The sequence below is a fragment of the Jaculus jaculus genome, chromosome 3 (genome assembly GCF_020740685.1).
Source record: "Jaculus jaculus isolate mJacJac1 chromosome 3, mJacJac1.mat.Y.cur, whole genome shotgun sequence".
Lineage (NCBI taxonomy): Eukaryota > Metazoa > Chordata > Mammalia > Rodentia > Dipodidae > Jaculus > Jaculus jaculus.
In genome coordinates, this window is record NC_059104.1 from 92,826,076 (window position 1) to 92,887,023 (window position 60,948).

The 60,948-nt window shown below is 41.7% G+C and overlaps 1 protein-coding gene across 1 annotated transcript; it reads right to left on the reverse strand.

Annotated features, from left to right (window-relative positions):
* Positions 1-43,727: 43,727 nt before the first annotated feature.
* On the reverse strand, positions 43,728-56,912 carry Sc5d (sterol-C5-desaturase). Its single transcript, XM_045146497.1, has 5 exons — positions 56,849-56,912; positions 49,824-50,040; positions 48,984-49,116; positions 45,568-45,668; positions 43,728-45,274 (listed from the first exon to the last, which is right to left on the reverse strand). Exons 2-5 carry the CDS (start codon positions 50,031-50,033, stop codon positions 44,819-44,821), a joined length of 900 nt encoding a protein of 299 aa, XP_045002432.1. The 5' UTR covers positions 50,034-50,040; positions 56,849-56,912; the 3' UTR covers positions 43,728-44,818.
* Positions 56,913-60,948: the final 4,036 nt, after the last annotated feature.

Here is a 60,948-nt window from a genome sequence, read left to right on the forward strand (position 1 = left end):
GAGGAGAAGCAAGAGACATGCAATGGAAGTAGAGGCTTCAGAAAGAACTGATGTATCAATAGTGTTAGAGAAAAGGTTCAGCTTGTGTAGCAAGACTTACAGTGCACGTTGGCTTTCACAAGCCGGAGGTGTTGCTTTCGTAAGTACCTCAAGTTAAGTGAAGAGAAAGGCAGATGGCAACTGCGTGGGAGTCTAGAAGTGGGTTTAGAAGTGAAGAAATCAAGACCGCATGTGTAGGTGCTAATTCTGAGGTCTTTAGCTGAGGAGCAAAGGAGAGGTCATGGGCACTTGCCCTTCTGCAGATGAGTCTTGACATATTTATAGGCTGAGGGCAGTGAGCTGAGAGGGTGCTAGAGAGCATTCTATGGAAGAAAGGAATTGCAGGTGGAGCAAGGTCTCAGAGGTGGGAGGAGATAAGGAATGAAAGCTGAGCTAGGACAGGGAGGAGGGCGGGACTTCATGTGTGCCAGCCACAGCAAGGCAGGAAGGCATCTGGAATAGGGAAGAAAGTGCCTTCTTTCCTAAGATTCCAAAGAAAAGGGAAGAACATTAATAAGTGAGATGGGGGAGGGGCTGGGAAGAGGGGTCAGCAGTTAAAGGCACTTGGTTGCCAAGTCTACCTGCCCAGGTTCAATTCTCAAGCCCTCCTCATAAGCTGGACATAGAGCAGTGCAAGTGTCTGGTGTTTATTGTCAGCAGCAAGAGGACCTAATGTGTGTGTGTGTGTGTGTGTGTGTGTGTGTGTGTACATGTGCACACACACAAATAAATATTTTAATAAAATAATTAAATGAGGTAGAGAGCCCAAGACTATTGATGCTGGTTTTGATGGTGATGGAAGGAATCAGAAGTGTGTGCCAGCAGCATAGATTTTTTTTTTATTAGTTTTGTACTCAGTGAGTACAGCCAAGTTGGTACCATTGTTAGCCTTCTCCCTGTCCTCCCTCCTCCACAGAGACCCTTCTTGTTAGGGTATATGGGTCATGCATTGTGGGGTTAGCCATCAATTATGGGTAGGAGGAACTGTCTCTGTATATCATGACCCAACATGTGGCTCTAACATTCTTTCTGCCCCCTCTTCCGCAAATTTCCCTGAACCATGTTGGGTTCATTTTTAGGTCTCCTTCAGTGTTAAGGTCTTGGGAGAGTCTGTGTCTCTGGATCTCTGGTTTGGTAGGAGTTGATTGTTCTCTGTATCTATCTCCTTCACCCTGTGCTGGTACCAGGTTCACCAAGAAAACGGCACTCTTGCTTGTTTCCCCAATTATTCTTAGTTTCAGCTGGGGCCCTTTTGAGGTATGATGGGGTGGTTCTCTCCTTAGGATCTGCGTGTATCTGAAAAAGAGAAGCAGATTCTCTGGTGGAGAGTAAAGTTAGCACAAGATAAATGGAAAAACCATTATTTTTTAGAGAGAACTTAATAGGTGTAGGCCCTCTTCTAGCCCACAATTGGTGGAAGCTTGGTAATGGAGAGCAAGCTCCTTTTTGGATATGGATGTGACTAGTTTCCCAGCTCCAGCTATGGGTTTCATTCCACTGAGCAGATCAGTTAGCCAAACCAAGAGCAGTTGGTTTCCTACCCTGGCTGTGCATCACTATTGCACTTGTGTGAGCATCATGTCAAGCTGTTTGTTGCTAAGTAGGTTAGACCATAAGTTCAGCAGCATTGATTTCCTGAGAGGTGAAAAGGTCATGTCCTGAGAGAGGAGGAGAGCTAAAGATGTCGCATGAAAATCTGACAGAATTGAAGGTGACACCGGTCAAGAAGGAGCGGTCTCAGGGCTGGGGAAAGGGCTCAGCAGATAAAGACTTGCAGCACAACTGTAGCCTGAATTGGGATCTCCAACACCCACATACAATGCTGTGTGTGGTGACACTCACCTATCAGCCCAGCCCTGGGCAGGAGGAGGCACGGCATCTCTGTGGCTTGCTTGCCAGCTAGTCTAGCTAATCAGTGAACTCCAATATCAGCAAGAAACCATGTCTCAGAAAAATAAGGTGGGGGCAATTGAGGAAGACATCCTGTGTTGTCTTCTGGTCTCCACACATACACACACACACACATACCTACACAAATACAAACACACACATGCAAACAAAGAAGCAATGATCTACACCCCGTTAAAGGAAGAGACAGAGAGGAAGGTCCCTTCAGACTGAGTGGGAATGAATGGCAGGAGGAGTCAAATGCTGGAAATGCAAACAGGTGAGATGGGGTGGAGGCAAAGAGAAGGGTTCCTAGCAGAGTGGGGAAGGCAGGTTCGCAAATATTATTGTCATACAGCTTTAAAACAAGAAGTCATTCCTGAACATTTTAGGAAATGTTTCACAGGCTTTTTTCATTTAGTTTTCATAGCAGCTCTGCTATGAAGCATGTGAGGCATAACTTCTTTCCCAACTGTGCAGATAGACACAGAAAGTCTCATAAAAACAGTGATTCAAACCAGGCGTGGTGGTGTACGCCATTAAGCCCAGCACTTGGGAAGCAAAGGTAGGAGGATTGCCATGAGTTGGAGACCATCCTGAGATTCCAGGTCAGTCTAGGCTGCAGTGGCAAAACCCTAGCTCGAAAACCAAAAAACAAAAACCAAAAAAAAAAAAAAAAAACTGACTCAAGGTCCAATAACTAGTCCAGGTAGGACTGCAAACTAGATATTCGGTCTCCACTTCACACAGATATCTTTTGATATTTAAAGACATTAACGACCCAAATCAGAAACTTAAATCCTTTGGGTGGATTTTCTAGGGGTATGGAAGATTCCTCCCTTGTCTACTTCTGAGCGTGAGCACAGTGCGGGCCCTCACATACTAGGTGGTCTTTACTTCATCATGAGCCTTGACTTTCTTCTTACAACTGCCCCACAGCCCGCTCTTGTCACACATCCCATGCTATATCACACCTCCATGCTGATGTGCCTGCTGCCCTCCTGTCTGGAAGAGCCTCCCTTGCCTGTCCCCTGGCAACCTCCCACATCTTTCAGATCTCCCTTACGACCCTCCTGTGCAGGTGGAGCCAATGCCGTTTCATGCTTTCACTGCTCCGTGGGCTCTCTGTCTACCACAGTGGAGCTGACACTTCGCCACCTGTCTCCTTCACTAGAGCCATAGCTCCTGTGGACCAGAATGTTGCCTAAGGATTCTCTTTCTCCAGACACAGCCCACCACAGTGCTTGCTGCAGATAGGAGTAAGTCACCTGCAAATACGGGAAGTGGCCTGAGTGACCTGCTCCTTTGGTGTGCCTTCTCAGTGGAAAGCAGCCAAAAGCACCAAGTTAGCTCCTCACATGAATAGTCTTCGAAGCTTCACTGAGCTGGCAAGATGTGACAAAACACTGAGAGACATGATTACCAAGGCCTTTTTTCCTTTCGTAACCTGTGTCTTCCTTTTCATCTTTTAATGAGTAACTTTTTAATACATTCGGAAATTGACATTTTCCCACCTCTACTAATGCTATTATCTAGCTCCAGGTTGGGTGAATGCAAGAGTCCCTAAAGGGACTCCATTTTTTCCCCTTTAGAGTACAATATGTCCCTGTACCTGGATCCTAACCCACAGTAAACGCATCACAATGCAAGCCTCTACTCAGTCTACTAAAGCGAATCCCCCTTCTCCATGTGAAGCAAATATTTTACAACACTCTGGGTCCCTGTAACTCCACACTCCGTCCTCACTCACACTACTCTGTCCCTGTAACTCCACACTCCATCCTCACTCACACTGCTCCGTGTCCCTGTAACTCCACACTCCGTCCTCACTCACACTGCTCTGTGATCCTGTAACTCCACACTCCATCCTCACTCACACTGCTCTGTGATCCTGTAACTCCACACTCCATCCTCACTCACACTGCTCTGTCCCTGAAACTCCACACTCCATCCTCACTCATACTGCTCTGTGTCCCTATAACTCCATACTCCATCCTCACTCACACTGCTCTGTCCCTGTAACTCCACACTCAGTCCTCACTCACACTGCTCTGTGATCCTGTAACTCCACACTCCATCCTCACTCATACTGCTCTGTGATCCTGTAACTCCACACTCCATCCTCACTCACACTGCTCCGTGTCCCTGTAACTCCACACTCCGTCCTCACTCACACTGCTCTGTCCCTGTAACTCCACACTCCGTCCTCACTCACACTGCTCTGTGATCCTGTAACTCCACACTCCATCCTCACTCATACTGCTCCGTGTCCCTGTAACTCCACACTCCATCCTCACTCACACTGCTCTGTGTCCCTGTAACTCCACACTCCATCCTCACTCACACTGTTCCATGTCCCTATAACTCCACACTCTGTCCTCACTCACACTGCTCAGTGTCCCTGTAACTCACACTCCATCCTCACTCACACTGCTCCGTGACACTGTAATTCCACACTCCATCCTCACTCACACTGCTCCGTGACCCTGTAATTCCACACTGCATCCTCACTCACACTGCTCTGTGTCCCTGTAACTCCACACTCCATCCTCACTCACACTGCTCTGTTACTTTGGCCTCCATCCTCACTCACAACCACACTGATTTCATATGCATTCAGTTTGTTTAATTAGAGTATATGCCTTTAAGAATTTCAGAGCTTTCCTGCTCCCAGCCTGTGGTGTAATGCAAAGTGATGGCTCTCAGAGCTCAACAGTTCTGATATGTGCAGCCCAGCCCTCCAGGACTCCTGCATTTCCTTTCCTCACCCCAACTGCCTGGTCTCAGGAAAACATTATCAGTCCTAGAGAAATTCCTCCTTCCCAGGACTCTGCTGATTTCATCTTTGCTTTTTAATCAGCCATGAGGAGGTAGAAGTAGAAGAGGGGAATGTAGTCAGGCCATCATACATCATTTTATGGAAGAAAAGGCCCGACATTTTCATTGGCAAATCAATCTGAGAGCTCTGGCACTAGAGAGGACCTACGAGGTCAGCACATCCATCTTCACACCTCAGAGCAGTTCTGTACTGAAAATCATCCCTCAAATGCACTAGTGTCTAGCATTTTCTCTGACTATTCTCTAAGGGAGCTACCTTCTTGACCTTGTCTGATGGGCCATTTTAGTGGAAAATGTGAAATTATCAGTAAAGCACTACCACTGCTATGGGCTATGGAATTCGACACAGGGATCGTATGGAGTCCATGGAGGAGGCTGGGTTAGGACGGGACACCAACCAGAGTCTGAATTTTGTATTGACCAACAGCTAGCTGGGTGACCTTGTGTAAATTAGCCCTTAAAATATTTCTAAAAATGGGGCTGTAGAGATGGCTCATTTGTAAAAGGCTCTTGCTTGCAAAGCCTGACAGCCTGGATTTGATTCTCCAATCTCTACATAAAGCCAGATGCCACAAAGTGCTGCATGAATCTGGAGTTCATTTTGACATCACTATTTATTCTATTCCTATCTCCAAGTAAACAAAACTTTCTAAAAATTTATAAAAGTAAGGGAATATACAGAAAAAGAAATCTCATGGACTTTATAAACACACAAATCTTTATATAACAAATGTATATGCCAGACAAATATAAGTATACAAATAATTAAAAATTTTGTCTTCTCTTGTTCCGTTCTCTACCCCACCCAGATTCATTGAATTTTTTGTTTGCTTATTTTTTGGAAAGACAGTGAATTGGCATGCCAGAGCATCAGCCACTGAAATCAGCATGTGCAACCTTGCACTTGCCTCATCTTTGTGCATCTGGTTTAAGTGGGATGTGGAGATTCAAACATGCATCCTTAGGCTTCACAGGCAAGTGCCTTAACCCCTAAGCCATCTCTCCAGCCCATATTCTGTATTTAATAAGGCATCTAAGTCTTCATTATACAATTTTCAAATTCTGAATCTGTCATCTTATTGATATTCCAAACTTTGATAGAGATTATCTCTAAATCACTCCAACTTGAAGATAAATAAGGTCAATGTAGAGAAGAGACATGCTGTGAAGACTGGATTTGAATCTCAGATCCAAAATTTACCATAGGTGTAAATTTGAACCCTTGAGTTCCTGGAATGCATTATTATTATTATTATTATTTTAACACTGATGAAGTACATCCAAGTCAATGTAAGTCACTGGTGTTGGGTGTGTTAAAGAGGTTAAGAATGGCTCAGAGTGGAACAGATGGAAGATGTACTTTGTAAGGTGAGCCAGACTACTTTCCTTGAGGAACAAGACCATTCCTAACTGCCAAAGGCTAAGAACCAAAATTTCTTTCACATGCCTGAAATGGAGCAGGCCACTCCTCACCATGGGTGACAGGAATAAAGGAAAGGTGACAAGGAGAGGGCACAAAATTTTTTGGACAGTATTGCTTAGTTTCTATCATTTTTGGGTCTACATTTCTCCAAAAGGCTAGAGAAGAGAAAAAAAGAGTTGTGTTTTGTTTTTCTTAAGTAGTTTCAGTATCTTTTTTAATATAAAAAAATTAATGGAAATTTTAATATATGAACACATATAACTTGGTCATGTTCCCATCATGTTATCCTCTTCTGACTCCTCTCTCCCACCCCTATTTTACTGAGAACCCTCCCCTTTCAAGGTAGTCCTTCCTCTAATTTGTCTCATTCCTTTTGTCCTCCTTCCTTTCTGTCCTCTATGTCAAAATTGTTTATGGGCTCAGAACAGTGGAGACCTTATGGGAATATAGGTTATCGCTATGGAGTCATGAATGCATCAGTCAGTTCGTGTTGGAAGGACAGTGCCCCACAATATGCCTTACCACCCTCTGGCTCTTACATTCTTTCTGCCCCCTACTGTGTAATATTCCCTGAGCCTTGGATCATGTTAGAAATTTCCTTTAGTGTTAAGCTCTTGGCAGCCTCTTATTTTCTGCTTAAATGCGTTTTGAGTCTCCTCAGTGTCTACTGTCATCTCCCTAAAGAAAGTTCATTGGGTAGCAGTGAGCTTTCCCTGCAATGCTCCTAGGGCCCTAGTGGTAAAGTTGGCTCACCTGATGCTAGGCACTAGACTTTCTCTTCTTGTCATTTTGATGAGTCATGAGTCTCCCCATTATTCTCTAACCAAAAGTGAGAGTAACACTAACTAAAAAGGAAAAACAGAACTCTTTATGATAAACATAATATGTCCATTTAGCCAAAGAACAGTGGAGCTTTCCTTCTGGGCTCTGTGACTTTCCAAGCCATAGACTTTTGACTTAGTTCTCAATACCAGGCATGAATTCCCTCTAACTGAGCAGAACTCATATCCAATCAGAGAGCAGTTAATTACCACCATAACTTATGTACCACTGCACTGGTGGCTACATCTTGTCTGGATGGTTGATTTTGTAGTTTGTAGAACCCACTGTTTGTTCACATCATTGATAACTTTTACCAGCTAGCATAGACCTTTCTAAAGCTATGAAAGCAAGCCAGCAAGAAACTGGCTTCCATGCCTGTTCCAGCTTGATTTTTCTTTTTTTAAAATAATATTTATTAATTTGTTTACAAGCAGACAGAGATAGAAGAGAAACAGTATGGACACACCAGGACTTCCAGCCACTGCAAACGAATGCCAGATGCATGCAACACTTTGTGCATCTGACTTTACATGGATACTGGGAAATCAAACCCAGCGTGTTAGGCTTTTCAGGCAAGCATCTTTATAGCTTAGATATCTCTCCAGCCCCCAGCTTGGTTTCTCAATGTCCTATGACTGTAGCCTGTGGCATATTCAGTAACAAAGTGTTACTGTCTAGTTCTGGAGGGTAGCCAAGTGTTGGGACATAGAATGCTCATTAAAAATGCTTTTTTGAGTGGTACTTAGATCAGAATGTTAAAGTATGTGGATAAAGATGTGTGTATGTAGGAAACCTAAACACCATGCCTAAAGTTAGAGATTTTTCAACTGCTTACAAACTCTTAAGGAACAAATATCTAATTTTCAGGCTAAAATGTGTTGGGATAGCTTGCTTAAGCTTTATCAAATTTAAGTCATTGGTAAAACATAAAATTGTTTTATGTTAATAAAAATTTCTGAGGTACATAAAATAAATATCTATCAAGTTTAGGCCAAAAATCATTGGTTGTCAAATAATGTTGTTTCTTTCAAAAAGATTTATCAAGGGTTATATTAGTATTTAGCTAGCTGTTTTGGCTCAAAAAAGATCAGATTCTGCTCTATTGTATGCAAAGTAACTGTCTTATTTCTGGCATTTTAAATCCAGTGCTTATAACAAAATTAACTCTTAAGACATATTCCCTACTTTAGGTATAGCCTCATGCTTAAACAATGGTCCTCATCTGAAAAAAATAATTTCAAGCTCTCTGGTTCTGTTTCCAATGTTCTCTGGGTAATTGGTATCCAAACAGGTATCTGAACTAATCAAAGATGTTTTCAAACACAAGTGCTAAGACTTTATACTGTCTTACTTGTCCTTTTCTGACAATTTCTAAGTTTAATTAATTAGTTTGTTTTTAAATTAATTGGTATCATTTTCAAGACTAATAACAGGTTCTGCCTATATTTTTAAATGTTAGATATTTAAACTATGAGATGTGCCTATTTTCTATGCCTCAGATATATGGCTTATAGTGCCACAGTACAACAAAAATTTAAAAGATTGGACAAAATTATTTTAGAAGCCCTTGTCCCATTCTTTAACTAAATCTATTTCAATAATCAAATGTGCTCTATATGTACATACATCCAGGTTTTTGTAACTTCTTTTATAAGTGTGGTAATCACCTATATAGAAGCCAGAACCAACTGGAATCATTGGAGCAAAAGGGACCAATATTTTGGCCTGTGCTCCTGGGTCATGAAGCCACTGGCAATGATGGGACACTTCTACACTGGCCCCCTGGTAAGTCACCTATCTTCCTGAGCAGGGAGGATATGGAGACCCAAACAAAATTGGTGTTCAGTATGAAACAGGAGAGTCACAATTGAGGAGTAATCAGTCCTCCTGACTTCCCAAAGAAGGGAAAACTACTTGGCCATCATGGCCCTGACCCCTCCTAACAGACAGAAAATACCAGTAAGCTATAAGGCTACTTCTGGGTCCCTGAAGTGTCTTTGGAGAACCATTAGTGACCTCCAAAATTAATCCTTAATTAAATTTTGGCTGTCTTCGTGGTCTTAGTCACTCAGAAAGACATGTATAGCCATAGATAAAAAATACATTAGATATATGAATGTTGTATTAAGTAATACAACAAGAGCTTTCCAAGAGGGGAAACAAGCAAACATTAAGACATCTTTTCCCCATAGTTCTAATTTTATATACATACAGACAGACAGACAGACAGACAAATAGATAGAGATATATATGTCAAAAATGTTATTTTCAAATATAGAATATATAAATAAGTTCTGAGACCAAAAATATATTTGTACAGCCTTTAATGGCACCCAATAGCTCTCTATGATCAAGATTAAATGTTGTGTATATGTTTCTGATAACTCTTCTAATAGCTCATCTGTTTTACAAGCCATGTTGAATACTACTGTGCCATTTAATGAACAGTTCTGGAACAAAATCTCAGCCAGCTCATCCTCAGATGGTCCTGAGACAATCCAAGCCTGTCTACCTGAATTCCCTCAACCTCAAAAAGGACCAGTTTGCTGTGTGCTTACTTCTCATTAACTACTTACTTTTATTCTTTCTCCCCAATGTTCTCTTCCAAGATCATCTTCCCACACTCAAGGGTCCATTAAAATAGTTCCCCTCTCTGGGAGAGACTCTCTAACTGCAACAAGCCCCCACTTCATGTCCCATTCAGCAGGAAATAGTAAATGATCTGATGTCTTTGTCCTAGTCTCCTAAAAGCAGTTAGAGTGTCTGCTCATGAGAGAGAGAAATAAAGGGGGATAGAATTAGGGTGACTGGACCCCTGAAGGTAAAACGAACAAGAAAAATTTTTCTTACCCTTTGCCCATTTCAAAAAAAATTGTGTTTTCCATGTGTGCTCTGAGTCCCTGGCTCTGCAAAGGACAGGCCTCGCCCTCTTTGATTCAGGTCAAGTTATGTCTCTGCCCGTCCAGCTCTAAGCCAACCAGAGCTGAATGTCTGCTCAATATTTCCATAACCAGGACCAGTTGTGTCAAGAGCAGCTCTCCTTTCATACAAAAGGAATAACCACCCCAGACATAAATATTTCCTCTCCCACTTATTTATTGTTCCCAAGTCTTGATTACTTCACAGGTGTATCTCTACCAAAAAAAATCTACAAACACCACCTGCACCAACTGCCTACACCAACTGAAAGAGATCTTCATCTCTCTGCTGGTGAGCTTTGGCATGATGCTGTCTCTGGGTGCCTCTGGTGACCAACAGCCTCAAGTCTTCACAGACAATGAACTTTCTCACAGGTGTGGTACTTCAAAGCCATTTAACCTTAGACTTCATTACTGCTAAACTTGGGGAGGGGGCATATATGGTCTTGGGACAAGAATATTGTTTTCTCTGTTAATGAATCAAATATTGCTAAACTGCATAGCTGCTACAAGCCTGAGGACCCCAACACCTGGTACTCTAACCCTTTTGTTACCTGGCTTCTTCTTAGCCCCTTCCTTACTATAGAAATCCTATTGCTTGTAGCCCTCTGTCTCATCAAATTTCTCAGATAACAAATAACTAATATTGCTATTAATCAGGTCCTTGTACACCACCAAACTCTATCTGGACATATGGCAATTTTTTAAAAAACTCATTTGGGATGACATTGCTCCATTACAAAACCAAAGGGGGAGTTGTCAGGCACTGCCAGGCATAAGCTGGAGCCTTCAGGAGAGGGGCTTGAGCTTCCAGGCACAGCTAAGGAAACCCAGGCTACAGGAGGCCACTCCCTCTCTAAGGCCAGCGCACCTGAACTTAGACTCTGCCCATAGCTCTGTAACCTTTGGCCAATTGCCTAGGAAACTCCGTTTCAGTCTTCATGCAGCCATCCTCCTGAGACCCTAACCCTCCCCTGCCATTGCCTACATGCTAGAATGAATGTCCCCATATTCTAATTAGGCATCAGAAATGAACTTGGTATGTCCAATCCCCTTAGAACCCTTCCCCCACCTTCAGATGCTTATAAACCCATTTCACTGACAATAAACTGAGAGAGCCGTTCAACTTTCTCCTGGGAGTGTTTCTTGTCATATGCTTACCCACCCCGGGTTTCCTAGATGCCTTCAGGGGGAACTGCATCCAGTCCCTGGAGCAAGAATCCAGGAACCCATAGCCAAGAACTTTGGCAATGGCTTGAAAAGTTTTGGGAGCCTCTGTGATCAACAACTCACTGTGGAGGGAGAGGGGGAAGTGACCCATTTCTTGCGCCGGAATTTACCTATATCAACCTGTGGCTTTAGGGCAAAGCTTTCTTTCTTTACCCCCGCAGAGTACTTCTGCCCAAACTATCTCTCCCTCCCTGTTTTTAAGAAGGTTATATCTTTTATTTAGCCAATGAAAAGTAGGTTTCTGTAATACTTATTCATAATGTCTTCAGTTTTGTGTGTTCTTTCCCACCCTTAGACCTTTGCACCCCCAGTATTTTATCCCTTCACTTGCCTGTGCACTATCCAGTTCCCCCCAACACCCCCCCCCCAGCTTCTTTTCTTTGCAAGCCTCATTGTAGCTTCCTGACCACTACTGATGCTTACTATAATTCATAAATATAGCTAACTATCCAAAATTAGGATCCACATGTGAAGGGAACATGAAGCATTTGTCTTTCTGAGCCTGGGTTACCTTACTTAGTAAAATTTTTTCCAGATGCAGTCATTTTCTTGCAAATTTTATAATTTCATTTATATTCATGGCTAAAAGACCTCCATTGTGTATATGCACCACATCTTCATTTTCCATTCATCAGTTGACAGGCATCTGGGGTGATTATATCTCCTAAATATTATGAATAGAGAAGCAACAAACATGGCTGAAGAAATATCTCTATAGTAAAGAATAGTCTATAGGATATACGCCCAAGTGGTATATGTGGGTCAAATGATAGATTTAATTTTAGATTCTTGAGAAATATCCATACAAATTTCCATAGTGGTTGTACCAGTTTACATTCCTACTAATGGTGGATGAGGATTCATCTTTGCCCACACCCTCACCAGCATTTATTGTCATTTGATGTTTTGATGATAGCCATTCTGACCAGACTTGGATGGAATATCAAAGTAGTTTTAATTTGTATTTCTCTGATGGTAAAGACTTTAAAAATAAATAAATAAATTGTATATTGTATTAGTCAGGATTCTCTATAGGAACAGAACTGCTAGAATAAATTATTTTAAAAAGGGAATTTACTGGATTATCTTATAGTAGTCCAAGAGCAGTTGCAAGCCTGAGAATCACAGAACCTGGTAGCTTCTCAGTCCATGTGGCCAGATGCCTCAGCAGTCCGGACCCAGTGCTACAGATGGTGCCTGAAAGTTGGAGGCTTCCTGAGGAGCCACTGGGTTTCGATCCACGCGGGTCTTCAGTTGATGCAGTTTTTCAGTCCGTGCTGGTCTTCAATCCACGCTGGAAGGCAGTGAGCAGCTCTAGCAGCCAAGTGGAAGGAAGAAAGGGCTCTTTTTACCCAGAGCTTCCTTATATCAAGTCCTCCTCTGAGCAGGGCAGCCCACTCTGGGGGAAGGGCTAACTCCAGGGGAAGGACTTCCTCCTTTAGTTGATCCTTCCTGGAAGCAACCTCCGAGACCCACCTGAAAGGGATTTCTGTGGATTACTAAACAGAGCAAGTTAACACCACCTTAACTATCACATATGTCTTGCTTTGAGAACTCTCTGTTCAGTACCCTGCCCCAATTTTTAACAAGGATTATTGATTTGTTATAGCTAGGGTTTTATTTCTTTTAGTTCTTTATATATTCTAGATGACAAACCTCTGTCAGAGGCAAAAAAAAAAAAGGTGAGGCAAGCTTAAGGTTTCAAATGCCTACTAGGTGATGCAATCCCCTTGGTATTCAATCGCAGTGCCTGAGCCAACTCTCCACCCCCTGACTCTAAACTTAAAAAAATATATATATATAATAATAATAGAAAGTCTTTCTCTATGCCTATATCTTGGAATGTCCTCCCTCATTTTCTATAGTCATTTCATAATTTCAGAACTTATATTGAGGTCCTTGATCCATTTTGACTTGATTTTTGTGGAGGGTGAGAGAAGAAGGTCTAAATTCATTTGGGTACCTGTAGCTGGATCTTCTATTCTATTCCATTGATCAGTGTGTCTGTTTTGTGCCAAAACCATGCAGCTTTTATTACTTTGTAGTATATCTTGAAATTGGATATGGTGATACCACCAGCAGTATTTTCTTTTCTAATTTTTTTTTTCCTGAGGCCACTTTTGGCTACCCAAGACCTTTTGTTTGCCAATGTGAGCTTTTATATATATTTTTTCTATTTCTGTGAAGAAGGTTTTGGTATATTGATTGGTATTTCCTTGACCCTATATATTGTTTTTGGTAGGATGGTAATTTTTATAATATTAATCTTCCAATTCCTGAGCATGGGTAATTTTTCCATCTTGTGTCCTCCTCAACTTCTTTATTTAGAGTTTTAATATTTTCATTGTAGAGTCTTTTATTTACTTGGATAGGGATTTTCCAAGACATTTAATTTTGTGGCTGTTGTAAATGGAACTGTTTTCCTGATTTCTTTTTTGGTATGTTTGTTATTGGTATATAGGAAGGCTACTGATTTTTTTATGTGTTAATTTTATGTCTTGCCCCTTTGCTAAAAGTGTTTATCAGCTCTAGGAGGTTTTGGAGATGGCTTTATGGACTCTTTAATACAGAATAATATCTGCAAATAAGGATAGTTTGACTTTCTTCTTTCCAGTTTGTATCACTCTTATTTCCTTCTCCTTTTTTATTGTTTGAGCTAAGACTTCAAGTTCTATGTTAAATAGCAGTGGGGAAAATGGATTCCCCTGTCTTCTTACATACCTCAGTGGGAATACTTCAAGTTTTCCCTATTTAGTATGATATGAGCTTTATGTCTGTTATATATGGTCCTTATTATGTTGAAATATTATCCCTTCACCCAAGACTTTTCAGTCTCTTCAGTGTTTTTTATCATAAAGGGATCTGTATTTTGTCAAAGGGTTTTTTCTGCCTCCATTGACAGGAGCATATGATCTGTGTCCTTAAGTCTATTTGTATGATGTATTATGTTGATCAACTTCTATATGTTGATCCATCATTGCATTCCTGGAATAAAACTTATTTGATCAGGGTTTTTAATATTATTAAATTAAATATTATTAATAATATTTTTAATATGTTCTTCAATATGCTTTGTACGAATTTTATTGAAATTTTTCATCTAAGTTCATCAAGGTTGTTGGTCTATAACTTTTTTTTGTTGTGTCTCTATCTGGTTTTGGTATTAGTGTAATACTGCATCATAGACATTAGGGAACATTTCATCCTTTTCAATTTTATGCATAACTTCAGAAGCAATGATTTTAATTCTTCTATAAAGGTCTGATAGTATTCAGCAGTGAATCTGTCTGGGCCTGGAAATTTTTTTATTGGAAGATTTGAAATTACTGCTTCAATGTCATTACTAGTTATAGCTCTATTTAAATTATCTGTCTTTGGAGGAATTAACTTTGGTAAATCATATGAGCCAAGAACTTCATCAACTTCTTCTAGATTTTCCAGTTTGGCAGAATGTAGTTTTTGAATTCTATCATTATTATTCTTTCAATGCCATTGGTCTCTATTCTAATATCTCCTTTTTCATCTCTAATTTTGTTGGTTAGGACTTTCTCTCTTGTTTACTTAACTTGGCTATGGATTTATCAGTCTTCTTTATCTTTTCCAAGAATCAACTCTGTTCTACAATTTTTTTATTATGATTAAAAACATATTTTGTATGGATACATCACATGATGGTACCTCCTTTCCCTGATCCCTGCCCCTATTTCGCTGGGGGCTCTCCTCAGTGGGGTTGCAGGTATTTTCCATGGGAGTGTGGGTTATGTGTTATGGGAGCAGAAGTCAGGTTTTTTTTTGGGGGGGGGGAGGCAGGGAAGAGAATGTATCTGAGCATGATGTCTCAACCTATGGCTCTTAAAATCTTTCCACCCCCTCTTCTGTAAAATCCCCTGAGCTGTAGTGGGTGAGTTTTAAGTCTACTTCAATGATGAGCTCTTAGGAACCTCTGTATCTCTGCTTTGGTAGGTGTTGAGTATTCTCAGGGTCTGTTTCCTTCACCCTGGAGCTGATTGTCAGGCTCACCATGGAAGCAGCACTCTTGCTTGTCTCCCCAATACCTCTGCGGTTTTAGCTGAAGTGTGAGAGGTAGTGTATTATCCCTGGTCTTGCTACCTTTCCACATGTGCACCCTCCAGAGTGGAGGATCTGGATTTGGGGATTCAAGGGCCATTCAATCAGAAAGGCAGAGCAAGGGCCTGCTTCCACAGCAAGCTGGCAGAGTCCTGGCAGCCCCAAGCCAGCGGCTGAGGAACCAAACCTGGGAGCTGTAGGTGGGCGTTGTGGAACATGGGAATCTGGCCTACTCATTCCAAGGAGTGTTCAACAATTTTTAAAACTGTTTTCTTCATTTCCTTTGATTTCTGTCCTGATCTTAATTATTTCTTTCTCTGTGGTACTTTTGGGTTTGTTCTTTTTTTTTTTTTTTTTTAATTCCCAAATCCTTCAGGTGAATCCATCACGTTTTTTTATTATAGATCTATTTTTGAAATGTAGGCATTTAGAGCTATAAACTTCCCTCTTAGAACTCCCTTTATTGTGTTCTATAGGGTTTGGTATGTTGTATTCTCATTTCCATTCAGTTCTAGGAATTTGTTTTTATTGGCGTCTTGATTTTTCCAACAATCCAATTATTGTTTAATAGAGTGTTGTTCAATCAAATTTTTTAAGCCATTGTCATTGATTTATTTCTTGTCCTCAAGTCTTGATATTCTGTCCTCAGGATGAGCTATTCTATTGGTGTGGCTTTCCTGGGAGCATTTTAATTGTTTTTTGTTTTTTGTTGTTTTTTTTTTTTAATTTTTGATGTCTGTTAGTGTTTTGTTTTGTTTTCAGCAACTCTATCTTGTCATTGAGCTCCATTTTCATTCCTTGGTTTGACTTATTCATTACCTTTAGTTGTTTCTCTTGGAATCACTTAGGCATTTGTTCATTCATTCTTGAATTCACTGAGGTGTTACTGAGTTCTTTAGTTGGTTGTCTTGCATTTCATTGATCTGCTTGTTCGTGTCCTCTTTGAGTTTGTCTGTCATACACATTGATCACAGTTGTGGTCTGGCATCCTTTGGTGTTTCCTCTAAATAATTCTTCTTGGGGGTTCAACATGGAACTATGCATTCTTGGTGGGAAGGTGATGCCTTGGTTTCTTCTTACTACTTTTGCGTTGGGATTTGCCCATCTGAAGATAATCCCTTTGTCTTGCTGAGAATGTAGTGACAACAGCTTCACTGAGGGGCAAAGTATAGGCTGGGGCCAGGACTGCTCCAGCAACAAACTTGTATCTAGGCCACAAACTCACTGAGCTGGGCCTGAATCAGTCCAGGCTGTAGGTAGGAGCCTGGTCCTCCTGACTCAGAGCAGGAGAGTGGCATGCATCTGGGTTGGGTGGAGGAAGGGAGCCAATCACATGCTCCAGCTCAAGCCTCAGGAACCTGTACAGTGTGGCTTGGTTCTCAAGAATCTGTTTTTAGTGTGATTTAAAAGCCATATCAGGTCAAAGTGACCTAGCCAAATAAAAAGCTTGATTTGGGTATATAAAATGAAGGTAATAGTTTCATCAGTTAGCTTTCAAATACTGCAATAAATACCTAAATTAACTCACTTGGAAGAGGTTTATTTTGACTCATAGTCTTGTATATTCCAGTGCAACATACACCATGGCAGGCAGCATGTGGAAAAATAAGCTTCTCACTTCATGGTGACCAAGAAGCAAAGCTAGAGAAAACGATTGGAGTTCCAGAATACCCTTTAAAGGCACATCACCAAAGATGTACCTTCCTCCCAATAGGCCCCACTTCTCAGAGGTTCTGTCACTTCCAGTAGTGCCCCAATCCAGGGACAAAGCCCTACATATATGGGCCTTTGGGAGAGTTATCCAAGGCATAATAAGTGTGGTCAAAGGGCTCCAAAAAACATTTTCATCAATATTTTAAACTGTAGAGTACTTACAATTATTATCTCCAAAAACACTAAAGAATGTGAAGAAAAACTGATCCCCTCAGTGATACGGGAACCATAGCTAGAGCTGGGAAACAAGTCAGAACCATATCCAAACATAAGCTCATTCTCCAATATCAAGCTACCTTCAATCATGGGATACAAGAGGGCCTACACATAGTAAACTCTCTATCAAAAAAGTAAGTGTTATCTCAATTTTCTGGGTGCTAACTTACTCTCTGTTGGAGAATCTGCTTTTCTTTTTCAGATAGATGCAGATCCTAAGGAGAGAGCTTCCCCATCATACCTCAAAAGGGGCCCGACTGAAACTAAGGAAAATTGGCGAAACAAGCAAGGGTGCCGTTTTCCTGATGAACCGGATACCAGCACAAAGGGGAAGGAGACCAACACAGAGAAAAATCAACTCCTCCCAAATCAGAGAGCCAGAGCCTCAGAGGCCCCCAACACCTCATCACTGAAGCAGACCAAAAATGAACCCAACATGGCTCAGGGAAATTTTGCGGGAGAGGGGGCGGAAAGAATGTCAGAGTCACATGTTGGGTCATGATATGCAGAGACATTTATCGTACCAATAGCTGTGGGCTAACTCCACGATGCATGACCCATTTACATCAACAAGGGGCCATTGGGAGGGGGTAGGTCATGGATGAGCCTAAACAATGGTACCAAACTGCCTGTATTTGCTAAAAAATAAAACTAATAAATTAAACTAAAAAAAAAAAAAGAATGTGAAGCAAGAAAAATGTAAACTGATGCAACTACAAGTCGTTACATAAAGAATACCTGCTATGTATTAGCAGTGCTTCTAGCTGCTGGATCCCTAAATGGCTTCTCATAGGGCACGATCTGGGGTATGGCAGCTTCCTGTGCTAAAAGATGGTGATGGACCAAGTAGAAGAAACAGTGCAATTTGTATGACCAGTTCAGGTAACCAAGCCTGAAGTGTCCTTCCTAAATTGCTACACTCTTCATTTTGTTTAATAACACATAAATTTCTAAATTGTTAAATAGATAGGTGGGTGCTTTCTTAAAGCAATTTTGAATGGCCTTCTAAAATACTCTGGACAGCAGTAAGAGAAAAAAAGATCTTGTAAGAAGTAGCTGAGCTGTAGCCAATCACAAACAGCCAATTGTTCAGACCAACTTCAAATAAGATAGAAAGGCATTATAACCAATCAGCCAGTCTCTGTGCCTCCAGTTCTTTATAAACTGCTCATTTGGGGTGTTGGCACATTCTGAATCATTTTTGATCCACACTGCTGTACAGTTCTAGACTTGCAAATAAAACCAAATAAGCCCTATAAAAATTGTTTTTTAAATTTTTATCTTTATTTATCTATTATTTATTTGAGAGAATGTGTGAGAGAAAGAGATAGAGAGAGAGAGAGAGAATGGGTGTTCCAGGATTTCTAGCCACTCCAAAGGAATACTTGTGCATCTGGCTTTATGTAAGTACTAGGGAATCATACCTGAGTCCTTAGGCTTTGCAGGCAAACATCTTAACCACTGAGTTATCTCTCTAGCCCCTACATTTTCAATGCCTCCCTTTCTATGAGGTAAGCCTAACAGACTGGACTTTTTTTATGAGACAGCATGTATATGTGTGTATGAAAGAGAGACAGAGAGAGAGGGAGGGAGGGAGGGAGGGAGGCAGAGAGAGAATTGCCACGCCAGGGCCTCCAGCCACTGTAATCAAAGTCCAGATGTGTGTGCCACCTTGTACACATGTGCAACCTTATATGCTTGCATCACACTGTGTATCTGGCTTTCACAGGACCTGGAGAGTTGAACATGGGTCCATAGGCTTTGCAGGCAAGCACCTTAATCACTAAACCATCTCTCTAGCCCTCAATGCCCCCTTTTAAGTTATGGCACACTTATGTAAAATATAACTACCTAGAACATTAGTGCTTTCTCAGTTGTGCTTAGATTGGTGTAGAAAGTTCATGAGTCTTAGTTAACTGAACATAGGTGGCATTCAACCCTTGGTTATTCAAGATCTAGAGTAAGATTTTTCAAAATATTAACTCAAGCAAATATGGTTTGATTTAGATCATCTCTGCCTAAGTAGTTGAAGGCTAGATTCTTCTTACCATTTAAGATAAAAATGAAATTCCTTTAACCTCTGACCCTTGGTGTCTACAAAAGTAATATCTTATACAGCATGGGACACAAGAGTCATAGTCCCTTTCTTTATAAAGCTACAAAAAGTAAACATCAAATCTTTTACTAATAGCTGGATTGATAGCTTGCTGTCTGGAATGCCACAGTAATATTTGGGCTTATTGGTCTTGCTTTACTAAAAATAAAAATGAGACCTATAGAAATGTTCTTAAGCCTTCTTAAGACTCTCTTAAGTCTTCAAAGCTAATGAGTAGCAAGATGGAATCTAAAACCAGTTCTGTCCAGTGGCAAACTCACATCATTCTCATTACATATTACCAGCTCAATTGAAAAAGCATTCTCTGGAGTTGTACCATGAAGAGCCAGGAATGAGCAGACTAAGAGAGCAGTAATGAAAAGAGACAAGTGGTTTTCTTTCCTTGGAAAACATCATTAGTCAAATACAAAAGATCAGCATCCCTAACATGCACCAAGCAAGGATTAACCTGCCATTTTTGAAGTGATTAATACCTGAAAGTCAAAAAGAATGAGATAGTATAATGAGCAGGATTGATAAGAAAGCCATCAGTGGGGCATGAAGATGGATTCATAAATTAAGTGCTTGCCATCAAACCTGAGGACCTGGGATGGGGTGCATACCCATAACATGCCCAATGTGGTAGGACACACCTACAATCCCAGTCCCAGGGAGGGGCAGAAAGGAGTTCCTCGAGCTTCCTAACTACCTTTTCTAGCTGAATCAGTGAGCTTTAGGTTCAAATAGAGGTCCTATCTCACAGAATAAAGCGGAAAGTGACTGGGGAAGAGTTTCTACAACAACCTCTGGTCTCCACATGCACACACATGCATGTTCACCTGCACACATGTGCACCCACACACATAAGAGCATGCATAATGCACACAAACCACATACACACATATAGACGTTTTAAATAAGAATCATAAGAGAAAGAGGAGATGATCTCTCAGGAAGATTGTCACAGGAGAGCGAGGAAGAGAGAAGGTCATGTATCAGTACAGTTTCCTTGCTGGTCCCTGCTCATCCCACCAACAATATCCAAACTCATCTGTCCACCTTTGGGTCTTAGAAGTGCAATCATAGAAGCAGAGAGGGACAGTCCAAGTTTTCAGGCACTAGGATGGTCAGGCTGACATGTGTGATTCCAGGTAGCCATGATTCTTGAGGAGCCAGAAAGGTGACCTTCAGGACAAAGGTAGATCTTTGTTTCCTCCACACTACAGTGAACAGTGTGCCCCACTTTGACATGGGGCATGGGTTGTGCCAGTAGCTCCTGCCACTTCTCAGGAATAGAACTCTCACAATTTGTATGGCTTCCACAATTACTGTTCCAAATTAACTTATAATTACCACAGAAAAAAAGATAAAGCAAAGGACACGAGGGAATGTAATGAATGTGTCTATTTCCTTGGTTGTGGTGAAGTGTCCAAATTCATGAAGTTGTACATATTGAATATGTGCAGAGTTTCATACATCAATGACACCACAACAAAGCAGCTGAGATGGGAAGATAACTTCAACTAAAAATTTGAGGCTATTCTTGGCAACATGGCAATATAATAGTCAAGTCTTTAAAAGAAGGATTTGATGTGGCCCCCTAGTAAAGTGGTGCATGGCAGGTGTGAGGCCCTGGCTTCAAGACCCACCCAGTGCCAATAAAAAAAGAAAGAAGGGGGAAATGGAGAGAAAAGGGGTTGGCGAGTGGGGGAGGGAGGAAAGGAAGAAGTGAAGAAAGTAATGAGGGGTGGAGGGAAGGAGAGAAAAAAAATGAAGGAGCTTTTATATCCTCAAACATCTGTGGGTTTCCAGCTAACTCCCAACTTCACTGTGGAGGACAATTAATCAGAGGTTATTTCGCAGGAAGAGGCCAAAGGAGTGGAGATGTGAAGGTGTGTGATGATGACTTGGGGAATTTCTCAATAGAGTCCAAGCAGCAGGTGCTCATTTTCCTGTCTACCTACCTGGGTTGGAAAGGAAGGAAATGCTAGGTTGAATTATGGCGAGCAGAACACTTACTGCCACTGTGGAGGAGGCTTGTTGGTGCCTTCTGAGTCCTGGTCTTCCTCCTTTCCCAAACAAAGCTACAGAAAGGGTCTGGCTTCAGCGGGGAGCGTCAGCCCTGTGGTTTGGAGCACTGAGTTCTGACCACGGCACTGAGCCGAGGGAAGCAGTAGGCTTTCCTTCTACCCTCCCTCCCCTGCAGTGAGCTCCTTAGGAATCCAAGCATGATTTATTTATCCTGCTTAATTACTTCAAACGTCATTAACTCTATCTGTGTACATTCTCATGGACCATGCTGTGATATTTAGTATTCACTTAGAGTGGATAGCAAGGGAAGCACTCACTTATTGCCAGCATTTAAGACAAGTATCTAATTACATTCAGGTTATTGTGTTAATTATCATCCAGATCTATAAAGTTTATTAAACTACCTGATTTTCATACAATCCTACTGCAAGTAATGGCTATGTCTTCATTCAACTGCTCAGTTAAAAAACATTAAGTCAGGATATGTCAAGTGAATTATTTTAATTCATTAGGCTTGATCATAAAATATGTATTGAAGTAAGGGATACAATTTCAGCTTAAATTCCTATCTTTAATATATCCATCCTCAACTATGACAGCCAGAACTTGCACAATGTGTGTCTTACATCCATGCTCTGCCTTAGCTATGAATTCATTTTTCCAGACCTGTTTTTAAAAATATAACCTGCTAAGATGTTCTACAACCTCTTGCAACTTCATAATTACTATTTTAAACTTCCTCTTTGACAAGGTCTTTAAGATTTCACAGGAAATATGTAGAAAAAGATACCCCTGATACCTTTCACCCTCACAGAGGAAATGAAAGCTATACCAGAAATGCTCTCAGACTCTTGCCACTAAACCCACACGTGTCCATGCTTCCCTTCCTCCTTTTCGGGCAAAGGAAGACCACTGCACCTCCCTTCCACAGTCACTGGCCTTCTCCGAGGCTAAATCTCAGCCTCTCTAGCCATTGGTCTTCATCTGGTCTTTCTCCAACCACTTCCCCACTGTCATTTCCCTCAGGAAATATCCTCTGAGTTTCTCACAAGCCATGTCCCACCCTAACCCAGTCCCTGGCCATGCTTTCCTGGTTCCGTCTCTCCCCATGTTTGCTGTGGTACTTCTGGAAGAGCCTGACTATTCCACCACCTTCCCACCTTATGGCCCTTACATTCTTTGCAGCCCATCTTACCCCCTTCCTCTATGATCTCTGAGTCTTGTGGAGGGGGTGTTATAAGTCTCCTTTAGTGTTGTGCTCTCAGAAGCCTCTAATTTTCTCCTTTGATGAGTTTTGAATATTCTCAGTGCCACTCCATCTCCCTGGAGGAGGTTCTTGGGCTAGCCTTGAGAGCAGCACTCATATGCAATCCACCACTTCCTCTGTAGTATTTCCTAGGTCCTACTGTGACAGAGATAACGTCTAGGCATCTCATCATAGGTAGTCAGCTTCCTTTTCTTGTCATCCTGATGGGTCTTGGATGTCCCTGGTATTCACTGCCATCTGTTTTAAAAAGTAGACTCTATAGACAAATAGAGTAGCATGGATCAAAGGGGACAAACAGACATTTAGAAAACTTTTTGATATGCATAACCTCTTTTTTTTTTTTTTTACTCTGTTGTCTCAGGGTGGCCTCGAACTCATGGTGATCCTCCTACCTCTGCCTCCCGAATACTGGGATTAAAGGCGTGCACCACCATGCCCAGCTTCCACTTTTAGCCAAAGAACAGTGGAAACTTCCCTCTAGAGGCTATGACCTGCCAAACCATAGGATTCTGACTCAGTTCTCAGTACTAGGCATGAATTTCCTCCCTCAGCAGACCTCATATCCAATCAGAGAGCAGTAGATAACCCGTGTAGCCTGTGTGCCACTACTGCACTGGTGGGTACATCTTTTGTAGCTGGTTGATTTGAACCTTGCAAGAAACACTGCTAGTGCACTTTTCAGCACTATGACACTTGACAGCTAGCCAGCAGGGAGCTGGCTTCCATCTCAGTTCTAGCATGAACTTTCCATGTGTTGTGATCAATCATAGCCTATGGTATCTTCAGCAATAGGGTCTTACCATTTAGTTGTAGTGGGGAACTAAGTGCTTTGGCAATAGCCTGCATTGCTTTTGAAACTTCATGGGTTTCCCTGGCCAACAGTTCAGTATGGCAGCGGGGAGTTAACACAGTTCTAGAACTGAGAATTACCAGCAGCAGGCTATGGTTTTAAGGTAAAGCTTTCTTCACCCCTGCAGGGTGCTTCTGCCCAAACTGACCCCCTCTTTATCTCTCTTAAGATAGTTCTATCTTTTACTTAACTAACAAAAGTGATAGGTTTTTATGCTACTGACTCATGCTATCATTAGTTTTGTGTATCTCCCTCATCCCTTCTCTTACCCTGACCCCACCAGACTCTTCTACCTCCCATCATCCATTCTTCTGATCCTTCCTACTTCTCCTCTCTCCAAGCCTCGTTCTAGCTTACTAACAGGTACTACTGATGCTTACAAGTTATAAACAAAGCAAACTATTCCATAGTAGGATCCACATATGAGAGAAAATGCACAATGTTTCTCTTTCCGGGTAACATCACTTAATATAACTTTTTCTAAGTCCATCCATTTTCCCAAATTTTTTATTATTTCATTTCTTCTTACTGCTGAATAAAACTCCATTGTGTATATGCACCATATCTTCATTATCCACTCTTCAGTTGATGGGCATCTGGGATGATTCCATCTCCTAACTATTATGAATAGAAAAGCAACAAACATAGCTCAGAAAGTATCTCTATAGAAACAGTAGAATCTTGCCGGGCATGGTGGCGCACACCTGTAATCCCAACATTTGGGAGGCAGAGGTAGGAGGATCACCATGAGTTCGAGGCCACCCTGAGACTACATAGTGAATTCCAGGTCAGCCTGAACTCAAGTGAGCAACAAAAGCAACAACAGCAACAAAAGAAAAAAAAATAAACAGAATCTTCAGGTATATACCTAGGAATGGTATGAATGAATCAAAAGGTAGGTCCATTTTTGGATTTTTGAGACAGCTCCATACTGAATCCCATAGTAGCTGTGTAAGTTTGCACTCCCACCAGCAGTGGATAAGGGTTCCTTTCTCCCCATTTGATGGTTTAAATTTTTTTGTTTGTTTGTTTACTTGCAAGGAGAGAGAGGGAGAGCAAGAGCAAGACAGAAGACACCAAGGCTTCTTGTCATTGTAAAAGAACTACAGACGCATGCACTCCTTTGTGCACCTGGCTTTAAGTAGGGACTGGGGAATTCAACTCAGGCCATCAAGTTTTGTAAACAAATGCTTTTAACTGCTATTTCTCAGTCATCATTTGATGTTTTGATGATAGCCGTTTTGACTAGAGTCAGATAGAATCGCCAAGTAGTTTTAATTTGCATTTTTTCTGATGGCTAAAGATATTTAACATCTTTGTAGATGCTTATTGGCCATTTGTATTTCTTCCTTTGAGAACCCTTTGTTCAATTCCCCGCACCATATTTTGAGTGGATTGATGTTTTACTGATTTAAAAAAAATTTATTTATTTGAGAGAGAGAGAGAATGATCACACCAGGGCCTCCAGCCACTGCAAACAAACTGCAGATGCATGCATCACCTTGTGCAGCTGACTTGCGTGTGTACAAGGACATCAAACCTGGCTCTTTAGGCTTTGCAGGCAAGCACTTTAACTGCTAAGCCATCTTTCTAGCCCAGTTAAGTTTTTTTCCTGAGTTCTTTGTGTATTCTAGGTATCAAACCTATGTCAAATGTAGAGTTGGGGAAGATTTTCTTCCATTTTGTGGGTTGTCTATTGACTCTGTTGATGGTTTATTTAGCTTTCTAGTTTCATACAATTTATTGGTTGAGTGCTTATCTTATTTCCTGGGCTGCTGGGTTCTTACTTGGAAAATCATTCCTTATGCCTATATCTTGGAATATTCTTCCTAATTTTTTTTTCTCCAGTCATGTTACAGTTACAGGTCTTATATTGAGGTCCTTGATCCATTTTGGGTTGATTTTTGTGAAGGGCAAGAGAAGGTCTTGATTTATTCTTCCACATATAATTATCCAGCTTCTCCAATCCATTTGTTAAAACTGCTGTCTTCTCCATTGTATGTTTTGGCCTCTTTCTTAAAGATGAGGTGGATGTGGGGCTAGAGAGATGGCTTAGTGGTTAAGCGCTTGCCTGTAAAGCCTAAGGACCCCAGTTCGAGGTTCGACTCCCCAGGACCCATGTTAGCCAGATGCACAAGGGGGGCGTACACATCTGGAGTTTGTTTGCAGTGGCTGGAGGTCCTAGCGCGCCCATTCTCTATCTATCTCTATATACCTCTTTCTCTCTCTGTCAGTCTCAAATAAATAAATAAATAATTTTTTTTTAAAAAGATGAGGTGGATATAGTTACTAGAATTTATACCTGAATCTTCTATTCTATTCCATTGATCAATGTGTCTATTTTTGTGCCAGAACCATGCAGCTGTTATTGCTATGGCTTTGTAGTATCTTGAAATTGGGTATGGTGATACCACCAGCAATATTCTTTTTGCTGATAGCACTTTTGGTTATCTGGGCCTTTTGTTTGTCCATGTGAATTTTTATATATATTTTTCTATTTCTGTGAAGAATGGTTCTGGAATTTTGATTGGGAATTTCTTTGACCCTGTATATTGCCTTTAGTAGGCTGGTCATTTTCATGATCTTAATGCTCCAATTCCTGAGCATGAGAGGTCTTTTCATCTTCCTGTGGCCTCCTCAATTTCTTTCTTTACTGTTTTAATGTTTTCATTGTAAAGGTCTTTTACTTCCCTGAATAGGGATCTTCCAAGTTATTTAATTTTTTGTGTGGCTATTGTCAATGGCACTGCTTCCCTGATTTCTTTCTCAGTATATTTGTAACTGGTATATAGGAAGAGTAGCGTTTTGTGTGTTGATATTATATCCATCCACTTTGCCAACTTTATCGGCTGTAGGAGTTTTTTTAGTGGACTCTTTCAGGTCACTTAAATCCAGAATCATAACATCTGCAAATAAGGCTAATTTAACCCCTTCCTTTCTAGTTTGTTGTTGATTTCTAGGTTTATTTCATTATGATCAAATATAGTTAGAGGGATTTATGTCTATTTTCCAAAATGTGTAGAAATTCTCTTTGTGTCCTAAAATTGGTATAGTTTACAGAAGGCTTCATGGGCTTCTGAGAAGAATGTGCTTTCTGTAGCGTTTGATGGAATGTTCTGTAGATGTCTGTTAAGTCCATTTGGCCTATAGTTTTGTTTAGCTCCACTATTTCTCTATTTATTTTCTTTTTAGATGATCTATTGATGATTATGGAGTATTAATGTTACCCACTATTGTCTTGAGATTCATTTTTGATTTAATATCTAGTAGATTTTGCTTCCTAAAATTCTGCACACCTGTACATGGTGCATATGTGGTTATGATTATAATGTCCTCTTGTGGAATTGATGAGTATAAAGTAGCCTTATCTCTTTTGATTCCTTTTGGTTTAAAAACCTATTTTGTTAGATATTAGTATGGCCATACTGGTTTGTTTTCCTATTTTCGTTTGTTTGGAATATCTTTTTCCATCCGTTCACCCTAAGGTGATGTCTGTCATTAATGATGTAGTGGGTTTCTTAATGACAGCAAGTGGATGTGCCCAATTTTCTTATTCACTCTGCTAACCTGCATATTTTGATTGGGGTATGTGGGTGAGTTCATTGATGTTCAGAGTTATAATTGACAGCTGGGAGTTAATCACTGTCAAGTTGAAAACTTTGTAGAGTTTGGATTATCTTGATCTTCATTTGTTTTCACAGCTGCTCTAGTTTGGATTGTTGTTTGTTTGTTTGTTTTTCCTCCTGTAGACTCTTGAATAACTATTCCTTTCTTGAGTGAAAAATATTCCATCCAATATTGTCTGTAGGGCTGGCTTAGTGTTCATATATTCATAAAGCTGGCTTTTAACATGAAACTTTTCTTTCAACTTCTATCATGAAGGCTAATTTTGCTGGACATAGTAGCTTGGGTTGGGAGCCATTGTCTTTTACATTTTGAAATATTCCATTCCAAGGTCTTTTGGCTTTTAGAGATTCCATTAAAAAGTTGGGTATAGTTCTAATGAGCTTACCTTTATAAGTGACAAGCTGTTTTTTTGTTTTGTTTTGTTTTGTTTTGTTTTCTTGCAGCTTTTAGTACTCTCTCTTTGTTTTCTATGTTTTATGTTTTAACTGTAATTTCACATGGAGAATTTCTTCTCTGGTCCTACCTATCTTATTCTATCTATCTTCCACCTCTCTTTCTTAAGATCCAGAATATTTTGTTTATAATTTTATTGATGACAGTCTCTATGCCCTTGGCTTGTAGTTCTTCCCCTCCTGTGTATGGCCATGATTCGAGTGTTGGTCTTTTCATAGTGCCCCACATTTACATCGTGTCCTGTTTGTATGATCTTTTAAGCTTATTGATTTTGGCTTCATCTATTTTCTCTGTCTTGTCAATCCCTGATATTCTGTCTTCTACATGATTTATTCTAATTGGTTGGGCTCTCATGGAAGGCTTTTAATTGAATTATTTCATGTTTTATTTCCATTAGGTTTTTATTTTGCATTCCTATCTCTTTACTGAGCTCCCTTTTACTTTTTAGGTTTGACTTCCTCATTGCATTTAGTTGATTGTCTGTGTACTCTTGAAATTAAAGATTTTTTTTTAATTTGTTTATTAGAGGGAGGAGGGAAAGAATAGGCACATCAGAGACTCTAGCCACTGCAAATGAACTCCAGATTCTCATGCCACCTTGTGCATCTGACTTTATGTGGGTACTGGGGAACTGAATCTGGGTCCTTTGGCTTTGCAGGCAAGTGCCTTAACCACTAAGCCCTCTCCAACCCTCTCTTGAAATTAATTCAGGCATTCTATTGAATCCTCTTTGAATTCATTCCACTGTTGAGTCCTTTTTGTTAATTCTCTTGTTTTACTCAGCCATTCCACGTGACCTCATTAGATTTATTGAAAATGCTCATCATACGGGCATTTTTAATTTTGTCTGGCATTTCCTCTAAGTACTTCTCATTGGAGGCTTCCACTTAAGGGGCTGGGCATTCTTGGTGTGGATATCTTGCCTTATTTCATATTTACTTGTTTTCCATTGGGGCTTGCCCATCTGGAGATAGTCCTTTTGTTTTGCTGAGAAACAGCAACAGTGGTTCTAGTGGGGCTTGCGTTGAATAGCCTTCTTAGCCTTGATTTAGGCTGGCATAGGTCCATCTGCCAGTCTGGGCTGGGCACAATGGAAGCTCAGCAGTCTACTCTGTGCATTGGCAGGCATGGGTTCCCTGGGGAGTGTGACCAGCGCTAAGAGGGCCCAGTCCAGTAGTCCCTACTCAGGGTGAGTACAGGAGGATGATTGGGTGATTAGGGACAATGCCAGATGGACATAATACCCATTCTGGTTGAATACAAGCCAAGAGGTCTGCCTGGGACTGAATGGGTGTAGGTCAGTACTCACCTTGAAGGTGAGTAGCCTACTCAGTGTGAGGACAGACCCCAGAGGGGCCTGGGCCAGACCCACAGTGGAATGTGACCAACACTGGAGGTCCTAACCTAGTAGTCCCTATAGAAGGTTGCAAAGGGGGACTGGGCCAAACAGGCCTGATCCCCAATTTGGACATGCATGGGCCGCGAGGGGGAGTGCTGACTGAATGGGCAGTGGGAGGTTAAATTGGGCCTACTCAGTGTGCAGGCAGTTACCACAAGGGTCTCTATTTTTTTTTCTATAGCATTTATTTAATGCTTTATCCCACCTCTTAGTTCAGGGCCTGATATACACTAGATAACCAAAATTATTTGAAGGCATGAATTTATTGAACAGATAATAACATTATCTGAATATTCATGTTTAAGAATTTTCCCTTTCATACAGACCTGAGCACTTCTATTTGTTAACTAACTAGTATTTTTAAACCACTCTTCTCTTTAAGAACAAGTAGATTATTTTATCAAATCATAGAGGAAGAGGCTGCAACACTCAAAGGCAGCTGTGTTACACTCCTGGCATACGATATGGGCTGCAAGTTTAAATGGGAAGGTGTCTAACATCTTATTCGAACAACTTCTGTTTTTTGTTTTTTCTAGAGACCTGCTTGGAAGCCTGCTCATGTTCTCTGAAGCCTGCTTTGATAGCAGATCATGAAAGCACTTTCCTTTCAACATCTAAAAAAACATTTGCTATACTCCTAATTGTGGCATTAACTCATAGAACCTAGGTTTTTCCAAAGGGGGAAAACCCTACATGAAGCAGGAGCTGAGGATCTGGCATGCTGGCACTGTGCTTGCCTAGCACATGCCAGGCCCCAAGTTCTATCCCTAGCACCACAGGAAAACAAACAACAAGATAAATTGGTAGTGGAAAAAATCAAGCTTAGACATGTAAACCCTTAAAGTCATAGAAAGACTTTCAGGAGCATGCTAGCTCCATAAAATTGAGAGCTGCCTTTCTTCATATGCCTGCTCCTGGGTCCTCCTGAGGCTTGTGGGATGTGGCATCTTTCTAATACATCTTACACCACTGATTCTTTTTTAATATATTTTTAAAAATATTTTATTTGTTTATTTATTTATTAGAGAGAGGAAAAGGCAGATAGAGAGAGAATGCGCACACCAGGGCTTACAGCCATTGCAAAAGAACTCCAGACACATGCACCACCTTGTACATCTGGCTCATGTGGGTATTGGGGAATTAAACGTGGGTCCTTATGCTTCACAAGCAGGTGCCTTAACCACTAAGCCATGACTACAGCCCTTAAATATTTTTATTTATTTATTTATTTATTTATTTATTTATTTATTTATTTATTTATTTTTATGGAGAGAGAAGTGAGAGGGAGAGAGAGAGAGAGAAAAGAAAAGAAGAGAGAGAGAATGCCCAGCACCTCTAGCTGCTGCAAATGAACTCCAGATGCATACACCATTTTGTGCATCTGGCTTTATGTGGGTACTGGGGAATCAAACCCTGATCATTAAGCTTCGCATGCAAGTGCTTTAACTGCTGAGCCATCTCTCCAGCCCCCATCACTGATTCTTAATCCTGCCATTTGGAAAGCTATTTCCCCGGTGTTTTTCCCCTTTGGATATCTGAACTTGAAACACTGGGAAAACTCAATCAAAGAGCAACATAGTATTTCCCACCAATCAGAGAAAGCCTCACTAAACTACCGCAATGGGGCAAGCAGCTCTGACGGCCTGCAGGCCCACGGCGCTATTTTGTCCTGGGACGCGGGCTAGGCCTATGTGCACATGCTGGATTTTATTTGCAATTTGTTTCCTTGTGGGTCTGGCGGCTGTTGTTGAGCCAGACATGAACAGCGGAGCCGGAGCTGTAAAAGCATTTGAAAGGAACACTGCGGGGAGCATGCGTCGCCACCAGGCTGATTTAGGAGCCCAGTTTTCTAAAGACAAGAGAGGGAGTAGATGACCTTTCCCCATCCCTCCAGCCTAATGGCTTCAAGATTCCATGCACGTCCTCTGTCTAGACATAAAATGTGGACGCTCCTGCTTTTATGGCTACAACCTGGAAAAAGTATAACTACTCCCCCTACAGTCTGATCCTAGGAACTGCTCAGCTGCAGCCAGGGAAAACACCAGTCACCCCTCCTTCCTCACCCCTCCAAAGGAGTTAAAACCCCACTAGGAAAACACAATTTCACTGACAGACATTCTTCTTCCAAGAATCGACATTTACTTTACTCTAGCCTTTCAGAGTGATTGCAACTTTAATATCCACGTCTTGCACATGTCTCTGTAACCATTCATATATTTCATGTCTCATGTGGAGACACATCTTTTGACAAGTGGGGGACAAAGACCTGAAAAGATAATTCAGCTGCCCTGAGTTACCCAGTGACCACACAGAAGGACAGGTGCTCTGACCACCCATAAGCAGCATGATGGTTTCTTTGCTTCTCAGATGGAGTCCACATTACAGAGCTGTCTTGGATTGTTCTGTTCATAATATTTCTCCTCTCACTTTTAAGTCCACAACTGACTTGTCCACTCTCTAGGCAACCGGAACATGCATGGCCTCTTCCTCTTTTTGTCTTTGTCAATTGCTTTCGCTTGCTCTAACTTTCCAGATCCTAACAGGCTCAGGTCATGGCTGCCTCGGGTCCTTGCGTGACAAAGACCTGCCGTGACTGTTTTTGTCTGATCCCCATGGGGCCTCACTCTCTTTTCTCAGCGCTCAGCTCGGATGCCTCTTCCTCCATGGGGTCTTCCTGTCCAGAGGGGCTGCTTCCTCAGAGAGGGGTGTCCTCAGCTGTCATACTGAAAGCAGCACCCACAGAGTTCTGCTTTATTTATCTTTCTAAAATTATTTAAATGCAATTTACAGACCCTGATCTATCTGGAAATGTAATATTTGTACTGAACAGTGCACAAAGACCACGTCTACCCTTTGGGGCTTCAGTTTTCATACTGGGCTGTCACTAACATCGATATCTTCTTCAAGCCTTGACCCCACTGAATGGCCTCAGGACTAAGTGGTTGAGAAAGAGGAAGACAGGAAGAGGAATGGTGAAGCACTTCCACAGCACACCACATGGTCCTCTTTCTTACTACCCTTTCTAAGTTCTCCAGTTAGGCCCAATGGAGACCTTCTAGTTAGAAGTTCTGATTCCTGCACAAGTAGCTGGATGCTTGGCTCTCCCCAGAGAAAATGAAACGTCCCAGCCAGCTGTGAACCCACAAGTCTGAGAAATCCTTTGGTTTACTGTAAGATGAAACTGGGTCAATAAAGTATTATTCATAACCATGCAGTGGTTTTACTCTTATCAGGGACTGCTTTTTCTACAACCCCAGCAGTGCAGAAAAGGTGCCAGTTGGATTTTATTGGCATGATTTCATTAGCATAGTTACTTCAGAGGGAATCTGAACCCTTGATGTGACACTTGGTCCAGCTCTTGACCTTCTCAACCATTTTCATTACAGCTTATGAGCTTACCATGAGACATTGTGTAAGGCACCTCATCTCTTCAAACTTGTTCTTCTGCACATGAAAGGTTGATCTTGTGATCCTCAATGTACTAGGCAGGTCTTCTAGTCTGTGAATCCATAACAGGCATTTAAAGAAAGGGTAAGATGTTAGTCATTCACTCCCATGAGTGAATCATATGTGCTTTTAAACTAAGGAGAGAGATTCCAAATTGAACAAAGTTTGAAGCTTCTTGTCCCTTAATGAGAGTTTATAAAGAAGCTACATGAACTCTGTTGGCAGGTTGAAAGTGAACAATATGGCTGGAGAGATGGCTTCACAGTTAAGGTGCAGGCCTGCAAAGCCAAAGGACCCAGGTTTGATTCCCCAGGACCCACATAAGCCAGATGCACAAGGGGACACATTTATCTGAAATTTGTTTGCAGTGGCTAGATACCCTGGTGTGCCCATATTCTCCCTCACCATGCTAACATCAGACTTCTATGACATTGATGTAGGTACCTGGAAAAATTCATTTCATCTTTTCATTACATCAGGCTAGTCATGGGACCACAGGATGTGAAATAAAACAAAGCTGAGTTTTAGTCTTAGTTCAAATCCTGACTTTGCATTAACTTGCTCTATGATCTTGGGAAAATTCCTTTAAACTTGTCCTGTCAAGCTTATTCATCTATAAAGTATGAAATTTGCCCCATAAATCTTCTGGGAAGGATTAGAGATTATGCAACAACAACAACAAAAAAGGAATCTGCATGCACAGTGTATCACACAAAGAGCATCTTCCAAAGGAAGTTATCTGTAATACTGGAGTTTCTCAGTTCCTAAACATAAGCTCAGAGCCAGTGTCAATGCATGTCACTTTTAAGCTGTATCTCCTTTTACTTAACTGTGCTACCTCAAAACACTTTCATGGGCTGCACAGATTGTTCAGTGGCTTAAAGCAAGTTCCGTGCCCTGAAGAGGCCTGAGAGACCACTCAAGTTCAATCCCAAGGACCCATGTAAATATCTGGGCATGACCTTGCGTGTCTGCAGCCCAAATCCCCTAAGGGGAGCATGGACCTGAGAAACACAGGTTCACAAAACTCGGCAAGCCCTGGGATCAGTAAGAGACTCTGGCTTAAAGAGGAATGGGCTGCAAGAGTGATGCAAGCACTGCAGGCAGACACGCCTCACTGCAGGTGAGGACACCCAACCTCCTCTGGTCAGTGCATGGGGCACGACAAGGCACAGGCACATGAATACACCACATATACCCCCCCCACACACACACACACGAGCCAAAGTAAATAAATAAACACTTTCCTGCTGTGCCATTGTGTCAGCTATTAGAAAGGAGGATCAAGTTCCCCAGCTTCATATAAATTTGTCTATAGATCCCATTGCACTTTTCAAGTTCCACTCCTTCCCAACCAATGTCATAGTCATTATATACAAAACTCAGTAAGAGCGCTGGAGTGGTAGCTTAGCAGTTAAGGCACATGACTGTGAAGCCTAAGAGCCTAGGTTCAATTCCCCGGTATGCACATGAGCCACATGCACAAGGTGGTGCGTGTGTCTGCAGTTCGTTTGCACTGGCTAGAGGCCCTGCCAAGCCCTCTCTCCTCCCCGCACCTCTCTCTATCTGCATCTTTCTCTGTCAAATAAACAAATAATATGTTCAAAATTCAGTAAGATTAGGATGTCAAATTGCTACCTACATAACAACTTTGAGGTAAAATTTTTGAAAGCCTGGGCTCATGACTATAAGAAATAAGGGTTTCTTTTGAAGATCCATAGAAGCTTTGTGGTTTCTAACCTGAGGATGGGATTTAAAATCACATTCTCATCATCCTCTCTGCACAAGTTCCTCAGCACCCTTAGGGGCAAACAGCTGTGTCATACTTCCAATAAGGTGTTCTACCGAGAAGCACTTGGTCCGCTAAGCCATGCCTTCTACAGGCACATGAGCATCTATGTATTATCTTCAAGCCACTTTTTTGTTACTGCCTTGCATAAACTACCAGCATCCCTTTACTATTGGAAAAATCACCAATGACTTTAAATCCAGTCACATCGGAGAGCCATCAGAGACAACACAGGGCTAATTCAGAGAAGCCATTCCTAGGGTCATGACCCCTGGAACCTCTTTTAGTGGTGAACTCTTCATCAGTGCTGACCAGAGAAGCGAGGGCTGACCCCAGGCCACTGTGAAAGCTCTTCACCATCAATGGTCCATGTCAGGGGACTGTGCCAGCGTTTGGTGATGAAATCTGAGCACACAGAGCAGGAAGTCAGGAGGGGGAGAGGAGGGGACAAACTTGAATTTGAAAGGTTCATGACAGTAGACTGGCTCCTTGGTCATCCTCTCACCATCTCCAAGCCCCAACTTTGACGTGGCACTGGCCTGCTTCAGTGGTTGGTGCTCTTCATCATGGAGAAACACACAAACTAGGTCCCAGGGAATCTAACAGCAGTGGCAGGTACTGCGGGACCAGGTGCTGCCTCAGACAGAGCCCTCATGAGTGAATTAAAGACGGCTGCCGCACTCCTAACCTAACCTCCTCCTAACTGCTCATGAAACCACGTGTGCACCATGCTGAACCTGAAATGAAGCAGGAAAGTCACTTGGAAGCCAGAGCTGTAGCTCAGTTAAGGCCATCACACCTCTGCTCAAAGAAGAAATCCCACTGAATTAGAAAGCACTGCAGTCACCAGTCATAACAATGTGTGAGCCACAGCTCCAGCAGCCCTTGGGGGGAAGTTTGGGGGCCCCAATGTTTATATTTATAAAGGAGGAAAAAATAAATCCGTCACCTGACCTTCCATCTTAAACAGAGGGAGAAAGAGCAAATGAAAGATACATTAAATAGAATGGAAATCAAAAGAAGCAAAAGTCAAAGACATTGAAAGCAAAAAATAGAGAAAAATCAATAAAGCCCAAAGTTGATGACATAGTCTTTTTGTGCTATTAAAATAAGCCATCTAAAAATGGAATCGTAGTTCTCATTTCTGGAGCTGAGAACCTACTCTTGACTTCTAAGATGGTGTCCTGAATGCTTTATCCTCCAGAGTGCATGGACAGATGAATGTTGTGCCCTCATTTAGCAAAAGGCTAAGGACCAGCTTTGTCCAATCATTTTATAATGGCATTGATATCAACAATTTCATCTTTAGAAATCACTAAATCAAAGCTTAAACTTACTTTTACACTTTGTCCACTTAAAAAAATTTTGTTTTGGTTTTTCAAGGTAGGGTCTTGCTCTACCTCAGGCTGACCTGTAGTGTCAGGGTGACCTCGAACTCATGGCAACCCTCCTACCTCTGTCTCCTGTGTGCTAGGATTAAAGGCATGTGCCACCACAGCTAGGTGAGAAATTCTTATATGGCCCTGGATATATAAGTATATGAAATATGTGCAGGGGTTGGGAAGATGACTCAGCAACTAAAGGCACTTGTTTACAAAGCCTAACAGCCTGGGTTCAATTCCTAAGCTGCCTATGTAAAAGTAATACAAGCATCTAGTATTCATTTGCAGCTGCCAGAAACCCTGGGGTGCCCATAAACATACATTCAGATATACACATAAATAAATAAAAATAAATAGGCATATGACTCAAACAATTATTGATAATAAATCACAAAATCATTTTGTTTTGTTTTTACAAATTCATTTTAAAACAATTCTTGGTTTACATTAAATGGTAATTTATTAGAGAAGGAAACAAATTTGTACACTAGTAAGATTGATATCCTTATTATTCTTACATAAAAAAATATATTTGGGCGGAATATTTGGCACTATAGGATGTAGAACATCTTCAACTTCTTTGAGTTGACCAACATTTTGATTTTTTTAATCACTAGGCTGAGAACACTGATCTAGATAAGCATGTGGCATAAAATGGGAGAAATACATTTAGGGCCAATTCCAGAAAATTTTGAAAATTCTGTCCCAATGTAAATCCAAAATTCATCTCACAATGCTTTATTTCTTGACACATGAGTCAGCAATTCAAAAAGCAATTTTTTAAATCAAACATTCTAACAGTGCAATCAAAGCTGTACCGATTTGATATTTACCTGGTGAGGAATGACAATCAAAAGGCATTGAAAGCTTTTGTTTTCCATAAACTTTCTATGTACTGTGAAAACATTGCAATTCCTAACTCACAGACGACTTGGATGTGAGCTGAGTTGTGCCAGGCAGTGTTTGTTGGCATGGCAGGGATGGCATGCATGACACAACAGCATGTGCAGTGCAAAGTCCAGGTGTGTGTTCGGAGGCAAGGCTGCAGTGAGGTTGTGCAACGCAGCAGGGGCGAGTGTGCAGAAACACCTCAGACCCACTACCCAGTGGACTTGAATCCATTTTTGAACATTGCATGTTCAGAGGCCTTTTTACTGTTGCCAACTTTTTCGGGACCCTCACATTCAGTTATGTGATTTCAAATGAGGTCACAACCCAGTACAAGAAGATAGGACTTTCAAATAAAAATAAAAATGACTTTAAAAAGCGGGCTGGAGAGATGGCTTTGCAGTTAAGCACTTGCCTGTGAAGCCTAAGGACCCCAGTTCGAGGCTCAGTTCCCAGGACCCACGTTAGCCAGATGTAACAAGGAGGCGCACGCATCCGGAATTGGTTGCAGTGGCTGAAGGTCCTGGTGTACCCATTCATTCCCCCCCTCTCTCTCCCTCCCTCCCTCCTTCTTTCTCTCTCAGTCCCTCTCAAAAAAGAAGAAGAAGGAGGAGGAGGAGAAGAAGAAGGGAAAGGGGAAGGGGAAGGAGAAGGAGAAGAAGGAGGAGGAGGAGGAGAAGAAGAAGAGGAAGAAGAAAGGAACTAAATCACCAGCTAAAGTGAAACCTTCAAGCTACACAATCAGTCTGGCAAGATGTGCCTACAGGTCCAAGAGTGGCATGACTGTTATGGTTTAACCAACTGCTCTCTGATTGGATTTAAAGCCTGCTCCACAGGAGGGAATTCATGTGTGGTACCGAAAACCTAAACAAAAGCCTATGGCCGGGAAGGTCACAGGCCCACACCCCCATGGCAGGGCTTTCTCTTTCCCAGAGCCCACCCTTCCTCTTACTTGGACAGCTTGGCCATCGATATTGAGCTGTGACCCCTCCTACTTGTCTTCCCCAGTGTTCCTGGCTTCAATTTAACCCTAAGGTCTACTTTAATTCTAACACTCTCAAGCAAAGGCGAAACTGCTCATTTTCAAGGTCCCTTCCCTAACTGCCTAACACGTTTTGTTCTCCTCCTCTCATCACATGCACATGCTCAAAAAGAAGAGGGGAGGAGCCATGTAAGACAGGGAGGGTTTATTGGGGCCTCAGTTGTGGGGATACAACCTGTCATGGCAGGGAAGGCACAGTGGCAGGAGCATGAAAACAGATGGTCCCATCCCATCTGCAGTCAGGAGGGAGACTGGAGACTGCTGGGGCTCAGCTAACGTCCTCCTTTTCATCGGGGTCCTTGACCTCAGCCCAAGGGATGCAGCTGCCTACTGTTAGTGTGTGTCTTCCCAACCTCAATTAACCTAAGCTAGAAACTCCCTCAAACACAGATGTTCCCAGAGACTTTTTTAATACTAGTTGATCCAACCAAGTTGACAATCAAGATCAACATTCCCGATGATGTCAAAACTAATAATACAAAGAAAAACATTTTAAAGTGGCCAAAAGACATGAATAAATATTTCATAAAAGATATAGAGCTCTTCAAAAAGCTTAAGAAATGTGTTTAACATCATTAGTTATAGGAAAATGCAAATTAATCCACAGTTGGACGGTACTTAACAGCCACTACCAGGCCTTGAAAATGAAGAATGGGAAGTCCAAGGGTTAGTGAATCTATGGCGAGAATGCAGTTCTCATCATTGGTGGTAGGGTTACAAAGTGATACAACCACTTTGGGAACGAGTTTAACACTTTCTTAACATATCAAACACACATCTCCCCGTGGTCCATAATCCCAACAGAATTAGAAATGAAACAAAAGCACAGATCTATACAATGACTTGATCACAAGTGTTTGTTAAGTTAAAGTTGCACAGGACCATGTACCATCTAACGCAACGTCAGTGAATTCTGAACCAGAATTAACCTCTGGTGACAGGAAATAGCTGGATACCCAGGACTAGAGAGACTAACTGTAAAGGGAGGCACAACATATATGTTCTGGTGAAGAAAGTGACCTGTATCTTGACTGGACACAATAGTGACACTGGAGTAGAAATTTGTCACAGCAGATTGAACTGCATATTATATTGTGTGTAAATTTTACCCCCACTAAGCTGATCAAAAAGAAAAAAAAATTACTGATGAAGGGGCAGACAAAAACCACTCCTGTAACTCCCACCTCAATATTTGAGCACACATGAAGTTTCCAGGTTTCCATTTGTTTCTTTGGCAACATGTCCAGGGGCCAAGCTTTCACTCAAATACATGGCTAAAGGCTGGAGAGACTGTTGGGCAGTTAATGTGCTTGACACAAAGCCTGTTTTCTCTCTCACTTTCTGTGTATAAATAAATACATAAACAAATAAATGGCTGAATAAAATTAGAAGAAGGCCCAACAACATGATGCAAAAAGTGAACCAAAGCCAATAGTGGGCTGGAGAGATGGCTCGACATTTAAGGTGCTTGTCTGCAATGCCTAATGACCTGGGTTCAATTCACCAGTACCTACATAAAGCCAGGTGCATAAAGTAGTGCATGCATATGGAGTTATTTGCAGTGGCTAGAGGCCCTGGAGCACCCATTCTTTCTGTCTCTCTATCTCTCTCTGCTTGTAAATAAATATTTTTTAAAGCTGATGTAGGGCTGAAGAGATGGCTAAGCAGTTAAGGCCTTGTCTGCAAAGCCTAAGGTTTGCAAAGCCTAAGGACCCAGAATCAACTCCCCAGGACTCACATAAGCCAGATGCACAAGGTGGCACATGCATCTGGAGTTCGTTTGCAGTGGCTAGAGGTCCTGGTGTGCCCATTCTCCCATTTTCTCTCCCTATCTCTGCCTTTCTTTCTCTCTGTCAAAATGAAATAAGTCTTTTGAAAAGCCTGTGCCAGTTCAATACTATAGTATGAACACTTTTGAGTCAAGTTACTGCTGCTGACACAATGATGAGTTTATGATTCTGTTTGAGTGCAACTACATTACCAAGATGCATGTACAGAAGTCTGACTTGGGGCTGGCTGAGTCAAAAAATTAACTTCCTTATCAAATGTTTAAGATAATCCGATTATAAAATATGCAAATGGTGTTAAATGTTTAGAATTTGATAGGCTCAATTTGAGTTATTAAAGAAATGAGATTGTAATTTCTCTTATTTCCTTTTTACAAATCTTGCTGTATGTATAATTAATAGGAACTTCAAGTTGACCCAAAAGAATTAAGAAAAAAACATGTTTATGATGCTAAAGATGAATGCAGGGCCTTGAGCATGCTAGGGGCAAGTACTTCATCAGTAGGTTACATCCCTGGCTCCTGAAAAACTATAATTAATGTACTTGGATAAAACAAATATTTATTACAACTAAGTTTTGTATTTTTCTTTCTTTTAATATTATTTATTTTTGACAGAGGAAAAGGGAGGGGGAGAGAATGGACACACCTTGTGCATCTAGTTAACATGGGTTCTGGGGAGTTGAACTTGGGTCCTTTGGTTTTGCAGATAAACGCCTTAACTGCTAAACCATCTCTCCAGCCCAGCAAAATGTTTTTAAATTTAATTATTTTTATTTATTTATTCGAAAGTGACAGAGAGAGAAAGAGGCAGATAGAGAGAATGGGCGCGCCAGGGCCTCCAGCCACTGCAAATGAACTCCAGATGCATGCACCCCCTTGTGCATCTGGCTAACGTGGGTCCTGGGGAATCAAGCCTCAAACCGGGGTCCTTAGGCTTCACAGGCAAGCGCTTAACCACTAAGCCATCTCTCCAGTCCCCAGCAACATGTTTTTAAAATCAAATTATGTAGCATTCAGTAAACTAAATATTTATCAACTCACAGTACATGGATCAATTCATTCCACTTACATGTCTAGTTCATCATAATGCCTTTCACCCTCCAATTTTAAGGTGAAAGTGTCTAGATTTATGCTTTTTCCTCCCATAATTTCTATTGAGGATGTAGCTGATAATCATTGAATGCAGAAAAGCACCAATTCTTTGTCTCTCTCTATCGCTCTAAAATAAAAGTTAAAACATTAAAAAAAAAAAAAAAAGCAAAGCAGAAGACACAGTTTACACGAACAATAGGCTCACTCACCTTCAGCAGAGCTTCAAGTTTCTTCATCTTGTTGGACAGGTAGTGACTCATCCCTTGTCAGATGGAGAGCCCAAGGTCACACAATCTGCACTGGCCATGATTCAAACTTAAATCAAATGCCACGGTCCCTATAGTTACAAATTCCTGAAATGAACTTGGAGACCTTCCTCGCAGGTTTCCCTTTCCTGATGTAATCGACCCATGCCTTCAGAGACCCTTTCATATCCAGAGCAGAGATCTGGGGGTACAGATCCATCCAACCCCTAATCAGTGCTCACCTCACTCATGCACATGCAGTCACAATCTGCACTACCTGCAGGCTTTATTTTCACATTATGATCAAGGGAAGAAAGCGGGAGTCAAGGCTCTTACCCAGAAGTCAGGGTTGATTCCTCTTTACTTCCACTTTGACTCCCTCAAAGGACTTAATGTCCACTAACGAACAAATCAGGAAGGATGTGGTGGGTAGAGACCTAGACATTTGCAGCTAGTACAGTGTTTGGTAGTTAGCAGGGGTTCACTAAAGCGATGATAATGTCATCATTGCTTTAATACAGTGGGCAAAATATTTAATGACCCTCAACTTAATGTCTTGTGCATTTTGTTAGAATGTATGATTTAATACAATGACTCAGGTCCCTATTTTCAAGGTACAGGACATGTAAGGTGCAATTAATAAAAGATGAAGGAGGAGCTAAGGATATAGCCCAGTGGTTAAAAGACACTTGCTTGCTAAGCCTGATGGCCTGGCTTTAATTGTCCAGTACCCATGGAAAGCCAGGTATACAGTGTGGTACATGTGTCTAGAGTTCATTTGCAGGAGCAAGAGACCCTGGTGTGACTATTCCCTCTCCCTATTTCTGCTTGCAAACAAATATTTTAAAAGTGATGGAAAGCAGTTAGTGCTGTAAGAGTGAGTCATGCATGTAGAGTTCAATGTTAGGAAGACAAGCAAAGTTGTTTTTTTTTTTTTCCATAGTCTTAGTCATTTCTTCCTGCTTTAACAAAATACCTAGACCAGATCATTTATTAGTAGGAAATTTCATAGTTCTCGAGGCTGGAAGCCCAAGATCAAGGGATCAGAGGGGTTCAGTGTCTTGTGAAGACCTGCCATTTGGCACCTGATAGCTGCATCCTCTGGAGGGGATGAGTGCCCTCCTCTGGTGGGACAGAGATGCAAACAGAATGAAGATCTCCCTCAAGCCTTCTTATTAGGTCATTCACTACATACTTGGCATCACAGGGCCCAAGCACCCCAAAGCCCCATCTCTAGGTTCCTACCATACTGGTGACTGAATTCCAGTGCATGAATTTCAGGACATGTTCAGACCACAGAACTCCTCATTTGTTACTTCTTTGTAGAGCTTTATCCACACTTCACATGGCCACCTCATGATTTCCAAGTTTCCTTCCTTCTGGCTTTATCTCAAATTGGCTCTGGAGCGTCTCCTGGACATCATCTCTCTAACAACTGCCTGCACTGTAAGCTGGTCGCATCCAAAACCCAACCCAATTCTCCCTCAGATGTGCCTCTGACCTCTAGTGGACAGAGAAGAGCTGGGTGTAAGGGACTCTCCTGGAATCCCAGCAGCACTCAGGAGGCTGAAGTAGGAGGTTCACAAGTTCAAACCAGCCAGAGCTACAGTGAGACCCGGTCTCAAACAAACATACAAAACAAGACAGAGGAGAGGGGATGAGAAGTAGGAGACTTGTAGCGTTTACTACCAGATATAGGAAGACAGATCCAGTAAATGTCTGGATTTCTGAGATGTTTTCACACCATCTCCATTTTTCCTTACAATTTCTATCATAAAGTAGAAAATGTAACCTTGACTTTCCCTTTCTGCCTTGTAGCTATAAAAGGTCTCAAAGGAAAAGTCTTTCACCTGCTATTCCTGTAAGAAAGAATTTAGATGCTTGCCTCCATAAATACTTTCTGAATTATTCTAATAAGGAGAATGTGATGGAGTGTGATATCATTTAGAACTACTTAACAAAATAGAGCTTAGTAAGACCAGAAGTTAAGAAGGATGAGTGGGCAGCGACAGATATGACTGTTCCTAGCTTGTGAGGAATGTTCCATCTCTCATAAGTTATGTTCCAGAATAAAAACCTAGACAAAATTTTAATGCTCATATTGGAAAGTATAGAATTAAAGATGCCAAAGGTCAGTGTGGAGACAATCCAAAACACTTTCTAGCTCATCTGCCAGTCCGGCATCTTGTTGCCTCCACTTATGTCATGAAAAGGGCTATAGACGACTGGACAGGGCAAACTGGCTCCCTTCCTCCCAGCCCACATCCAGGAACCTTTTCCTGAACCTCTTTCAGGTAGGTGGGTCACGAGACTGAGTTGTGTAAACCATGAGAAAAGCAGAGACAGTCCAGGGCTGCCTGTGGTCCATACTTCCCACGTGCAATGCTTCCTTCTCTCCCCATGTGACCCTCCCACAAATAGGACTCACTGGACTGAAAGGCTGAGCCCCCAGTGGAAGGAGCCTGGGCCACCAAGTGACCATGTAGAAAGTGCCCACTGACAAAAAACACCCACAAGGGTCTTTATGTGAGTGAGATATGGACCCTGGAGATACTTAGCTTTCCTGGGTCCTTGTTTCCTCGGGCCACCAATAATGCCCCATAAGGAGGCAAGGCTTAATACACACTAACTGCCTTAATAAACAAATTTACTTCATCATTCTCTTCTTTTAATTTTTTTTTGTTAACTTTTTAGTTATTTTATTTGAGAGAGACAGAGAGAGAATGGGCACGCCAGGGCCTCCAGCCACTGCAAATGACCTCCAGACGCATGTGCCCCCTTATGCATCTGGCTAACGCGGGTCCTGGGGAATTGAGCCTCAAACCGGGGTCCTTAGGCTCCACAGGCAAGCACTTAACCACTAAACCATTCCTCCAGCCCCATTCTCTTCTTTTTAACAGGGACCTAGTAGAGCGCTGGGTGTGGATAGGATGAATGGAAAGTACTACATTCACCTGCCAGAAACACAGATTAGTATACCGGAGCAAGAAAGTATTTAACAACTCTTGCTAAAACCCTCAATCCAACACAGCTGGGCAATACAAAAAGGATGGGTAACCTCCATTCTCTTTCTCTACTACTGAGCATATGGGATGTTCTAAAAGTCTCAATAGCCCACATCACCCCAGGGCCTTCAAATTTGTATGAAGAATATTTGGTGCTGTAACATGACAGTGATTATAAGCATGATCAACTTTTATTGATTTTACATAAATAGTCGATATAATACCTTTACAAACCATTTTTCCAATACATTTATCTTACAATACACAACATTGCTTTATGAAAGTATTTGTTAAAATTTTTTTTTGCAGAGGCAGTAGGAAAAAGAGAGGGGAGAAATAGGAGAATGAGATTTCAAAACAAACCTTCAGATCTACCTAAATATTTGGCAATTATTTCCTTTATAAAAAATGTCAGATTTGTAACTTTGAAATATATCAAAAGTGCAGTGCATCAATTTAGTTAAAAATCAGTAATGCCAATTATCAGGGCATCACATTTTCCTATGTAACAATGTTCAGATTCACATTTTTTATGCTTATTAAATAATGGCTTTAAATGGCAACCATCATTATCTTTAAATAATCCCACATCTGGATTAAATTATGGTAGAGCAGGTATTTTTAAAAATTCCAATTTTGTTATTCATTATTAAAATGGACTATTTAATAATGTCCCCAGAGAACAAGGCTCCTATGTAGAGGAAGATAGTAATCTTATTACTCTATCTATTAAGTCATAAACACAGTCACTAATATATCGGATTTTTCTCACACTGTTGGTTCCATCTGAACAAACTCCTACAAGCAGTCATTATCACACCATCATAGAAGAATTAACCATCCCTGGAGGAGGAGGAGCCATCTTCAAATTAGTATTTCGGGATTACGGTGCTTAGGTCTCAGTATTGTTAAGCACAATGAATTTTTCTCTTAATGACTATGGGTGGATTAAAGCAAAATGACACAGCCTTGTACCCCCAGTAACTTATTTTCTACTGTATTTCAAATGGTTGAGGTGGTATGAACTACAGCGCTGTTGGCTGGAAGGACAGACACTGTCCCTTGGACCAATGTCTAACACTTTAACCATGAAAGTCAAATCCTGGTGCTTGCAGCACCTCCCCTCAATCTATCCTCAGGACTATTTCTCAGCAGTGCACATGGTGTTGATGTTCAAATGGCACTATTCACTTGCTATGTAACTTGGCTGTGTGTAGATTATTTTTCCTTATTAAAAATATTTAAGAATAATTGGAGAGTAATCTACTTAGTCTTTTTGAAATCTCCATTGGATAATTTTTCATTTTTGTAACTGTTTTCCTTGGGGCTGTTGTACTTTTCTTCCATCATGTCCTTCACATAATTAAGTGGTCCCTTCCCTTCAAAGGCAGAAGGGTTTTTGAATGAGCCTCCAATTCTATCCCACAGTGTAAAGTACTGTCCGTAGTTATAGTCAAAGAACAAGTGGTGGTCTGTATGGTGAGCCGAGCCATTAATAAGGGGCTTTAAGATCTGGGGGACACGAAAATCACCATCATGGATAGAAATTGTCCAGATATTAACCAAGACATACAAACCCAAGTAAACCACCTTGTGTAATGGAAAGACAAAAGGGTATATGTGGTAAGGCAGACTCTGAAGGAAGCCGTCCACAGGGTGAAAAGCATGACTTGCAAATGGAGTGGGAATCTTCCAAATATGATGAGGCTTATGTATGCGCTGAAGAAGAAAGGAATGCAGTTAGTGTCACAAGTCCGCCTAGCACAGCAGCTACCTCAGCTTGTCACGCCCGTGTTACAGATGTCACCTAAGTGCGATTAGTAGTCACTCCTCCTTTACCCCAAATTAAAATTTTAACAGTCCCTCTGGATGCATTAAAAAATATATAAACAATATATAAACAAAATGCGCTTAGGACAGTTGACAGTGGCTCCTGAGACACTAATATTTAGAAAACACTCTTCCTTCCAGTGTGTAACTCTGACTTTTCTCTCCCCTTCCTATGCCTCTACCTTATACACAAGTCTATGGTGCAGGCCTCGGTGAATCCAGTAGATGAGCATGTCCGTGAAAAAGAGGAAGGATATCACACTAACAACCAGTTGAAACCAGCCTAGGAGAGGACACAGAGACAGGAGAATCAGAAGTCCAGCTCCAGAATCAGCATTCACTTTCTACATGTGCATGTGAGAGCAAAATGGGATCCGGAACTCAAACACTGTCAACTATTTTGTCCCATTTGGCTCATTATAAATTAACCTCCCAGTTACCACAGCCTGGTCCGGCGCAGGCAGGGGTCTAAGACAGCAGAACACACCAGCAGGACCTCTCACGCTGCTCCTTCACAATGGTCAGCACAGCACCGCCCCGCACTGGCCCAGCCACCCTGCTGCGCTCAGTTCAGCTGAACGGGGGCTGGAGGAAATGGAAACAGACACTGGAGAAGTCACACCAAGTCAGGTTTCATCCTGTGAATGTTTGGGAATCTGTGATACCTAGGAATTACTCTTCCACTTTTAAAAATTACTCATGATGAAAAATATGTCTGGATTCCATGAAATTTTGTTCCTGTTTAAGATATCAAAGTCACAATCGGGTGAAAGTAAAGCTCCCTCCCTGATGCTAAACATGGCCAACTTCTTGACACACCAAAATATACTATGTATTTTAAATATATAAATAAGATTGACTCTCCTAAAATGGAACCATACTGGACATGACATACACACATACATTTTATTTATTTTTATTCTTAATTTTATTTCAAGGTAGGGTCTCACTCTAACCCAGGCTCGTCCCAGGCTGGCCTCAAACTCATGGTGATCCTCCTACCTCTGCCTCTGGAGTGCTGGGATTAAAGGTGTGTGCCACCACATCCGGCCATTTTATTTATATGAATAACTCCTGTATTGGGAACTTTTTAGTCTGATTAACTTTATTATTTTCCTCCTTGATCAAGATTTTCAAAAAAAATTCAATATATATCATTCATAGAACATTTCTAGAGCGTTTACTATTTATTTATTTTTGAGGCAAGTCTGTTTTTTTCTTTCTTTTTTTTAATGAGTGAGAATAAGAGAGAACATTGGTGTGCCAGGACCCTCCAGCCACTGTAATCAAACTCCAGCTGCATGTGCTACCTTGTGCACATGTGCAACCTTGCATGGTGCGTCACTTTGTGCATCTGGCTTACGTGGGACCTGAAGAGTTGAACATGGTTCCTTAGGCATAGCAGGCAAGTGTCTTAACCACTAAGCCATCTCTCCAGTCCCAGTTTATTAATTTTGACTTTTATTGGCATGGGATAATTTAAACTAAATATGATTTTTTTGTTTCTTTTTATTTATTTATTTGAGAGTGACAGACAGAGAGAAAGACAGATTGAGAGAATGGGCATGTTAGGGCCTCCAGCCTCTGCAAATGAACTCCAGACACATGTGCCCCTTGTGCATCTAATGTGGGTCCTGGGGAATCAAGCCTCAAACTGGGGTCCTTAGGCTTCACAGGCAAGCGCTTAACCATTAAGCCATCTCTCCAGCCCTAAAAATGATTTTTTAACAGCTTATATTACTATAGGCAGCTTATGTATTTTTCTTTGAACATGAAGGGAATAGGGAGTATTTACTCTACTGCTGCTTGAGTTGCTATGGCTAACTAATTTAATAAGCACTCAAAATTTGTGTGATAGGCCGGGCATGGTGGCGCATGCCTTTAATCCCAGCACTTGGGAGGCAGAGGTAGGAGGATCACTGTGAGTTCAAGGCCACCCTGAGTCTATGTATAAATTCCAGGTCAGCCTAAGCTAGAGTGAGACTCTGCCTCGAAAAAAAAAAAAAAAATTTGTGTGATAGCACATTGTATTTTATCAAGGACTAATCTTTCCCATTCCCAAACCAACTAAGAGACACATTAATATTATATTTATAAATTATGGATCAAGAGTAATATAATCAATTCTTTATTAAATATGAATTACAGTTCATTTTTATAATTTTGTTTGAATAAACAAAAGCTATTGTTATCAGCAAATATCCCTTCTTTCTTGAAAACCTGATTTTTGTTTTACTTTCTTTTTAAGTAGAAACTAAGGTACTGTCTTAAAAACTCAGATGCTGATTTTTCAGTTCATGCTGAGAGTATCAAGACACAGGAGAACTGTACGGATAGGTGGAAATGGGGATTCGGGCTTAGCTATCTACCCAGGACCTTAGCCTGAGATGCTCATTTCTGGAACTGCCAAGGCCTTTAGAAGCTCACTCACTGCACCACATGCTGCCTTGTATGAACTGGGGATTTTCAAGTCGGTGTAGCATCCTGTTCCTTCTGTATACAAAAGCCTGACATTACCACCATTGCTCCCTGCAAGCTCCCAGGCTACCATTCCTATAGGTAGGTTTTGTAGTTATACAACAAATGCTTTATCAGGCAGTAACAGACTATAATATTTGATTTTAGTGAGACTCAGTTCATGGTGTTATCATATTAACAGTCTCTCACACACGGAAGGAAACCATGAGCTTAGTATGTGTCACTTTTTAAAATATATTTATTTTTATTTTATTTACAAGAGAGAGGGAGGGAGGGAGGGGGAGAGAGAGAAAGAGAGCATGCATGCGCCCCCTTGTGCATGTGGCTAACGTGGGTCCTGGGGAATTGAACCTGGGTCCTTTGGCTTTGCAGGCAAACACTTTTAACTGCTAAGCCATCCCTCCAGCTCTGGAGCTCACCTTTTAGAGCAGGCCATCAAATGGGCATCCCTCCACCAGTGTTCATTTTGACATTTTATTATTTTTAAATTAGTATTCATGGAAAATAATGGGCTTCATCATGTCATTTGTACAGATGTGTCATCATATTTGTTTATTCATCCTTCTCCCCTACTGTCATCCCTTAACCACCCTGTCCTCCTCTGTCAGTGTCTTTTCTTCCCCAGATACGGGCTTTGCTTTCGTGCCAATGGTTTCTATTACCCTCTCCTTTCCCCCTTTCCTTCCTCTCCTCTCATGGACCCCTTTCTGTGTTCAAGATCATGCACCCACACCCACACACCCAAATTTAAACCTAGATTCCTCATATGTGAGAAAACATGGTCCTTGTTATTTTGCTTGGTATAATGATACTCAGTTGTATATATTTTCCTGAAAATGTGATGATTTTGTTTTTCTTTATACCTGAACAAAATTGCCTTGTGTATATGTACAAGAAAGAAAGAGGTGGACGGGGAGGAGGACGGAAGTAACCTATAAGCCAGCTGTAGTGATGGCACACATCTGCAATTTCAGCACTTGGAAGGATGAGGAGGAGAGTGGGAAGTTCAAGGCCAGGATGGCTGGTCTACCTAGTGAGACTCTGTCAAAGAAACACAAGAGAGACAGAGAAGACAGAACCACTACCTTGTGCTTAACCCACTCTCCTTATATGTGCTTACCATTTGGGAACTCTCCTATGTCGTCGTACAGTTTGCTGTACCCTCTCAACTCCAGCAGAAACAAGGCCACGGTGGGGATACTGATCCATGGCAAAGACTTGACAGTGAACATTATCTCTCGAGACACTTGATTCTGAAAATGAAAAGTCACAAATCTAGTTCGACACAGCATGTTTTAAATTCCCTTGTATATTAGGAGGCTTCTTCCAAACATTATACACATTTTAATCCGTGAGAACATGGAAGAAAAATATTCCTCTTGTACTGAGCAAAGAAAATAAAAATCTTTACTTCTGATACATGTTCTCATTCTACGTTTATATTTTGGGAGAGTCAACTTTTTCATAATGAAGTCCATCCCAAACTTTCTCTACTTTTTTTTAAACTTCAGTCTGAATACCTGACAAAAACAAGTAACTGGGATGGAGAACTTTCCAGCCTGACCATGAGCAACTCTAAACCTTCCCAATGTGAACCCCCTGCTTAGCCAGAGAAGAGACAATGTAAAAATGTATTTCAGTTTGTGCAAGGCAAACATTAGATGTTTACATAAATACAATCATTACATACGCACAGTTATTTATTCATAAATATTACCAAAGAAATGCTTGTCTACATATCTAGCAAAATATAATTTTAGGCTAATACAAAACAACTTAGATTTATTTATTTGTTTAAATTAAGAGAAGCAGAGAGGTGATTAGCTCTATAAAAATATTCCACTCATTTTAAGGGCTGTGTTCATCAACTTTATTTGAATATAACAGGTGTAATGGGAAACCTCACACTATATCATTATTTACTATTAACAATAGTTAGACATTAGATAAAATCTCTTACCTTTAAAAACTGTGGATGTTTCATTAATGAGTGATCATAGACAAAATAATAGCTGAGTGTTGCACAGAAGAAGTAAAGGACATAAGCTCCTAGATTGGTCACGATCAGCAGACTAATAGTTTGTCGGAAGATATCATCCTCGGGCCACGCTGCTGGATATATGTACGGTGTAAAAAAGTAGTGATCTGCCGCACTGAGGACAAGGTCCATCTCTGCACTACAAGACAGAGCACAGTTACTCTTCACATCTGTTTTCCTAAGCCAAAATTTGTCAGAAAAAGTGCATGGGAAATTCCCAATTTAAATCTAAGCCGGGCATACATCTTTAATCCCAGCACTTGAGAGGTAGAAGTAGGAGGATCATTGTGAGTTCGAGGCCACCCTGAGACTTCATGGTGGATTCCAGGTCAGCCTGAGCTACAGTGAGACCCTACCTTGAAAAACCAAAAAAAAAAAAAAAAAAAAAAAAAAGTATAACCATATCTAGAAGGCAGTCTGCTGCCACCTGACTCCCAAAGTGCTTCCTTAGCATCAGCAGGGATCTAAATGTGACCTGCAATTCATCTCAATTGGGGCCCAGGGCTCTTGGTTTCTAAGGCCACCAAGTGGGTAAGGGCCACTGTTAGAGATGGGAATGTGGGCCCTAGATGAATAGCTGACTCCTTCAGCTACAATCCTTTGAGGACTCATATACCAGTATGAAACCCTAAATGGATTCTCTAAAAGGTCTAGGGGTGCATCTCAGTGGTACGGTGCTTATTTATCATGCAATGAGAATTGAGGTTCAAGCACCAGTACTAGGTGTGTGTGCACGAGGCAGGGAAAGTAGAAAAACAAGAATGAACTTCTCTCCCTATAATCAGTATTTCAGGTTAGGGACTGGCAAGCTGTGGCCCTCCAGAGCCTTTCTATAAAAACGCTCTGCACAGGTTGACTCAGATGGTAACGTGTCATCCCTGGCTTCTCTAGCTGCTTTCCCAACACAAGGAGGGTTAAGTCACTGCAACAGATGATCCGGTCTTGTAAAAGTTTAATGGTTACTGTTCTAGACGCAGAAATGTTAGAACGCTTCAGTCATTGAGCACATATTTAAGTCTAAATATGGTCCTATGCAAAGGGTCAGCTTTTGTAATGTGACCAAAGAATGGGTCATTTATGGTCTACTCACTCTACTTTGCTGTAGTGTTTGCAGAGAAAAATGAGTCCAGCATTTTAGAACAGCTCTCATTTATAAATGAAATATTTCAACATGAAAAATCCAGTCTAGGAATTGTCTCAGCAAACCAGATTTCAAGGATCCAGACAGCCTTTATTTGCTATATATTGGGCCATGTAAATAAATATTGATTTATGAAATAAACTAGCCTATAGGAAAGGAGAATATTTACATATGTTTTATAGTCTACTCCTCTCACTAAGTTCCCCACAGGATCTCCACACTATATCTCACAAAGATTTAAAGTATTTTGAAAAATTATATACATAATTTAAAAGTATACATTGACATAGATAATGCAAAGTCTTGCTTCCATCTATGTATCTATACCCATATTTATCAGTTTCCTATGAACCCTGGGTATCTTTTTAAAAATATTTTTATTTATTTACTTTATAGAAAGGGGAAGAGAGAGCGTGTGTGTGTGTGTGTGTGTGTGTGTGCACGCGCACACACACACATACTCCAAGGCCTCCTGCCACTGTAAAGGAACTCCAGACATATGCACCACTTTGTGAATCTGATTTCACATGGGTACTATGGAATCAAACCTGGGCCATCAGGCTTTGCTAGCAAGTCCCTTTAAACACTGAGCCACCTCTCCAGCCCCTGAATGGCTTTTTTTTAATGTGACTGCAAACAACTACAGATTTTTAAAAATTGATATTCTAAATATATATTGTAGAGATCATTTCTTTTTTCACTTACTACATATTCTGAGAGCTTTCCATCTCTGCATAAGTAATATTCTTTTTTGTGGCTTTCAAATAGCAAAAATATAATTCAAATTTTAGGGATAATACATCCATTTCTAGTAAGTTCTCACAGATTGCATCACCACCAATACCTAGATTCGCAATGTTTTCATCCACACAAGAAAGCTCAACCTCATCTGTGAAGCTCCTTGTAAAGCTCCTCATGAACTTGAACTTGGGGGAGGGTCTAGGATCACTTTTTTATAGTATAATTTTTATTAATAATTTTCATACATGTACATAATATATTTTGATCCAACTCTCCTGCTGTTATTTTCTTTTGACCTCCACATAACCTGTCCTTCCCTTACAACTAGTTCTTCTAGATTAATGTTTTGTTTTGTCTTCCCCCTTCATCCATGACTTGATGGACCCAATATTGTGCAGGTAACAACAGCCACTGTTGACTACAATGGCCATATCGTGTCCAGAGACAGTGCTCCAAAGCATTCCTCCCCATCCTCTGGCCCTTACGTCCTTTCCAACTCTTCCACAATATTCCCTGAACCTTGGTAAAGTGTGATAAACATATCTTAATTGTTATAAAGTACTTAACTATATGTCTTTGTTTCTTTCCTTGCTACTCTAGAAGTTACCATATCTTTTTATCATTACAGGCCTGCCATTCTTTCTTAAAATATTTGACATGAGGGGCTGAAGAGATGGCTTAGTAGTTAAAGGTGCTTGCCTAAGAAACCTAAGTACTCAGGTTTGATTCTCCAAGACCCAGATGCACAAGGAGGCACATGCATCTAGAGTTCATTTGCAGTGGCTAAAGGCCCTGGTGTGCCCATTCACTCTATATATCTACATCTTCCTCCCTCCCTCTCTTTCTCTCTCTCAAATAACTTTAAAAAACATATTTAAAAAAAATATTTGAGGGTTAGAGAGATTGCTTAGTGGTTAAGTCACTTCTGGCAAAGCCTAAGGACCCACTAAGTCCCCTAAATCCCACGTAAGCCAGATGCACAAGGTGATGCAAGCACAAGGTCGCACAAGTGGACAAGGTGATACAGACCAGAGTTCAATTTCAGTGGTTGGAGGCCCTGGTGCACCAATTATCTCCCCCTACTTCCTCCTTCCCTCCCTCTCTCTCATAAAATAAATAAATAAATATTTGATATCAACTGTATTTTGGAATTCAGAATTTCTAAATTTCACAAAGTGCTATCATTCTGCCATAAACATGAATATTTACTTTAAAAATGTTTGAGTACGCACATTAAGTAATAAAACACTATAAAGAGTATTATGTAATTCATGGTAATTTACATAATAATTACACATAATTGTATAGATGTATGTATGTAGGTCAAATAACTGATAAAAGAATAATATGTTTTGCTTTATTGTTCTCATGGAAGGAAAACTCAGCACTTCCAATTGTATACAAGCAAGCAAAGTTAAAGCTGTGCGCATACATGTATATGTGTACAACAAATATTAATGACATATGAATGCCTGAGGAGCTTACAGGCAGCAAGTCAATCAGGCTGAAACTCAACACTGATCTTTGACAGAGCCAGGGCTTCCAAGTGATGAAACAGTGTCATGCTGGTGGCCTTTAGAAACACAAATGTCATGCTTTGGCTGATAGAATTATTGGACTGTGTACAATGCCTTGAGTGATATTCTCATGTATGCTTACGATGTGTCCACTGCTGTCATCATTGAGGTTGCCATAACTTTCCTCAAGGTTATATGTGTTTAGCAACCTTCCAGTAACTTCCTCATCACACAGTTATATTCAGTAAAAGGGTTAGGTTCTCCTGACTTACTTTTGGCCTTGGCCATTAAATGTCTGGTGTAATTTACCTTCTCTGTGGTGAGAGAAAACCCTTCAAGGATTTGTCATCTACTAGCACAGTAAAGGTTTACTAATGCTAACTTACCGACATGGTTTTTCACAGTAATTTTGAAGATGGACCATTATGAAAAAATTCTTACCGGAATTCTCAGTCCCAAGCCTCTGTTAACTATGCAGGTAGTACAAATCTTTGCTCTTCTACAATATGATATGCCTTGGTAGGCAGGGTGCATTCCAGTTACAATGGGGAAAAGTAAATACTAGAAACATTTTTAACATGAAGTTAAGCAGGCAAATGCATAAAAGAGCTGTCCAAGAACAATGAAATTTTCCAATTATCCTTCATTATACTTTAGATACTTTTTCTTTCTTGTTTTTTTTTTGAAGTAGAATTTCACACTAGCCCAGGCTGACCTGAAACTCACACTAAGGTCTCAGGCTGGCCTTAAACTCACAGTGATCCTCCTACTTTGGCTACACCCAGGTTTAGACACTTTTCATCAATGTGCTTTTCTCATTTCTAAATCTTTCCTTAATGCTAATATTCACATAATATGCTTGTTTTCTCCACCCACTCAGAAGTTAGAGGCATCTGATTACTTCCTTATTTTCACATCTGCTTATTAAAACATAATTAGAGTATTCTTTTTCTGTCTTATACAATGTTTTCCTGTTCTCATTAGCTCTTGGTTCTCACTGCCACTTAAACTTCAAGAACCTGTCTTTCATCCCATATGGGGGTAGGTAGTTCCTATAACATTTCCTTCAGCAAGATGCTTCAGAAACATGCCACACACCAGCATCTCCAACAATGCCATGTCCGGTGCTAGTATGTAATGACAGAGGTCAATTCATCCTTGCTATTACCCATACTGAGGTGACTTAAACTACTTTTGATATTTTCACATGGAATTAAGTCCAAAGTAAGAAAACAAAAAACAAACCACCACCAAAAGGGGCAGGTGGGAATACCTGATATGTTCAAAGACACAACAGGTGCCTCCGTCACTTGGAGTCAGGATTTGTCATCAAGTGAAGTTTACTGTCGAACTTAAAACAAAAGCAATATAGCAACCTTTTGATTTTCAAGGCTTCCCAGACTTTCCCAGCAGTTACTCTACTGGGCAAACTTCTACAAGCAGAAGAGCTGACAAAGAAAATTTGCATTTAGAACCTTGGTGCGAATTGCTGATCTACTGTCTATGAGGTTGAGATGCTTTGTAAATCCTCAATCAGTGGAGTGTTATGTCCATTCCTCTACAAGCATGCTCAACTAACTAGCTCACTGTTTAAAGGGGAGTTTGGCCCTTTGCTATGATAGAAATCACAAATGTTCTCTTTCACTTTGTCAGGGAAAAAAATATATCAAATGCTAGGCACTGATATATAAATCCTTCATCTAAAAAGTAGGTGTCACATGACAAATTCCTAAGAGTTCATATAATTTTAATATAATTTAAGGGGCTATGCCCCCTAAAGTTAAAGGCTCAATGGACCCTAAGTTAATTAAGTACCACTGTTTGAAACAGAATCTTATACTAAGTCTTTGCAGAAACAAAACTTTAAATTAAAAAAAAATTACCAATTGAACAGTAGGAATGAGGTCATGGTTCAATAATGGACTGCCTGCTTGCATGTCCAAAGCCCAGAGTTCCATTCCTGTCATCAAACAAATAAATAAATACACCACTGGCTTTGATGATTTGAGTCTACTATGACCTTTCAGGTTTCTGCTTAACTTGACCCTTCCAGAGCTCGGGGAACATTACAGAAGAAAGAGTCAAAAGAATGTAAGAACCACAGGGTGAGAAGGTGTACTGTGAGGCAGGACATCTCCCGAGGAATTGACTGAAACATGCATGATCCCAACCGTGATTACAGATACACCCACTGAGGAGGCCCATGAGTGGAATGGGGCAGAAGAGAGGGGAAATAAGAGGATAAACGGATGGAAATAGAACCATATTTTTAAGTCCTCAGTAAAAATTCTTATTAAAAAAAAATAAAAAGTATTGATGCCAAGTGAGATGACTCATGTCTTTAATCCCAGTACTCTGGAGACTGAGATAGGAGGATCACTATGAGTTTGAGGCCAGCCTGGGCTACAGAGGAAGTTCAAAGTCAACCTGTATCAGAGTGACACCCTGCCTCAAAACATATATAGATGATAATAGTAACCTTTATTGGGAACCATGTGTTATTTTTAAGTCTCCCTCCACTCTCTAAGACAGTCCTGCTCCATAGCCCAAGTTGACCTGGACCTTGTGATCCTCCTGCCTCAGCTTCCAGAGTGCTAGGATTACAAGTCTGAATACCATATCTGACTCTGAAACAATCTTTTTTTTTTTTTTTTTGGTGAATTTCATCTAATTCTGACAATTCTATAATGTAGGTACTTGCATAATCTCAATTTTCTAAATAGGAAACTGAGGTCAGGAGTAACTTAAAATCCTTGTTCTAATGTTGTGATGAAATTCCAGCGTCTTAGTACCCTGCTCTCTCTCCAGATATTATACACAGAGAAGAGGAATTATGAGGACTATGTGCTAATTACATTGCATAATAAACGTGGGGCATTTAAAGTATCAAGAAATATGGGAATCAAGGGTCATGTGTTCCTTAGGTACTTATCATTCCATACTTAACAGATATTGATATAGACAAAGAAAGTCTAGGCTAACTTTCCAGTCTTGTAATTTTCTTTACTGAGGCACTGTATGCGCCTATGCCACGTTCAAATTTATTCTGCAATAAGTTAGAGATGCTAGTATGCCATTTTTTGTAAGTGATGTTAAAGTCATCAATTATTTCCTGCTCCCTCCTTGTCTTCTGAAAACAGGGCTTGGTCGTCTCCCCATCCTCACTGCCTTGCAGTAACCAACCAGTTCTTAGTCTAATTCTGTCTCCCCTTTTAATAAAGGAAATCTATGGCAAAGTAAAGCATTACAGTTCAGCGGCCAGAATCCCACCTGGACGCAGGGACCCCCAGAGGGGTCATCTCAAACCCCGGGACTGACGAAGCCCACCCGAGCTCCGGTTCCTTCACGCGCAGACCCGCTCCTCGCCGAGACAGCCCGGGTGGCCACCGGCGGGTCCTCCGCGGGTCTGACCAGGCTGCCCTCGGGGACACCCGGGGCCGAGCAGCCGCGGCGCGCGCGGGAGGGAGGCCGGCGCGGCCCCCGCGGCCCGCTCCCGCCCGGCTTCCCCGGTCCTCCCAGCCTCCCCCGCCCGCGGGCCCCGAGCCTACCCGGCAGGTCCGCTGGGCTCCGGGCGCCGCCGCCGTCCAGACCGCCCCGCCGAAGGAGGCCGCGGGCCGCGCCGCCCAACCAGCGGAACCCGCCCTCGCGCAGGCCCGCGGCCAGCCAATCAGCGGCCGGCGCCATAAGCCCATATGACGGCGGATGGCGCGACTTGGCGGCGCGCGGCTCTGCGCGGTCACGTGGGCGCCGCGCGCGGCCCCGCCCCCGGCGTCCTCCCAGTTGGAAGGGAGGGCGGGAACCCCGTCCCGTTTTGGGGGCGTGGAGAGAGGCGAGCTGCAGGTTTTGTGTTTGTTTTCCTGGCCAGCTTTCTCACTGGGGTTGAGGGGATAGGACCATGATTTCTTGTGCAAACATCCCTGAAAATGATCCTCTGCCTGGAGGAAAGTGGATGACGTTTCTTTCAACAGACATCAGACGCTTGTTTTTCACCCCTGCAGCAAGTCTTTTACACGTAGCGTTGAATGGCTTGCAGTCTGGCCAAACCGGTTTGCATACATGTGTGTTTGAATGCTAATGAGATGAAAACACAAGTAGGAACCTTTCCATCTTTCAGATCGTTGGAAAGGAACAGAAACTTAAATTGACTAAGATTCATGAGCCTACGCAGCAATGAAATCTATGAAGTAAGGCATCCAGAAGCTGAGCAGAAGGGATTGGTTGTATAGGCAGAAAGAGTGAGGAAAGCAGGGAGTAAAATAAGAAATAAAGAGCAAACAGACTGGTGTTTCAAAGCTGCTTTCCTTCCAGCATTAAAACAGAGAGGACCTTGCTCTGCTGCCTCTAGTAAACTGAGCCTAGTCACTTGCTGTGGATCTCCTTCGGTGTTTATTTGTTGTTGTTTTGAGGGGGTCCATTTTAAAAGTCTCCTCCCCCACAAACATGGATCCTGATGGCCACACTTGTAAACCAACCTTCTGAGAGTCTCCACCGTGACAGTTCTCCATGTCCCATCTGCCCCACCTCCTGGGCTGGGAAGATGGGTCCTGTGCAAGTGATGGCCTCACTTTGGTTCCTCAGAACCTACTCCAGAGCCAGCTGCCCTGGCATACACTACAAAGAACAACAAGGAGATCCTGTTTCTGACATGGTAGACACCGTAGTATTTCCTTGGTGAGAGTGAATTTCTGTTCTCAACTTCATGGGGGGAGGAATAAAGCAGAGTTATGCCTCTGGGGCAGTTCTGTGAGGGCATTTCTAGGAAGAATTAACCTGGGGAGTGGAAGGGAACAATCCCTATGGGTGGTGGTGGCAGTGAGGCAATTTAAGAAATGTCAATGAGTATATAAGGGGAAATCTGGGCTTTTCCCTTATCTCATTGCCGCTAAAAACCTCCTCAGAGTATGTGAAAAATACCACTAGGTATGCCTAAACATACAACATATGATCTCGTTTTTCCTGGCCTCTTTCTTTCCTAACAATGTAAAAGGATAACTCCCTTTCCTGAAAACCTGGTAGGACCTAGACACCTGAGATGGGGACTAGACTCACCAGCTCAACCCCTACTCAGTAAATTCCCATGAAAGACCCAATGAGGCTCTTCAGGCAGGCTTTTCCATTTCTGGGAACCCCAGTCCTGGGAAGGAGCTCTGCCTAATTTCCTTCTCTTATGCGCTATAAACTCTCTAATAAAATCTTTCTAAACTTCACTCTCTCTGGGCTGTGGATTTCACAAGACAAGAACCTAGAGGCCACTGATTAATGAAGGACTCAGAAACAAGATGGACGCCATGACAGGCTTCAGAGTGCTCAGTAGGCCTAAGTTTCTGTTTCCCAGCAATATCTAAGTTTTTTATCTTCTGATAAGGGTGGGTTTAACAGTTACTGGAAACTGACTGTGTCATACATACCTGTAGTCATAGATAAGTTCAATTCCCCTAGAACCAGCCTACCAACTTTGCCTGCCAAAATCCTAAGCCAACCAAAAGAGTACAAGTGCAGTTACTGTTTAAATCAACCAATCATGTACCCATCCCCTTCTTCTATGTTCAAATCCCTATAAAAACCCTACCCTCCCATTGCTCGAGGCTCTTGTATGGATCCACTGTGTTGGTGAAGTCAAGAGACTGAGCTTAAGCCCAAATTAAAGCTCCTTGCCCTTGCATACGTGTTTGGTTTGCCTTGGTGGTCACAGGGGGTGCCGAGAACTGGGCATAACATTTGGGGGCTCATCCCGGATGTCCTCAGAGACTGCTGAGGACCACCAACACATGGAGCTCAGGTTGCCGGCTGGTAAGTGTGCTTCTGTGTTGTGCTTCTGTGTTTTGACTTTCCTGAAAACCTGTCCTTCGTTCTTTTGCTCATTAGAAAACTGTGGTTGGGGCAGACGCGTCCCAGTAGGCCACTTTTGTTCGGACTTCGGGTCCTGGGTGCCTCAGGCCCAGCCGGAGGGGATTTCATCCCCCCATCTGTAGAGACAACACGGGTCACTACTGCGGAACGGCAAGATACCGTGGTCTCATTAGGTTTTGTAGGAGCTGGCCACTTTGTTCAGATGGGTCCTGGGTGCCCCAGGCCCGCCCGGACGGGATTTCATTCCCCTATCTGTAGAGACAACGGGAGAGGCTGTTGTCTCAGTTTGTAGTCGCTGGCCAGCTGAACTTTTTTTGCTGTCTTTTTTTTTACTTGTCTTTGTTGGAATTACTATTTGTGCCGTTTTTGTTGTCTCTCCTTCCTTTTCTTTGTTGGAATTACTATTCGTGTGCTTGGACAGATGGGACAGACACAGACTACCCCGCTTTCTTTACTGATGGACCACTTTCAGGATGTCAAAATTAGGGCCCCTCGGAGTCACAGTATTCCCCCTCCAGGTTATGGGGCCCCCAGACCAAGATGGTAATCAACTTGGGATGATTGTCAACAATTGCTACAGATTCTCTTTACTACAGAGGAAAGAGAGAAGCCAGACTGAAGTGGGCACTGATCCAGAAATCCAGAAATGACCTGGAGGACTTCTTCCCAAAAGGAGCCTGCCTCCCTCTGGGAGAGCTAATGCCCTTAACTTTCAGAAGAGCTCTTATTCATGGATTGATCTATCTATCTATCTATCTATCTATCTATCTATCTATCTATCTATCGGCGGGAGGCAATGTTACCCATGACAGAGAAAGATTAGAAATGCCAAGACCAGAGGGCAATGTTCCTGATTAGCACACAGGGGATTCCCCAGAGCTCCGGGCATGAGCCTATCCACAAGTTTAAGAGGCCGGCGACCTGCCCTACAGGCTTTTAAGAGGTTGTTGTGTTACATCCACATGGTCAGGTTTATTTTAATTCATTCCTTGGTAAATATGAAGACTGCCTTATAATGTATGAGGGTACACTCACCCACACATGTACACTGATTACCTCCTCAACGAATGCCTCTCACGGGGCACTAGTCTGCCAGACTCCAAGAGCCGCACATTAGGTACCAGATGCCAGGCTCCTCCCTGGGCAGGTAGTGCTGTGGAAGGACCAGGCCTGCTGGTTCCTCCCAAGGGGTTAAGGAGGAAGATGAGCGTACAACGACTCAGACCTCTCCTGGCCACCGGAGAAAAACCACACTGAGTCGGGAGTCTTTTCGAAGCAGGAACTCACAGGAACTTGCTTTATTGCTATGAGCAGTTGCCTGTATAATGTTGGGCACGAAGGCAGGGATTTTAGGACAGGAGCGGGGAGAGGTAAGGGCCAATAGTAAACTGTAACTATTGAAATGATAATTATCATTTCAATAGTTACAGAAGCCATTAGGCATCTTGCTGAGTCATAGCTGGTTTGAGACAGGTTGCCAAACTTTCGCTAGGCTCAGGAAGTTCCACTGGGCCTCACACCTGGGCCTTTCAGGGCCCAACACCTCACCCCTCCCCCCACTTTCCCCTTTGAAACTCTATACTCCATCATATCCCCTCCCCATCTCAATACCTCTCTCTTTTATTTTGATGTCATGATCTTTTCCTCCTCATGATGGTCTTGTGTAGGTAGTGTCAAGCACAGTGAGGTCATGGATATGCAGGCCATTTTGTGTCTGGAGGAACATGTTGTAAGGAGTCTTACCCTTCCTTTGGCTCTTATGTTCTTTCTGCCACCTCTTCTGCATTAGACCCAAAAT

What these genes read in the sequence shown, in the direction of transcription:
- Sc5d (XM_045146497.1), bottom strand. Translation starts at nt 50,033, where the DNA reads ATGGACCTTGTCCTCAGTGCGGCAGATCACTACTTTTTTACACCGTAC. An exon ending in AACATCCACAGTTTTTAAAG is followed by an intron (nt 49,117 to 49,823) that starts GTAAGAGATTTT and finishes TTTCATTTTCAG; the next exon opens with AATCAAGTGTCTCGAGAGAT. An exon ending in CATAGGAGAGTTCCCAAATG is followed by an intron (nt 45,669 to 48,983) that starts GTAAGCACATAT and finishes GTCCTCTCCTAG; the next exon opens with GCTGGTTTCAACTGGTTGTT.